Genomic DNA, 70,000 nt, shown 5'->3' with positions numbered 1-70,000 from the left:
ACTTGAAAAATGTATAGAACATATGTCGAAAGGTATGAGATATATGGAGTGGACACATACGTGTGACGGACATTATTACGAACGGACGGAAGAACGGACGGACAGGTATTTCTATTAAACAATCTGCCCCTCCTTTGACGGAAAATTCAGAATATACCAACAAAGCATATATTTTAAATCGTCCTTCAAGTATGAAATTTACCAAAAGCCGGATTAACTGACCCATTCGCTGTGCGTATTGTATATATTTCATATCTTGAACGCCCTTAACATTTATGCAAATTTTATGAAAACCCTTCAAAGGGTATGGAGCGGACAAGACCATTGAGGCTTTATTCATTGATCTTGAAGTACGTCCGTCACAATACCCTGAATATGTTTGGCAAGTTTAAAGAACATCTGTTGAACAGTATGAGAGATATGGAGTGAACCCGTATGTGTAACGGATATACTTACGGACGGACGGAAGAATGAACAGGACAGGCACTTTGTTTTACCAATTTGCCCCGTCCTTTGACGGAAGATTTACAATATACCAACATTAAAATATATCTTAATCGTTTTGAACGTGCTTTCCTTTGTATCTCCAAAAGCGTCAGTAAACAAACGTTACTATAGCTCATTTGATAGACCATAGATTTATTTATCGAAGAAGCTTTAATTAATTATCACAATTTGTTTGAATGCATAGATTTGTAACTTGTTAAATACGTTAAGTTCGTTCAGTAACAAAACGCATTAGTTGAAATTAATGGTATATTTATTTTACCGAGGGCACCGTTTTCTTTAATTCTTTTACATGTATCACCATACAATATATAGTCTCTTGGATTTGTTTAAGTGGGGTAGATAGATCTTGAAATTTTGCGTCTGTAACAATAAATATCGATAAGCCTTTATTTAATGCACATTACAATTACATGTATTTGTAATGGAAGTAAGAAAGGAATTTATTTATGAGACAAGCATAATCTACAAGCGCGTCGTGTGCCTTTATTTTCGTTCATAAAGTAAACGAATCTGATGGTACTATTTAAATGGAATTTACCAAACACATGATTAGAAGCTATTCGCTATGTCCGTTTTGTTTACGTCTGAAAACTTATTCCGTATGCGTATTTAAACGGCTATGCAAATGCGTCTAAGCATTGATTCATAAATTATTAAAGTTAATCAATTGTATAACCAATTTAATTATGTTTAATTATGGTAGCCACTATTTTTGATACAAAATTGCTATCCTTTTAGATTTTGCTATATAACTTCCACTTGGCATTACCAGTTGCGATGCTGATACCTCACACCGTCGTCATCTAATATTTCCTAACAAAAACACATACAGTTGTGGTTCAAGTATTATATTAAAATGATATTTTCACAGTTTGATCAACAACATTTTACTGTCAAAACATACAAGAGATATTGAGCGGACACGTGAGTGTTACGGACAGACTGACAAAAGAAAGGACAGACGGTATGCATTCCTATATAATATTCCTATTACGGAGATATATATAATTATGCTAACATACCAAATATTTACATCACCTGGGAAGGGTATTCAAGCGTCTGTAAAAATCGCTTAGTTTTCTTAAAAAAAGAGACATATATTTGTAAACATATTTTTTCGGAATGGCTAAGCGTCTATGCTAAAAATAATATACTACATGTATTTCAATACACGAGAATGTAAAGAAATTACAACGTTACGAAATTCTAGTTCTGTGTTTCAATGTGAATTGTAGTCGAATGGTGTACAGCAATGGCGAGCAAAGTTGATGATAATCATGCTTTGTTAAAATTGCCGATCGGGGAAAAGAAGTCCTTTAAGGTCATTGGGGTTTTATCTGATCGAGAGCACACGTCATTTCAGCATAGTTTAATGTCCTTAAAGTGTAAAATATGAATGCGAAACACATCAATAAAAAATGTGCCATTTTATAAATATGTTGTAGGCCATAAATGCATACACAAGGGTGCCATTGCGTTGGCAATTTCTTTCTGAAAAGACATATACATCATCTTTACAATCGAAGTATGCGCGCGCGTTTTATCCTTGATTAAGCAAAATTAAAGGTGCTTACATCAAACAATGCAGTTCTAAATTGAGTATTGAATAATTTTACTACATTAACATGTCTTTCACACGGCATAGCGCTTTAGTATATTGAATCCATATGTTTTTTGTTTTTTTTTTTTGGGGGGGGGACCGAATAAAAAAGTGTTGTGCTAGATATAATTTTCCACTGGTATTTTGTCCACAGGCCATCATGAATTTAGTATGTAGTTCATTTATCATTAATTTGAGTCGCGTTCTGAGAAAACTGGGTTTAATGCATGTGCGCAAAGTGTCGTCCCAGATTAGCCTGTGCAGTCCGCTTTTATGACATTTTTCGTTTCAATGAAGTCTCTTCTTAGCAAAAAATCAATTTAGGCGGAAAGTGTCGTCCCTGATTCTTAGCAAAAAAAAACAATTTAGGCAGAAAGTGTCGTTTCTGATTAGCCTGTGCGGACTGCACAGGCTAATCTGGGACGACAATTTACGCACATGCATTATGCCCAGTTTTCACAGAACGCGTGCGACTCATTTTTTTTGCATTGTTTTGGAGAAATGCAATTGGTTTTTCTATTTACAATAAAATCTTACTCTCCGAAGCGATTATATAACTATAATTTTCCGTTTTGCAGTCATAAAATGATAAAAAAAGTTTGTTTGTTAGAATCACCAGCATCTATTTCCCAGTGCTTGTTAACCGATATTGACAAATGTTTTAAATTACACAATATTTACAAACAAATTTTCATTAAAATACATTAAGGACGTATGCTGCAGTTTAATGCAAATTTTGCTCCACCTAGATTTTGATAATTTTTGGTATTTAGATAGAACCATCTGTTGTGGATAGAAAAATAAAATAAAAATCATTGGTCACCGATGTTGTTCATTTTTTATTCGCACTTGAACATCAAGCATATTTCAGCACAATAACACTTCACTAATAAGGTAATAAAATAAAAACTTGAGTAAATTAATGAGAAAAGTGTTGAAAACAATCTCTATTTATCACAAAACATGTAATACTGATTAAATTTGACTGCAATTTACAAAAAAAACCTGAAACAATTTCACATATGAAAATAAATAAAATGCATCAACGTCATTTTTATTTTTATATGCCTTTCTGCACCTATATTTTTTCCAAATTAACCGTAATGTTTGTTGAGTTATAACTTAATACGAATATAAAAAGAAAACAATAGGTCACCGAGGTCGTTTGTTCACAAAAGCAGTTTAACTGTATGTATTAAAATACAATTTAAAAACACAGTGAAAACCATGTACATGATGAAGGTCAAAACACATACTAGTACATCTATTGCTGTATGCCAATGAAAAAGTAGATTTAAATGTAAATGAAAACACAAGTTATTTGTAACAAGATCAGTAAAAGTAGGTAAATACAGCATCCAACTCAAAAAAGAAGTATACAAAACATTTAAAGGGGCATATCGACGGTATAAGTCGTAATTCATGACATGACTTGGTCAATGTTTTATGTATGCCAATGCAAAAGTAGATTTGAATTTAAGTGAAAACACTAATTATGTGTAGCAAGATCAAACAAATATAAGTTTATACTGAACCAAACATAAAAGGTAATTGAATACATTTAAAGGGGCATACTACATTTTAAAGAAAGAAAACAATAATCTCTAAATTCAACGATTATTTTTCGAACATGTCCCACCATTACCATTAACACAAATAAACCAAAACAAAATAATATTGCAAAAAAGAATGCAAGCAATTATATTAAGAACGGTAAGCGATCAACTGGTTAACGGCATACGCACACTTCTTCATAAAAAAATAATTACATCAGTTGAAACGGGTTACGTGTCGAAATAAATGTTGTGATCATAATAAGCATGACATGCACATTTTCCACGAGGAACCTGGTTGCCATTTTCAGTCTCTAAAGTTACTGGTCGCAATTTTATCATGTAGAGGAACCAATAAGTCAAGTAGGTGAACAAAGCCACCAAACTGCCACAAAACCATTGAAATTAATCGTTGATACTGACACTGGGTTATTAACGCATAACTAATTCAAATCGTTTCCATCTTCAGTGCCTTGGGGCAATACTCTAAAACTACTCGGTAACCAATATCATTGCAGATCAAGACAGTCAAACAAGTTACCGGTAATTATTATCACTTGCGCATTTACATGTAAACAATTCGGACTTCAAAATGAGGAATCATGTATCACATATTGATTCAAGTGTATAGTTGTCTGATGTTGATTATAAAAATGTTTCATCGACGGCCGAATCTACTGACACAAACCTGCTTCAGTAGGAGGTAGTTTGTTGTATGGAAACTGGGGCTCAGACTACCGATTTAGACAGTGAAAGCTTACCCCTAGCTTGGCTTTTGGTAAAAGCGTTTCAGGAAATTACTCACCACTTTCATGTGTATCTGCTAATTATTGTTTATACATATTTTATAACGTTTTCAGCATAATTAATAAATTTAACAATTCGGATGAAAATGACGCTATTTCACTCCAGTTTGACCGGTCCGGTTCCAGTCACAAAGTGGTGAGGAAAAACGATGACGATGATGATGATGATGATAATGATGATGATGATGATGATGATGATGATGATGATGATGATGATGATGATGATGGTCGTGGTGGTCGTGATGATGATGAAGCTGATGAAGATTATGATGTTGTTGATGACTTTTACCCTTGCCGATGATTTTTTCCATTCATTTTTTTTCATATTTACCCCATTGAAATTAAAACAAAATAATATGACACTAATGATTGAGCATTTATATGTGCATATTGTTAATAACCAAAACACTGTTTGATATAAATTAGTCTTTACTTAAATATTGCTTAAAAATAGCTCTCTTTGTTTTTACAGCCTTAGACAATATGTTCTGTATTCGTTGGACATTAAAGAGGAACCCTAGAAAATAATAATTCTGATAAAACTAAACACACTCAGAATAATTGAAAAAAAAAAACGTATGTGTAGTACATAAAATTGATACTGATGTTTTATAAATCGCCAAACATCTTAGCTACAGAAAAGTCGCTGATTTATGACGACGTGTACAGTGTTTGCTGTTCGCTTGCATGTTCATGCAATATAGTAGAACAGCTTTTGATAGAAATGCGATTGCGTACTTGCAAATACATGGACACAGCTTATACAAACGGGTTTCTAAGCTGGTCCACTGACTAAAGACGAAAGGCTATGAGACGAATTCCATACAAATGGCCGCACAGAGGCGAAAAATTGTGCTGCATGTGATTCATAAACGAGAAATTCTAGGTAATATCCACTTGTTGTCAATATCTAGCCTGGTTATGATTCCGATTTTCTATTATCGCTGCTCTACAATTGCAACGATACAATCTGCTGATAACAACTGAAGTTAATGCTGAATATGGACTAATTAGATTTCCCAAACTCCAAATAATTATGGATCTTTTAAATCACCGCAAAAAAGGCATTTACTTATTCGATTTCTCATACATAGATCACTAAGCCATTAAAGTGCATTAAAAATATGAAACACCATATTCATTTGTTGAAAGGTTAACAATTATCCAACGGGTAAAAAAACACAAAATGATAAAGATGGAATAAATAAAATATAAGGTCATCAACACATATTATTCTAACCACACATGCATACTATTGCTTTCGGTAAAACTGAATTGTAAGTGTATTTAAACCTACATGTACATCGTTAAGTGAGATGTTAACGTTGGTTGAATTACTCTTCATTTTTAAGATCTTCGAATGATATATAAATGGTTAAATAACACAAATAATAGAGTCATTTCACAGAGAAATATTGTTAAAAAAACTAAACTTTGTATTAATCTTTGCTTTAGCAAGGACTGAAAACATGTATACAGTTTTCATTATATAAAAAACATACTTCTCAGACTAAGAGAATGGTTTCCAGAGAACAAAACAAGTAATTTCGCTTGTAAAGCATATTAGATCTACGAAACTTTCTTCATGAGATTGAGTATGTAAATGTCAAGTGCACTGTTCGTCGTTTTGGGGAAATTTCCGCCTGTTTGCTTAATTCGGGTTCCAATTTTGTGGAGTGATTGTTGAATGAGAGTTAGGGAGAACATGTTGACAGACTTTACCGCAAATTATTTTAATCATACAAAGAATCAAACGCCGCAAGGGAAGAAGCTAATAAGAAATATTGAACTTGTCTGAGGCACTATTGAAAATGGTTACTAATTTGCTATGTCAAAGTTCCATTTTCACTGGCGACTGACATTTTCACCAATCTGAAAATTAATTTGCAACGGATTTAAAACTGAAAAAAATAATGATTAGACATATCGGTTATGGGCGTTACCGCGTGTAGCGTAAGACTATCAAAACAACTTTTGACTGACGTGACGTTCTAAAAACTACAATACTGTCATAAAACAGCATACATTCCATGAATATGTACATAATCGTTGCTGCACATGTATTATCACTACACAAATGCAACATGCTATCATTAAGCAATATACGATTAAATTATCCCCGAGTAAATGGATTTCTATGTAAATGTTGTAAAGCGCATGCTTACGTGTGATATCTATCGTAATATTTGGGAAAGTTTTCATGGGGATACACAACGACCGGTTAATTTTAAAATAACAGTTCAATTTTTGTCTCTATTGTATAGTTTGGTAATTGATTCTCACACTTTGACTATCATTTATCGAGTTCAGATGGGATTTTGAAAGCGATCCGAAAAATAGGTTTTATTGACTAATATGAGAATAAAGAAAAAGTGATCAAGTGATTTAACAGTTAATTGCACAATCGAAGTCGAGTTTAACAAATTTAATTAAAAAAAACACAGTTTAATTTATATTTATCGTAATATGCAATATGCACCGCGAACATAATAAACTATTGCTCTCTAATAGGGTAAATCAATCAAGTAATGATAAACAGTTTACATTCGATGAAGTTTATTCTTATCTGATTAATACCTTACCACAAATGTGATATAGTTATATCAATATAACCTTTTATTGGTATCTCAGTCATAAGTTAACGTATTACATGATTGGCCCAGGGGTGTATGCGTGACTAAATATAAATGTAAGAACTCAATTGGTACAAAAACATGCCTTCTATTTTATTCAAGGAAAAATTGCAGTCAAATAATGAATGATTGAACGTTGTTTGTGTACAAATTTAGTTACTTTATAAATGCAGTTTTTGTTTCAATCATCTTAAAGCTTATGGAATCATGTTCTGAATTGTTATTTTGGGCACAAATTCGCTAAAACGTTTACCAAACATCTTGAAAATTATTTAATATGTTTCGGATATATGGAGCGGATAAACAAATCAAAGCTGCAAGTTTTTATCTTAAAGTACAGCCTTGATGCTCCCTTCGGCGGAGGATTTAAAATAAACCAACATACCATTAATTTACAAAGGCTGGAATCGTATTCCTTTTATGCTAACAAGCGTCGGTAAACATATGTAAGTGCTGTTCTGCTGTAGACGAAAACAATATCGGTTAATTCTATTGACAACAAAAATTAATATTTTGGAATTCTTCCTCTGCCTTGGCTCTTCATGATGATAACAATTGATAAGCTACTACAGACTGATCCGGAGTCTGCACAAAATGTTTAATCTCCTTACCATCTATTGTTCCATGATGAATGTCTATACATAGAAAAACCACAAACATCACACCGTGCTCGTTTTAAACTAAACAATTTGTTGTTGTTTTTTAAATATAATGTTCAATCGCTGAAAACGTTTTTGTTTATTAGCGATGATAGCCCTGTACATGACTGGTATTTAATTATGATAAATGTGAAAGCGTAAATTGTGATTTATGAAAGAAAACAAGTCAAGTGTTTTTAAAGCAATATGCTATCCATGTATTCTTTGCCCATTAATATAGTTTACACGTGTTTGGTACACAATAATAGTTGCAGTCAAACTATCGCTTACAAAAATACGTCTCCCACCACAAATTTGTTCTGTTTTACATACATCAATGCCTTGCCACCCTGATTGCAAGGCGAAACTGGATTTGACGGATTGCTCCCACATACTTGCATTAGTGATGATGTAATAGTCACATATCTGCCACGAAAGTAATAACCTGAATAAAACCCTTAACTGTTTCAACATCTGTTTGAGGGTAGAACCTATTAAGTACTTTACTAGCATGAAATTACATAAAACAAATATCTGGTTCCTATTAATTGTATGCCAATGAAAAATAAAACATATGCGATTATAAGCTGGTAAAGAACATATTTCCGTATATTTTTGTGATGTGAATTTACAACGCCCTGCGACCTGTTTTTGTATATCATGGTCATTTGCAGGAGAAAGCTGATATACATTTGGATAAGGTGACCAAAATATCAAAGTAAATATGGTATTTAAATGTGATTTTGCTTTTTCTTATTACAAAAGAAAACAAGAGCCATACTCTACACATGAAAAAATTAAAAATAAAGAAAGTACAACCTTTCATATTTAATTAAAATTCTTCCATTCTCTGTTCTTATATGTAGTCCAGCAGTGTACAGATATATCGAGCACAGGCGATGCAAATGATGTTTTGTAGAAAATGCCGATCGGAAAAAGGACGTTCTGAAAGATCAATGGGGTTTTATCTGATCGACAGCAACCGTCATTCCAGCATAGATTAAAGTCCTATAATTGTTTATATTTGAATGCGGAACACATCGATCACATATTTGCGATTTTACAAAATATGTTGTAGCCCATAATGCAAACACAATATTGCAATTACGATGACAATTTTTTATTGAAACGACGGACAGTCTTGTTTGTAGTCGTATTATGCACGCCTGTAAAATATGTGTTCAAACACAATTAACGGTGTTCATGTTTATTTTGAGCAACGAACAACACAGAGTGATGCTTGCAATCATTCAACATTTGTTTTTTTTGCAAAGGTCATCATGAAAGTAATTGTTCATTTTTAATAAATGAATCATTGGTTATAAAGTACGTGAAATAAAGAGCAGATTGGAGAAAACATATTTCGTATAGCTTATTACGGTTAAATATTACACTTTTTCATATAAAATATAAAATATAATGGCTAGGCAGTTGATACAAATAATATTACAATGGCAACCTTGTCAAGTACATCCGTTCATACGTATATAGAAACAAATATCCTTCATAGTATCAATAACAATGCGTGTAACAAATCTTTTTAATGTAACGGATAGATTATGTAAATTATTCTGTGTAAGTTGTTTATTTTATAAATACAAGTTGTTCGGTAGATTGGAATAATATATCTAATATTGTTGAGTATTCCATGCATACTATACAATCTGCTTTATTTCATCACACTATTTCAACGTGTCTCTTTATTCCTATTTTAAGGAAAAGCCTGAAAGTTAACTTTCATTATGGTATTACTTCTGATCTAAAGCAAACAAAAGGAAAATGCAATACGTGATGTACTTGACAAATGCAACTGGGCACACATAAGCCCCACAGATTGTTTTGAGAGCTGGCTTTAAAACCGATGAAACGGCGCGTTCAAGTTGCATGAGAAATACATTATCGTAAGATGTATGTTTTCTGTAAAAGTAACCATTTCTTAAATGAATATTATACAACACTATTTAGACCCAATATGAAACAAAGATGTCAGTAAAATAATAATAAAAAAGGAGATTGTTTAATTTTGTTTTTGATTATATTCTTATAATGGCGTTTAGTTCATTGAAGTTGCTGTAAAATAAAATTGAAGTTTCCGCTTTATTCGTATAATGCTATCGATGCAAAACAAACATTTCATAAATTGCACAATCCTCTTTTAAAATCGACATTACGTGCAAAAAAATAGTACATTTAAAGCAAGATCACAAGTAAGTATCATATTGTTATATGGATCGCTTACATATATATATATAATATGGGCTTCTCTCCTGTGAAGCAAACAGGATATTACCACAGTATTTTTTCTCTCAGATTCGTGTTAGTAAACGTAAGTACATCAAGTTTGCATAGTACATGTGGTGTTGAAGCCGTTCCAGCCATCATGTGACCGCGTCTACAAAAACGCCTGGTTGTATACAAAATGCCATCGAAATCGCTAGGCCCGACAACACAAGTTCGAGCCGTCCGAAACTCGAGCCAACCGATTTCTAATATACTTATGTTTACTAACACGATTCTGCAATATATTTACATCTCCAGTTGAAGAGCATTCATACAGGCTTAACTCCGTACGACTTTCTGATTTTGAATTAATAAGAACAAAATATATACTTAATATTGTTTAATTTATCAATATTTAAAACAGCTAAACATACAATCAAACAAATATCATTTTATAAATGTACATTATATCATCCCGGATTGTACGTAGCACATTTACGGGTACACGTATGGAACATCGTAAAGAGACATATCATTCATACGCATAATAATAAACAGCACGACATGTATTGTTATTCCCTTTTTTATTATTTAAGAATGGCATGATGTATGGATACACAGTTTTGTATTCGATCAAGTTGAAAAAGTACATGTTGTGATGCAGCCGTTCCAGCCATCATATTACCGCGTCTACACAAACTCCAGGTTGTATACAAAATGCCATCTTTTCCTGAAATCAATTAACGATTGAAAACAGTTAGAGCCATCCGATAATTCGACCCTCGCTATTTCGAGCCATCCGACAGAAATTTAAATTAATATATAGCAATAAAAAATCGGTGCTTCGAGGAGAGTTCGAGCTAAGCGACTTCGATAGTTCGTCAGGAAGCAATAACAAGCAAGATTTGTATTATTATTGTACTTTTATTGTTATCTTCATGGTTTTCATGTTTTATAATTAATATAAGCAGAAGAAGTGAAAATAGAAGAAGGAAATAGAAGAATAATTCGTGTCATTGATGTTTTAATTGTAGCAATAGTAGTTGTAGTAATGTTGATGTTCTTGTTGTTATTGACCTGTTGCTGTTGTTATTTTAATATTAGTCCAGGATTCAACAGTGTTCGTCTAAATGCCACGCTGTTGACATATTATCCACTTTCAAGAATATATTTAAACGAATGCAATCATTACAGTTAATTTGTGCTTTTATTTACTAAGAGTTCTTTGTTTATTTATTTATTTTCAGTTAATATGTTGACTTACATTTTCTTGTTTGCTGTTCTGACGGTGGGTTGGACTCGCATGAACAAGCCCAGTGGTAAGAAATCGATATTTCAGGATAACGTGTACTAAATATTATTCCCATAAAGCGAAGTTTCATTTTGTGCATAATGTGAGGATGAGCCAAGTCGCCAACAAAGGAATGTTCGTAATGTACTGTTTGAAAAACACTATCCGATTATTGTTTTAATTATATCGTTTAATTAAGCGGTTTAGTGTATTTACAATAATATGTTATTTTATTAAAATAATCAGATCAAATTTCCACGAGCCTTTGCGTCCAGCTTAAGATTTTAATTGTAGGTTTTATGAGTTGTGTATTCCCGTTTTCTAGTATTTTTATATGAAATACAAATTATGACAGCTATTCTCTTATGGAATTGTAAACGGCCAATATAAACCGTAGTGTGCATTCCGCCAAAACATACACTAGCACAGAACCCATTCATTAAGTCTTATTATGTTCTTCCTATTATTGCACAAGTCTCACAATGCACATTGATTTCTTACGTGCGACTATTCATCAGCGCATTTTATTGAAATAAAACATGCTCAATGCATGCATCTACTCAACTAATTGACCAAGGGGCTTGGATTAATCCTATGCTCTGTATCAAATGAATCATTTGGCGTACGTTCTGAAGCATGTATATCTGCTGGTACATATATTTTGTGTGAGAAACATATACGTACAACAATACATGAATATCAAAACATTAATTATTTGAGTATTCATTAAAAAAAACAGGTTTGGAACAGCTGATATTGTCACAATCAGAATTCGGATCAAAAGCTATTGCTGTAAAATGGCATTGGTAAGAATGGTATGTTAATATTCATTAACGAACATTTATCTAATTTTCAATATAATAACTTCATTGAAACATCTTGAATGTATATGGACATTTTTTTATTTAAGCATTTAAAATAAACTTAAATGGATTACGCTAAATGTATGGCATTTGCTACAGGTGCTAGAATTGTCTTATTTTAACTAATGTAAATATTGGGTGGTATTTGAAAAATATATACGCTCGATAAGTTCTTAGTATGACGCAAAAACTTTTTCCTCCAAGAGCAATTATTATTAAAGAGCTGTATGTGACTTTTCGCACAACTACACTTAGCTATAATTTCAGTTCACTACGCTGTGTGCAACCTACGACCGTCGTCTGTCCTACCCAGTAACATCAGTGACACCATTTACTTCAGGCAGACACGCGGAGTAAGACTTAATGTTAAAGTTACGAGATTTCTCTTTATCAATAAAAATGATTGTTTTATACTATGAATCGATGTATCACTCCTCGACAACACAAACAAGAACGGTTTTTACGTGCAAGAGTTCGGAGACATGGGACCTCACTACAATCCCCGAGGCACTCTGCATGGAGATATTATGAATCCGCCTGTGTATGTCTTTACTACAGTTCATATATATTATTTATTAGAGATATTTGTTAAGACGCAAGTTTGCGTAAAAAAATACAATTCTTGTGTGTATGTACGTATGCAGATGACATTTTGGTTGTGAACGCACAAACTAGCTGCTTTACAAACGCCTAGCAAAGTAAATATGTATACGCACTGTAAGTATATATACGCACACACCGTATGAAATGTACTTATACGTGATTGAAGAAATTTATTTGTAAATTTTACAAACATATTTTATAAATGAAGTGTTTTATTCTTTACTGCCAAACCATTATGCGATCGATTTTCAATAACAATCTCACTTAATATATTGGTATTGTTCATAACAAAGAGAGCTGTGGTATAAGGTTAGAAAAAAATCGGTATTACATTCAAATAAAATTATTTGAATTGTTATTACCTCATGGTCTTTTTAGTTCCACCCAAACACATTTTTATGCTTTAGTTAAAAATGTAAGTCAGGAAGAATAAGAAACATTATGCTCTTGTACCAATTAAATAAAAACAATAAAAATATTGTATACAATAATGCGTTTTGTTAAAATATTGACTAAATCTTTTTAAGCAATCGCCACGTCGGTGATTAGAGAAATCTCCAGCAGGATCCTGTATCAGGAAAAATCAAAGTATATTTCGTTGACTATCTGACGAAGCTTCATGGACTAGAGTCCATCCTAGGACGTGGAGTTGTGGTATGTTTCCGTTAACCCTTTACCACTTAGATAAGTATTTTGACACATTTGTAGTCGTTAAGAAAGGTACATTTAATTGAAGACCTTTCTTACGGAATTCAAGTTTTAAAGGCTTCATGTCCAACCCATAGTTACCGACGAGTAGTAAACAGCATAAAACCTGAACAGACTGCGAGTTACTCACAGGCCTTTCTGGTTGTATGATGGTTGCCAAAGTCATTTTAACTTTGCTTCTTATGTGGGAAAGGGTTAAATGATCGTAACAAAATAACTACTTATAGATTCATATCAATGATTGGATATACATACCCATTGTAATTTCTTAAAAACCGAACTGTTTACAACAAAACGACCATTGATAGTTTACAAAGTTGTTTATGTCTTTATTTGGGCTGATTATTGAGAGAAATGGGCAATCATTTTTGTTTTGAGTATAGAAGATGTAACTTCTTGTTCAGATCACGTTCAGAACATGGTTAAAATATTGAATTTGGCTATAAGTCAAATTGTGTACATGCGAATTTATGCCCACTTGGGTACATGCCCCATTGCTAATTTTCCACCTCGGACAGTAAGAAAAGTGTTTTAACTAAACATCCTAGGTAATGGCAAACTCTAGATCTTAATTAAGGCAACGTACAAACTTTGAATGTCAATAACCAAATTATAATATAGTGACACAAAAGGAAGAAACCGGGATTTTGACATGTATTGTTCCAGTGTTAACCCCAATTTAGAATGTGTTATAACATTTATATGCGCGCTCTTAACATGGTTTACAGAGAAATGAATTCGTGTTGACTAATTGTATTCGTTATGTGAATTTATATAAAACCATTTAATTATGTGCAGTCAGTCGACATATACGGCAAAATGTTTGCGTAACTCACAAGACCAAAACAATGATGCGTGATCTATGTCTTGATATTCCAACTTTAAATATTTCCTCCATGTGTCAGATTTCTCAAATAAACCTTAATATGTTTAAAAAAATTAGCAAGTGTTGATTGTTGCGCTTGTGAGCATTATTGTTATTGTCTTGTTAAAAGCACCATACCATATCAATGACCATTTGCTTCTGTGTATGAATTGCTGTGACACATTTTCATTTTAAAATTATTGTTCTTGGAAACTTTATGTAACACATTTTAATATTAAGCTTCCTGATTGTGTCAGCAGCATGCTGGTCAGGACGACCTTGGAGTGAACAAGACAGATCCTGGTAGTACAAGCACCGGTAATTCCGGGGAAAGGCTGGCGTGCTGCGTCATCGCTCGTTCCGCTTCAATCCCAGACGACAAGTTTATGCCTTAAATAATAGGAAAACTTTCTAGCACATAAAAAACACGTCAAATATGCTTATATGATACCTTACATTTATATTAAAGGTACTTGTGTACAGTATGGCAAATGGACTATTTTGGAAACAAATTATCAACAATTCAGAACGAAGGTACGCATTATATTCAAACAAGCAATAACACACTATTTTCTCATGTACAACTGTTATCAATATATGTGAAGTCGTCAGCGAAAATCAGTCTTGTAGGCCAGTCATTGAAGCATTTGACCTAGAAGTAATTGCACAAGAATTTGTAAGTATACCATGCGAATGTACTACCTAACATATGTTTGTACGACAAAGTCCTGAAATTTTGCTTTTATATAAAATAGATATTAATGGTTAAAGTTGGGATTTTTTCAAACTGAATGTATGGACCATCTTTGCTACCATACTACCAGGAATGTGATGTCACTGGCTTTAAAATGTGACGTCACAAAATATGTAATGGCGGCGTCCATGCGGGGACTCGTATAGATCTGTCAACATGTTACAGAGAAGCCTTTAGGGACCATTAAACGTAAGTATTTGCCGTTGATTGTTTTTAACAACATTAAAAAAAAATTAAGTATAGTATTAATCACAAATATGGTCCAGATATATCAATAATTACGTGTAAATGACAGCAGTGCAGCAACATATTTACGCTTACGTCATTGTAAATTTATTCAAGTTTATTTTCAGAAAACACACAAACTATTGTTGAAACATCAATCTTTTGTCATGAAATACAAATAATATGCGCAGAATACTCCTATTTGTTATTAACTACAACTGAATTTAATAGGTAAATAAAGGGTTTAAAAAAAGATTCTACGGAAGCCTATTTGAGTCATAATATCTTAAATAAAACCTTTTGCATGGTAAAATTAACATTCTCTCATATTCACAATTGCCATCTATGTTTGATGTGTTTGTAAAAAGAATATGTAATGTAGTCATTAATTACTCATTTCTGTGTACCTGACATTAAAAAATGCATATTTGTATATATTAATACTATGAAAAAACATGAATCTGAACAGTAAATACATGCATTTTATTTTTCAGATAGATACGACGTTGAGTCATTGTGCCACGAGTCAATTGGGGATAAGAGGCCGTTTTCCAAACTAAGTGAGAAAGGTTGCCAAGGAATTCGCCTTGCGAGTAAACACCATGCAACCAATGTGACAGTATCTCCAGGTGACATGGTCCATATTTCATGCCGAAAAGACTTTACAAGACCTGGCCCTTATAAGAGTTTGGAAGATAAACATGAGAAACAATTGCGATCTTTAGCACCTACTGTTTACATTAAATCTAGGTGTTTATGTTGTGATACATTAGCTAAATGCGGAGTATCGCGGAGTATCGAACAGAAAAAGGTCGTTTGATACATACCCTGTCAGAAGCCTAGAATTTCAAAGCACTCTAGTAAAACATTGTAAGCTGAGGGGTGATCAATGGGCACAGGATGTAGATAGGCTTTTGAGCCATGTGATCGAGCTACCAGCTGCTGATGCGATTTACCATCAGCAATGTAATATGAATTTTAGAACAGGAAAAGGTATTCCAAAGGCATATCAAACAGGCGATAGTGAAAACAAATGCAGATTTCATAATTCATTCGTTCTAAGAAGACTCACAGGGGAAAACTGAGAAGGAAAAGAAAACACAAATATTAGAAACTGCTGCAAAATTGCTAAAATGTGATATTAATTCAATTAATGTGGCAAAAGATCATTACCAAGATTTTAATCATATATCTTCTAAGCAAAACGATGTTGCCTTTTTGCCAGACAGTCTTCAAATGTTTCTGAAAGCTGTTATAGGTCAGTCAAACGACATTAATGTTGCCTCAATAGGTCAGATCATTTTCCAAGCATGTCGCCCCAGAAATATTAATGCTCCGCTTCAGCTTGGACTTGGTTTCCAACTTTACCATCACTTCGGCTCAAGATTTTTGATTGAGCATGTTAATAGCCTCGGATTCTGTTGCTCATACAGCGAAGTCCAACTTTATGAATCAAATGCTGCGGCAGCCTTATCTACACGTTTACCCTGTCAAGAAACAGACAATCAACCATTTCTACAATTTTTAGCAGACCATGTAGATCACAACACTGGAACCATAGATGGCCATGGCACATTTCATGGGATGGGCGTAATAGCTTCGTCTACACCAGGATCTGAGGTTACATTATGTGTACCAAGACGCGAAGTTTCTATTGATCAACTTGTAGAAACAAGCAAGATACCAGTGAAGTACTATGAGCCTTCCTCTGAGTCCTCTAATGATTCTGTGTTCAGTGAACTCTATGAAATAAGCGTTCTGCGACAATTGCAGAGACCATTGGATATTTTCTACAAAGTGATATGGCCACTACGTTCATATAGACCAAGTTGGTCTGGTTTTATGCAAACATTTGACCAACACTGGAACAATTCAGAAAAAATCCACTATAACTTTCTTACCCATGATTGATCTTAACCCAAGTGATGTCAACTGTATCTATACAACACTCGACTTTGTATGTGGCGAAGCTAGGAAATATTCCAAAACGCCGGTTCTGACTTTCGACCAGCCCCTGTTTCAAAAGGCTACAGATATTATTGAATCTCAAAGCCCACACAGCTTACTAAGGAAAACAGTTCTTCGTCTTGGGGCGTTTCACACAGAGATGAGCTTTCTAGGGTGTATTAGTAATCTCATGTCTGGGTCAGGACTAAATGAAGTTATGCAAACAGTTTATGCTGCGAATTCAGTGATACATACGTTGTCTGGGAAAGCTGTACAACGTGCAATACGAGGTCATATGCTTATCGACAATACCCTTACAGTCCTACTTATAGAAAGCGCGTTCCTTCGCACGAATGATATTACAGACTATCAAAATATTCCTTCATGCCCCAAAGATAGTTCAGGTCTTGATCATTCATCCGATGATGAACCAGTACCAGGAATTTATATGCAGAAAAATGCTAATTTAAAAAATTGGCATTGTTGTATAACGATCTGGATAATGGACTTATGACTATCAGCCTATGACGTAAGCACAAACGGAAATCTGCAAAACATTGTTCGTCTGTGCGAAGATGAAAGGTCAAAGATGTCTTCCAATCGGACAGCATGTCTATGGCTCCAGTACATGTATATGGTTTCGTTGTTACAACGATTCATAAAAGCCGAAAGAACTGGTGACTGGTCCTTGCATTTAGATAGTTTGCAAAAGATGCTTCCATTCTTTGCTTCATCTGGTCATAATCTGTACCTGAAAAGTGCCTATATCTACTTGCAAAATATGCTGTCTTTGCATGAAGCGTATCCTGACGTGCACGAAGCTTTCAAAGCTGGAGCACATGTGATACAACGGAGCGAACATAATTGGGCCGGTCTCTCAACAGACCTTGTTATAGAACAAGTATTAATAAGGTCATTGAAGTCATCAGGAGGTCTTACACACAGAGAACTAAATGGTTACTATCCATGCTCATTTGTCTGCAAATGAACTCAGCAATGCAGGAGTTTAGTAACAGTATGTATAAAACAAGTGAGCAGAAGGAAACAACCAAAGCAAGGATTTGCTGCAGGGATTCCAAAGATATGGAGACTATATTGTCATTTATTAGAGATAGAAACTCCTTTTACTGAAACTAAACTAAGGAACATCGAAAGTGGTGTTACTGCTGATGATTTGGCGAATCCAGAATGTGCCTTGTCAATTGGAAAACGTATATTGCAAGGAATGTGTGGAATACCGCAAAACAAGTTTACCATCAAACGTTCGCTCTAAGCAGTTCCAATGTAGGAAAAGTCCTTTGTAAAATTAGATGATGAAGGTCAACAAATTGATACACAACTTTTGTTTCAGCGCCTTACATTTGATATTGATAGGTACATTGATGATACATCTTCAATCTTTCAGTTTGAGCTAGCAAGTGTTCCATCCTCTCTTTTCGACAATAATGGCATGTCTAGAGAAGCTCAAAAGTCTTCATTAGCCGATGCGTTATGGAAACAATGCAAGTTTGAAGCATCCTTGCCTGTGAAAATTGACCCTTCACACATGATTTTCATTGATGGGGGTTCTCTCATTCACCGTATTCCTTGGATGGCTGGACAGACATTCAACGATATCTGCCGCAGTTACTATTCTTATCTTAAACAGAAGTATGAAAACCACATCACAGTTGTTTTTGATATATAATCTAATGACCAGATACCAAAGACTTAACTCATTTTCGTCGAACAAAGGGAAAAGAAGCCACACATGTCAAGTTTTCGTCAGAAACTACTCTTCGCACGAATAAAGATGTGTGTTTAAACAACAAAGAGAACAAACAGAAGTTCATTGAGATGTTAGTTGAATGCTTTGCCAGTGAATGCATAGACGTAATTCATACGCAAGGGGATGCAGATATCATGATAGTGCAGACGGCCGTCCAGCTTGCAGAACAAAGCCCTGACACCCTCATAGGCGAAGACATCGACATACTGGTTCTCCTGTTACACCGCTATCGTATATCTGATTTACATCCAATTCATTTTAGGTCAGATTCAAAATTAGCAGGGAAAACTGTTAAGCTGTGGGATATTCAGAAAACACAATTATGTATAGGAGATGAACTCTGCCACTATCTACCTTTGTCTATGCGTCAACGGGCTGTGATACGACATCAAGGATGTTTGGAATTGGAAAACCTGCTGTTATTAAATTTTTCCAAAAAACACCCTCCTTTCGTAAAACATTGAGGATTTTCTGGCATCATCTATCCATGAATCTATACGTGGAAACGGAGAATCCTTGATTGCAACAGTATATGAGGGGTCAGATTGTACGAACTTCAATGAATTGCGTTAGAAACGGTTCACGGCCAAGGTAATTACCATCTGCAGTGCAGTTCAAGTCCAATCATTACCAGCGACCTCGGATGCAGCATCATATCACAGCCTGAGGGTGTTTTATGGGCATCACAAGCCTCAACCCTCTTGATTATGGCTGGCATGTTGTGAATGAAGTTCTTCTTCCTGTGAAAATGACATTGCCGCCAGCACCTGAAAAACTACTTCAAGTAGTGAAATGCAGCTGTAAAATAAACTGTGATTCTGAAAGGTGTTCTTGCCATAAACACGGCCTTGAATGCTCCAGTGCTTGCAAAGAGTGTAAAGGGCTTTGTTGTTCAAATTCACTTGGATTTTCTGACATACTAGAACATGAAAATGATAAGATCTAGATATTTCCACTATTCTCCACTTTTTTTAATATTAAAGTGTGAATAATTGAAGAATTTGCTTTGTACGGCATAAATAACATTGTTTTCATGAAGCGCTGTCGTTTAACTGTTGTCGGTCCATCATAACTTCTTTATCACAATCAACTGGTGAAAGACACTGTCTATTTAAGTGATTTTTAAGTGCACCATTTTTGTGAATGCTCATTTCTATTTTGTCTTAACATAAATGCTTTTGTCATAGCAAAATGTTGAGTGTTGAACATTTTTGCCCCTATAGTACTTGTATGGATTAGCATTAGTGGCTGGGGTTATATTTCCTCTAATTTCTGCCCTTGTAAGTAGTTTCCAGTGCAGTAAACTGTTGAGATTGATTGAACAGCATGTTTTCAACCACTGTATTATTATTTGTTGTGAAGCATGCAAAGCAAACTTCATTATCTTTAATGCATATGTGTGTACAGTCTCGTCACAGGATTTTGGATATAAAGAGAAATCACAGCTATATCATTTGTATTATAGTGCTAATACTTCAAAATATGCACCTGTTAAAGTCGATGAATTTCGATGATTACTTGCAGGCTAATACTACTTACAGAAAATCAAACATTCGAAACGGTTTCAATTAGTTTGATTTTGATGATTTGATTTGTTTACAAGTACTTGTATGAAATATGTATGACATTATTGGGTGGGGTAATACATGTATTACCTCAAAATTCAGTCGTCGTAAGTAATATCGTGTGATAAAAACACTTAAATTTATTGAAAAACATGCTTTATATTATTTTGTACAAAATGTGTTGTGATACAATGAATGCAAACTTAATATTTTAGATAAATATGGATGTTCAGGCAAATCAACGGCTTTTGTTTATATTTAAGAAACCCCTTGTACCTCTTGTTTTGTGACGTCAATATTTCAAAATCCGCAACTGCAAAAGTTCAGGACATTTTATGGGTTCTTCTAGACACATAACAGTATCAGAAAAACCAACTTTCAAAACTTTTGCAATTAGTTCTAGGTTGACCACCATTTTAGGGTAGATTGACTGGCCCATTGTGTACGCTGACGTTAATGTCGGGAAATCGCGCGATTAAAATCTGGTACAAAAATGCGCTGGATATTTCGTCTTTTTTTATACGAATACTCGGCTCATAATTCATGTCATGTTTTGAAAATTTCAACAAAAACGCACGAATGTGTCCTTTAAACACTGGAACAGTTGGTGGTTTGTAATCCATTGTTTTATTTCAAATTATTCCCCTTGAACGACACAGTTTCGTTTGAGCAATTCACAGGTAGCTCCACCTGTCTCGTAGTGTAGATTGTCAATGGCTATTTAACACTGTACATCAAAGTGACATCGTGTACTGATGGATGATTTCGATCGAAGAAGGTTCGGAAATGATATTGTCACAAGAATAAAATTGGTAAGTGGAAGCAATATGTGTATTCTGGCTTTGTAATTAATTTTCGCGACTCGCAAGTTTGACCCGGAAGTAAATTGTACGATAGCAACTGAATTGTTTACATGAAATGGTGGCAGATTTAAATTTGACCTTTAAATAGCATGTCTCAAATTAGTAACACCAGCGCTATTCCATATGAAATTTCACAAGACAAGGACATTACGTTATTATATTATTTATCTTATGTAATTTAACTTTATTCTGAAACTTCTCACCCCGCTACTCAAGATTTGTGTGATGTGTTAGAAGATGATGAAAATGTAATCAACTACTCATTATTTAGTTTTTATTGTTGTCTGTGTGCGTGCGTGTCTGTGTTAGCTTGTGGAGTGTATCATTCTCGTCTAATAGCAATCTTTTATCTTAAGCCAGTAACCATGCATTATCTAAATGTTTTAAACCACCTATTAATTAATTAGAAAAAATGAACTATTTGGGTATATCTAGTAAGTAATTACGGTTTGTTTATTAGTCTTCTGTTTCACAGCAAAGCAGGTGTTTTACCTCGTAGATGAAGGCCAGTCACATGGTTAAGTTGCAAATGCTGTGGTCAGCCAGGTTCACAACTACCTCAAAACATACGGTCTTGGCGAAGCATGCTCACTTTCAGTGTGACAACTGGTGCGGCCAAAATAAAAACTACATAGTCATCTGGTACCTTCTGTGGAGAGTTCTTGTATGTAATAACAAGCCCTTAGTTATTGTGCTTCTGATTTTTTCAGTGTTGAGAAATTAATTTAGCTAAACCCATTGTTAAAACTTTTTGTTAGCAGTAATGCAATTACAAAATTGTGAAGCATGTTGATACGTAGTGAAAATGTTAAAATTAACTAGTTTTACAGTGACATCAATCCCCAATTATAAGCAATCTGATCAAACATTAAATTGTTACAATTTGAATTCATTTCGATCAACATATAGGAGTTTATCAGTAGTAATCATTGATGAAGTTTCGATGGTAAGCAATTCCATGCTCTGCTTCATTGATCAAAGAAAGACTTCAAGAACTGAAAGGAACAAGAATACCGTTTGGTGGTGTAAGTGTCATTGCAGTTGGTGATCTCTATCAGTTAAAACCTGTTAGTGGAAATTGGATATTTAATGATTTAACTTGTGATGCTACAGCATTAGCTTCCAACCTTTGGAAATAACATTTTAACATGTTTGAACTAACTGAAATAATGCGACAAAAAGACGACCTTGAATTCTCCGAGTTACTCAACAGGCTCAGAATAAATCAAGCTATAGATGTTGATATGGCAAGACTCAAACTATGTGAAATAAGCGTTTCTTCTCCTTTGTATGACATCAATCCCCCCCATCTTTTTGCAGAAAAGTTTTACCAGCGTGGCTTCTCCAAAGCTTACCAGAGACAGGCAAGAAAATGCAATTAGGACTTTGCCCAACGTTCCAAATAAAACTGCAAACCTTCACAGTTCCCTTACAGTAGTTGTTGACATGATTTATGACTTAACTGTGAACATTCATACAGAAGATGGGCTTGCAAATGGTGCAACATGTGTTGTCAAGTATATTGAATACAAACAGACAGAAACAACACGTCCAAGCATTATTTGGGTTCAGTTAGATAATGAAATAGCCGGACAGGAAACAAGGGTGAAATACAAAAATCGTGGATTTTATCATGCAGAAATTGATGCTAACTGGACACCTATTTTTGATATTGAAAGATCTTTTACTTATAACAGAAAAACATTCCAAAGAATTCAGTTCCCTTGACAGCAATCAGGAGGGCGTTCTGTGCACATAGCTCAAGGAAGTACTTTAGAGCTCAAGGAAGTACTTTAGAAAAAGTTGTGATTGATTTATCACAGCGCAAAATTAGAAAAGTTCTACATGTGCATTAGGTTGCACTTAGTAGGGTAGGATCTCTATCAAAATTACAAATTTTGAATATCATTCAGCTTGCATGGCACGTTGATGAACAGGTGCATACAGAAATGGAAAGATTGAGACAACATGCTTCACTTCAACTGTGTTATACACCCTTGGAGCATCTTGATTCAAATCAGTTTTTCAAAATTGTTTTCAATAATTGCAGGTCTTTAAACTTGCATTTTGATGATATAAAGGTTGATCATGATGTACTATCTTCACACATTGCTGCATTTGCAGAAACACGTTTATGTTCCAAAGATGCCGATGAAAACTACTCGATTGCAGGATTCAGTGTGATAAGGAATGATCAAAATGAAAAAAATCCAAATAGAAGACCTCCACATGGTTTGATTGTGTATATTAAACAAGTTCTCAGAATTCTTAACAACATTACTTTCAGTGATGTAAACCTTGACATTTTGTTCCTTCATGTAAAAATTGGTTGTGATGAAAAACAAATTGTATTCATTTACAAGGCGCCGTCTTTGTCATTCACAAATTTTAAAGAAAAATTTCAATTCCATCTTAGTCAATGTTTAATTCAATCTATAGCTACAATATTTATTGGAGATTTTAACATTAATGCTCAAACAGACAACATGCTCTGTCATATGATGATGGACACCTACGCATGTAAACAGTTAATCAATTCTGCCACAACAGACTTTGGATCAACTCTAGATTTGATATTCACTCAACTTGAAGGTTTATCAGGTGTAATAGAAAATTATTGGTCAGACCATAAATAAATTTATTTTGCTGAAAAAAATTAAATAATCATTTGAAGAATTATAAATACTTTTTTGTTCTATCACGTGCCATATTTCAAGACTACAGTTGCGCATACATAGTTACCTGTTGTGGGTGTTTTTTTATCAGCGCACACTAGGAGATAAAATGTTGGTATCGAAGAAATTGTATACATGCTGAAATTAATAGTTAAGAGCCAGTGTTCCATGTCTTAATATTAATTGGCTACAACTTGGAGTTAAACCCTGATTACTGATCCATATATCTATATATTTGGAGTTCAAACCATAATGGCATAACCACACTGTTAAGACTGGAGTTGTTATATTTAACTGAATGGAGTTGCTTTCCAATTTTGATCATTTACAGGATCTGAAAAAAAGTTTTCACTGGCACTAACTTGCAGTTGAACACTGATTACTGATCCATATATCTATATACTTGGAGTTGAAACCATAATGAAATACCCACACTGTTGACACTGGAGTTGTAATACATGTATTAAATTGACTGGAGTTGCTTTCGAAATGTTGATAATTTACTGGATTTGACAAGATGTTTACACTGGCACTAACTTGGAGTTGAAAACTGATTACTGAACCATATATATATATATATATACTTTGAGTTGATCTATATACTTGGAGTTGATCTATATACTTGGAGTTGATCTATATACTTGGAGTTGATCTATATACGTGGAGTTTATCTATATACTTGGAGTTGATCTATATACGTGGAGATGATCTATATACTTGGATTTGATCTATATACTTGGAGTTGATCTACAGTTCAAACTGACCTAACGGCCACCTGAAATTAACGGCCACCTGCAGACAACGGTCAGTCTGGAATCCCTACGACGAAAAACACTCTTTATTACACTTGAAAATAACGGCCACCTGTCCATAAAGGCCAACGGTTACTGTATTCCTCTCCGAAATTCATGTTTGAACTAGATTCAACGGTCACGCGTCAGTCGTATCGAGTCGCGAAAATTAAAACACAGCACATCATTCATCCGTCTATTTTGCGGTTTAAGCTTCTGATAGCGGTAATTGCCTTTGATATAATAAAAGCGGCCCGCTGCGAGTAAACAAGTAATAAGGTGTTGAGAAGGTTTGTTTTCTGGTGATAATTGTGGGGATATATTCATAAGAAAATATATCAGCGTTTGTGACACGTTTAAAGTAATTATAGCTAATTCAATGACCGCTTATTAGTACATTGCACTTACAACCTTGAGTATCGATTAAAAAATAACATTTTCGGATCATTCTTTAAAATAGCTTTCTAGCGTACATAACACTTTTAAAAGCAATCGGAACAATAAATCGGGAGGCGGAAAACTACAACGGGCGAGGCATGGTCAGGGGTGATAACCCCAAAAAAGGGTTAGGGTTAGGGTTAGGGGTCGGGTTAGGGTAAGGGTTGGGTTATGGCTTACCCAAACCCTAACCCGACCCCTAACACTAACCCAAACCCTAACCCTAACCCTCTAACCCCCCCTTGCGCAATACCATACCATGCCTCGCCCGTTGTAGTTTTCCGCTTCCCCAATAAATCACGGAATAACAATCCACATTTTTTAGCGTGGAGTAAATTGTTTTGATTGTTGCGAGTGGTAATGGTTGTGTGTGTTTTGGTGTTTTAAAGTTGTTTGCGTGATAAGTTATCTTGTTTTTGTGCATGATGTGCTATGTTGTTTTTTTTATAAAAAATGAATGAATGTTTGTATTTTGAATGAGGTTATTGACTGAAAATGCTGTTTGTGTGATGATTGCGAACGAATAAATTTTGACAAAATGTTTGCGTCTTTTTCTTTGAATGAGAACGGTACATTAAGACCGTGCTATCGGTTTATGACAGCGAATCCGCTTTTTAGACTTTTACGGACGTGACGTCAATGGCACGTGACAAGCTTTATTTACTGAATGAACGAGATGCATGAGTAAACAATTATACTAGCGTTTATAAAGTCATTGCTTTAGTTAAACATTATGAAATTAAATCAATATATAAGATTTTATTCTGTATTATTCAATGTCAGTTAATTCTGTTATTATGCTTAGTTAACGGCAATGAGCATTTATTTAACACTGTATGCAAAGGACTGAGTGGGGTAACGACGTAGCAATACTACCAACTGACCAACCATATTAAAATTGTGATCCGAATTCAACGGCCACCTGTGGACAACGGTCACTTTGGTCATTTCCCTTGACTGACCGCTGAATTCAGGTTTGACTGTATATACTTGGAGTTGATCTTTATACTTGGAGATGATCTATATACTTGGAGTTGATCATTATACTTGGAGTTGATCTACATACTTGGAGTTGATCTATATACTTGGAGTTTATCTATATACTTTGAGTTGATCTATATACTTGGAGTTGATCAATATACTTGGAGTTTATCTTTATACTTTGAGTTGATCTATATACTTGGAGTTGATCTATATACTTGAAGTTGGAACCATAATGGCATACCCACACTGTTGAGACTGGAGTTGTTATATTTAACTGACTGGAGATGCTTTCAAATTTTGATCATTTACTAGATCTGACAAGAAGTTTACACTGGCACTTACTTGGAGTTAAACACTGATTACAGATCAATATATCTATGTACTTGTAGTTGAAACCATATTGGCATGCCCACATTGTTGAGACTAAATCATAGTGGCATGCCCACCATGTTGAGAATGGAGTTGTTACATTTAATTGACTGGAGTTGCTTTCAAACTGTTGATCATTTACTGGATCTGACAAGGACAGGTCAGTTCCTTTGTATCTCAGGTGAGGGACTTTGGGCCTTTCAGGCCCTCTTGTTTTCCATTCTGTTGTGTTTGAGGTTACACTATACTTGAATACACATGTATCTAAATTGAAAAGGAAATTGTTCATGGAACACAACAATAATTGATTGTTATTGTTTAACTAGTTAGAAAAACTGTGCAATTAATATTGTGTTTGCATTTAAACAAACACTTTATTGATAATACAATTCATAATCATATATTTATAAAAGGCTTCTTTCACTGGTGTGCAAAAACCCAGATGTGTCCAGTGCCAACATGGACTTTCATTCCGAATCCCATCACATCTTGCCCACTTAACAAAGGTGAGTGATACACATGCTTCCTGCTCTTCGGTTTGAAATCGATCAAAAACGCAGCAAGTTGCATCACCATCATCATCATCATCATCATCACTGCTTGTGTCTGGGATCTCAGTTATGTGTGATGGACCCGGCTTCGGACTGTCCACAATGTGGTTGCGTTCAGGGGCCTTTCTACTCACACATGGCTTAATTGTTTTTTTGTATGACCTGGTTTGTTCTGATTTTGCTACTGTCTTATTAGGTCTTTTCATGGCCTGTTCATGTTGTTAGACGTCATTCATGACATTGTCACTTGTCAGTTCTTTACCAGAAACAAGCTTGCTTGCTGTTCTATAAGGTTTCCTGAATGATACATTCTTCCTTTTTACAAGCTGATGTTCCTTTTCTTGAAATACATATGACTGGATTCCTCCTTCAACAGTAGCCCCACTTGATTGACTGTCACCACTGTCATCGAATACCTCTGCCGGAACCATGCGGCTCTTTGGAATGACATTTCTATCCGGAAGATAAATTCCGGTTGTCCTGAAAGAAGACTGCAAATTATCCGAACATAAGGCCCTGTTTTATACCTTACAAGATCTTTCGGCTATGTTATACTTTTTAATGGCAGTATGTGTCTGTCGTATGTATGTTTGGGATTGGACATGATACATTTTTGGAAGGGTCCATAGCATCCAACATCAAGGGGCTGCAGAATATGGCTGGTATGCGCAGGAAGAATGTAAAGTATGACATTGTTGTCTTTAGCCCACTCAGCCATTGTTAGGGCAACGTGCGACTTATGTCCATCTAGGAGCACAAGAACCTTGTGATCCTCCTTCCTGGTACAAAGTGTATGAAGTGCTTTGTAAGCTATTTGCGGAACACATCCATGTTTGACCACCCTGATTCAGATACAGTTCCATTTGCTCCCTTAAGAAGGTCATAGTTCATTTTCTGGCCAGGGAACACACAGTTTGGTGGAATTACTGAACCACTAGCGCTACCTGCACCAATTATTGTTACTGTCTCAGTGTCTTACCTATTCCAGATGTAACCGCCTGAGCTGTATGGTTGGTACCTGCAACTATATGAGGGGGTTTGTGTAGTATGGATACACCTTTTTCATTCACATTAAAGATCAAATGTGGCTTATCCAACAGTTTATTCCTTTGGAGACAGGTTTCAAGATGATCAAAGTATGTCATGACAACAACCTCACTAGCCATCTTGGCCCTTGCAAACCCAAGTGCTCTTGGCTTTGTCACCCGCATCTCTGGCCATTTTTTAAAGAAGCCCTTAATCCATTTCATGGACAGAGGTTTATCTTTAGTGCGCTTCCCCAGCTGAACAGCAAACTCACTAGCAACATCTATGCATTCTTGCTGAGTATATCCATAACCTAGGTTAGCCATCCTCTGAAATGGTTAACCAGTTTAGCCTCTTCAAGCTGTTCAAGTAAAAGAAGTTTGCCCATTACACACAAATCAGGATCAACTCTGCCTATAAACCTGTCCTTACGTGTTCTTTCTGGAACATTAAACATTGTACTACCCATGTACCCTGTTATGCCTTCCTCTTTCACCATCCTATAAGCACTTGTAAGGGCACTTGGTGAATAAACCCTATACTTTTTCTTCACAGGTGTAGGATGTGCCTGATGAAAAAAAACGCATCTTCAAATTTATCAAAAGGAACATAAAGGTAAAAAGAACATTCATAAAAGTGGTTTGGCCTTACTACAAAATTCTACGGTCACGTGACATTCATTGTTAGAAGGTAAACAGAGCAGACGGTAAATACTACGAGGTTTAACTATTGATTTTGTATGTGTTTTCTTGTTTTTTCATTTATTTTGGAAATAGTAGAAATTAGGTTTTGATATCGATTTAATTCGTTATTTATTGAAAATACCTGTTACATACATTTTGTCGACTTTGACAGTTTCCTACCTATGTCAGATCTCGCGCATGCGCGGAAATATCGCGTGATCAAAACACAACTTTCGAATGCGGCGAATCAAGGTTTACGGAGATTTTAGGTAAGTGTATATATATATATATATATATATATATATATATATATATATATATATATATATATATATGACAAATCGCCATTTATAATAAATAAAAGTGCTCGTAATTCTACTACGGGAACATCAAGTAAAGCAGCATAAAATATAGAAGAATGGTAATCTTGAACTCATCTATATTTTTTTAGAAAAGAGCTTTATTTTGAGAAGAAATACAACAATCATTTCAAAATAATTGTAATATTGATTAAAATATACAAAGTGCAACAGCATACATTATGTTTAAAAGAGAAATACTAAATCATTTGTTAAAATAGACAATTGGATTATTTAAAATGAAATTTGTTTTCCTTCATTGTATTTTTAGATCAACACACCAGTAAACCAACATATGCATTTTGTATAATGGCGTTATTTAAGCAATACTATTATGTATTATTATTATTATATTTTTATATTTTGCCTCGCGTGTTTCAAATACGTGCTTTGCATGTTCATAGTCATCAATTGAAATTCTGTCCTTAGTGGATAAGGAATAATATAACTGATAATTGAGAGGAAGTTTTGTGGTACTTACTTTATTTCAATCAAACATATGATCACACGGATAAATATCTTTACTTGGCAGTATGTCTTCATTATTTGTAATTGTATTGTTTAAATTCGAGAATGTAAATTGTGTTGTTGTACATTGAGCTATCCACAAGAGTGGCTAACAATTATGTCACATTTATATTGAATCAATAAATGAATGTTTTTCAACATTAAAACTTAAATATTTATCTCGAGTTCATGAACACTCCGACGAGTGTAAAATGCAAAAATCAGTTGTTGTTTTTTAAATATGGAAAAGGAAGGGAATGAAATTGACTTGTTTGCATTTAAACTAACAGTTTATATGAGCTGCCGTTTTATTTTCCCACCACCCAGTCACATGATAATGATGTCAAGCTTTCTTGAATTTGAATTAAATAATTTCGATATAACACCATGCGTTAGCAGTTTAAAAATGAAACGTGTGTGTAAAAGTTTGATGGTCTATAAATGCTGTTGTTTATATTTCACTTCTTTTAAAAGACAATATATATTTATTTAGTTGAAGCATCAATTCCTCCAAACAAATATGTAGGTTTGTGAAATGTGTATGTCTTGTGATACAACTTTATATGTTAACAGTTCAAAATCGGCGTATTTGGCATTTTCTTTGCAGACTATAAATGGTAAATAGCTTAACCTTCGGGAGCTGTTTGGAAGAAATACTCGATGACAAAAATGTTTAAATCAGACTTGATTGACCAAATACATATGTATTCTATTCTCGAAAAACCCTCAATAAATAAAATTGTAACTATTTGTGTTTTTTATATAATCAGATAAGGGTTGATATATTAACAATTAATAATTGATAGCCACATGTACTGCGAATTTTAAAGGAGACGCGTCCAACGACAACATACCCGTTGCAGCAACAGATCCATAAATAATGCAAGTATCAAGGCACACACAAGGTTTTAGTCAGCCAGGCAACCTTGTATTTACAAAATTGTAAATAACAATATTCACACCACACAAGCAATTATATAGCTACACGCATATAGTGACCAACATGTATGCATATAACAATCACCACAGCTTATTTTGTCACTTATAACATCTTATAAAATAAGTGCAGCATGTTGACGATGGGCAAGATATAACTAGTTTTACTAAGCAAATGCACAATATGTTTAAATAATAGATTATACAACTACAGATTTAATGATATGTTCCTCACAAAAATAACAGCCGCCCACAAAAAAGTTGTACACTATGTTATATTGTATAAATATATTAACAACGGGGATTTATAAACGAAATCAAACCGATTTTTTTTCACTTCTGACGTTTGCCGGATTATCATTAATAAATTACAATTCCGCGTATCGGCCTAAATTAATAAATGATGATGTTGATAAGTCCTATTTATTTAACGTCGCAAGACTAAGGAAAAATATTTGCATATGAGAATAGTTGAACTAACGTTTGGTTTCATTAACAATGGGTTGTTGTAGTTGTGTATTTTTGACTTGAAAAAAAAGCAATTGCCATCGTAAGTCCAAATAATTGTACTGATATTCAACATTTTAAACCGAACGATGATTCAATTTATTGTTTCAGTGTCTTTGGAAATTATGATTAGGATTTCTTTATTTCATTTTTTTATATAACGTTATTGTTATACTTTACAAAATTTGTAAATCTAAAGGTCCGAACAAACACCATGTATGTATTATAAAAAAAAGTGTTACAGAAGCAAATTACTTGTCTTATTATACCGATGGTTTGTACAAATAATGTTATATTCAAGGCGGATTAAAAATAAAGCGACCATCGTAGATAAAAGCCGCATTTTAAAAATATTTTCTCTTAAAGTTCCGCATCAAATATGTTTGGTCATTTTTTTCTTATCATACCAGATATTAACACCCTGAGATAAATACTTGTTTTTGGAGTCAAGAAATGCAAATTTCAATTTATGTTTCTCAATATGCCCCCAAAGTCACGCCTTTGCATAATGAGAATTGTTGGCACTTCTCGTTGATATTTTGTCCATATATATCTTTTTTTTCCGACATGCGTTGTGAACTTATTAATTATTTGATGTATATGACAGCGCCAAACATAAGTAAAATCATTTAACTACATAATAACAGCTCTTTTGTTTATCGCGAATTTATAACTATTTTTCTCCTTCTTGATAAAGTGACGTAAAGTAGCTCTCAAATGCACATTTGATATCTTCTGTATCAGGAATAATGTAGTGCAATTTTCGAAACCTATTACATTATCTTCTGGTACTTTACTCGCTAAGTTCAGACGACAATAATCTTAATCACGGAGTTTCGATTGCTAATGACGATGAAACCCTTGCCACATGGCATAACTAAATTCTTTGACATGTTTTTTTAATTGTACCGAAAACATAATGAGTATAAGATATGCAACCTTTAAGGAATTGCTTTTTCGCATTCGCATAATCATATACGTTAAATGCAACTCAGAGTTATATGAGAATTGATATATTTCCATAATTAAAATTTGCAACAATCATGTGTCATCGCCGCACGTGCAGACTTATCAAGATTTCATTTACGAAATTACTGATAATACATTTGTTTCGAGACTCGAACGAGATGTCACCGCTTGTTAACAAATCTAAGTGTTATTGGTCTTAGAGTGTATTACTTTTACAACGCAATAAAACAAGATTGAAATTATCGAATTATTGATACCTTTCCTATTCAAATATGCAACACAATTATGTTTTATCAACACATGCTCGAATTTATCATGATAACTTCGACGTCATTATTGTAAAGCAGGTGCAACTAGAAATGAAGAGTGGGATATGTATGCTAACTCGGATAGGATAGGTTACATTACACATTTTGCAAAAATATTCTTTGTGATAAATAGTATACTTTAATCAATCGTGTTCTCAGTGAATTAGGTAAATTCACTTTAGCCGTTTTATGTAAACTTAGAGATTTGCTTTATTGGATGAAAGTTGTAAATAACCAAAATTTATTATTATACCAATATTTTATAGAACTGATAATTTTTTAATAATTTCAAGTGTACGAACAATAATCTATGCTTTCATGTTTGAAGTCAAATTTAGACAACCTTTGCCTTGGTTATATGATCTATACAATATGCATTCGAGAGCGACATTGCTTACATGGTAAACTAAATAATAAACGACCAATTTGTTCGACTGAGTAGCGATACTTTAGCTTTAAAATCCAAAATAAAATTCTATTTAAATTTGATACAAAAAGAGATTCCAATGTGAAAAATATTGATTGTAAATCTAATGAAAAGTCAAGAATCCAAATAAGCCAATGTCATTGTCTTGAATTAGAAGTTGGCAGATTTAATACGCTGTCCCGAGTAGAACGCATGAATATACTCTTTAGCCAGAATGTTTGTGAATTTGAATATCACGTTTTAGTAGACATTCCAATATATAACGCTTTACGTATAAACTATACTATCTGGAAATCATGGCCTACCATAAGTAAATACTCACCAATGATGTCTTGTACTAATGTTCATAAGCTAAAAACAACAAAATGTGGTCAAAAAGTTCAAAGTTAGAGGTGAGAATTAAAATAGTATAGCTGTTGCACAGTGGCATGCTAACAAACATGATTATAAGGTCGCCGTGGCGTAATGGATATGGTGTCCGCCCAGCGACCGGGAGGTCACGGGCTCATTCTTTAGATCTTTAGAATGTTCGTGGGAGCATTCTTTAGATCTTTAGACGCCAAGTACTGGTTCTAGGCCCAGGAAACGGACTCGCGAGCGTTTAAATAAGCCTTAGGCTTTCGATGCAATCGAACTAAAATAAATAGGCTTAAGCTAAACATGATTGTATTTAATGGTCACACATATTAGTTGGTATGATTGTCATATTCGCTCATCTTAAATGTACATTATTGTATGATGTCCTGTCTTGACTATATTTCTTATGGGTATATATACTGGCCAAAGGCAGAATGCCGGAATGCCAATAATCTTTGACTTGAATAGAACATTGTTGTTACCACCGTTTTCCTAGACTCAAAAGATATATAACCACACAATGACAAATCGACCTCTTACCGGCAATAAATGCAATCATCACGTTAATAAGTTTTGAATTGAAAATTCACTACAAAGTAAATATGAAAAAACTGAAACGCCACACGCCACTACGTACATCAAAACAAGATACTAGATCAACCTTGTCGGGTATGTTTATAAACTTGGATAAACAATTGTATATGATATTTGCTTTTTAGCTACACTGGCCAAAGGCCAGCGGGGCTTATGTCATGGTCCTGTGTCCGTCATGCGTGCGTGCGTCCGTGCGTTAACTTGTCCATTAAACATCTTTTACTCCTAAACTACTGGTCTAATTGTGATGAAATTTCGAGGGAATGTTCCTGGGGTGAACCTCTCTCAAATTTGTTCAAATTATGCCCCTGGGGTCAAATTTTACCCTGCCCCGGGGTCACAATATTAAACATTTGCTTATATAAGGCCAATGTTGTGAACACTTTAAAACTTCTCGTCCATAACCATTGGGCCTACGGCTATCATATTTGGTATGTAGAGACATCTAATAGTCCTCTACCAAGTTTGTTCAAATTATGCCCCTGGGGTCAAATTTGACCCTGCCCAAAGTGTCACAAAATTGAACATATGCTTATATAGGGTCTATTTTGTGAAAACTTAACAAATCTTCTCGTCCATAACCATTGGGCCTAGGGCTAACAAATTTGGTATGTATTTACCAAGTTCGTTCAAATAATGCGCCTGGGGTCAAGTTTGACCCTGCCCCGAGGGTCACAAAATTGAACATATGCTTATATAAGGCCTTTTATGTGAAAACTTTAAAAATCTTCTTGTCCATAACAGTATGGCATAGGGCTACCAAATCTGGTATGTAGTGACATGTAATAGTTCTCTCTTTAGTTTGTTCAAATTATGCCCCTGGGGTCAAATTTGAAGCTGCCCCGGGGGTCACAGAATTGAATATATGCTTATAAAGTGCTTTTTTGTGAAAACTTTAAAAATCTTCTTGCCCATATCCATTGGGTCTAGGGCTAACAAATTTGGTATGTAGTGACATCTTATGGTCCTCTACCAGGTTTGTTCCAATTACGCTCCTGGGGTCAAGTTTGACCCTGCCCCGAGGGTAACAAAACTCAACATATGCTTATATAGGGCCTGATGTGGGAAAACTATAAAAATCCTCTTGTATATAACCGTATGGATGGCAATGGGCTACCAAATTTGCTATGTAGTGACATGTTATAGTTCTCTTCTTAGTTTGTTCAAATTATGCCCATGGAGTCAAATCCGGGGTCATACATTTGAATATATACTTATAAAGGGCTTATTTTGTGAAAACTTTAACAATCTTCTTGTCCATAACCATTGGGCCTAGGGCTACCAAATTTGGTATGTAGTGACAGCTTATGGTCTTCTACCAAGTTTATTCAAATTATGCTTCTGGGGTCAAAGTTGACCCTGCTCAGGGGATCACACCATAGAACATACGCTTATATTGAGCCTAATTTGTGAAAACTTTATAAATCTTCTTGTCAACAAACATTGGGTCTAGGGCAACCAAATTTGGTATGTAGTGACATCTTATAGTTCTCTACCATGTTTGTTCAAAGTATGCTCCTGGGGGGTCACAAAATTAAACATATGCTTATTTAAGGCCTATTTTGTGAAAACTTTACAAATGTTCTTGCCCATTACCATCGGGCCTAGGGCTATCAAATTTGGTATGCAGTGACATCTAATAGTCCTCTACCAAATATGTTCAAATTTCATCCCTGGGGCAAATTTGACCCTGCCCCGGGGGGTCACAAAATTGAACATATGCTTATATAAGGCCTATTTTGTGAAAACTTCAAAAATCTTCTTGCCCATTACCATCCGGCCTAGGACTATCAAATTTGGTATGTAGTGATATCTAATAGCCCTCTACCAAATGTATTCAAATGTTATCCCTGGGGTCAAATTTGACCCTGCCCCGGGGTCATAAAATTGAACAAATGCTTATATAATGACTATTTTGTGAAAACTTTATAAATTTTCTTGTCCATAATCATAAGGCATAGGGCTACCAAATTTGGTATGTAGTGACATCTAATAGTTTTCTACCAAGTTTGTTCAAATTATGCCCTTTGGGTCAAATTGGACCATGCCCGGGGGTCACAAAACTGACGCTTATATGGGGCCTATTTTGTGAAAACGTTGTCCATAACCATTGGGCCTAGGGCTACCAAATTTGGTATGTAGTGACATCTAATAAACCTCTACCAAATGTGTTCAAACAATGCCTCTGGGGTCAACTTAGACCCTGCACCGGGGGGTCACAACATTGAATAAACGCCTTTAAAGCGCCTATTTTGTGAAATCCGAAATCCTTTAAAATCTTCCTGTCGAAAACCATTCGGACTATGGCTACCAAATTTGTTATTCAGTATTATCTTATGGTCCTCTACCAAGTTTGTTCAAATTATGCCCTTTCGATCAAATTTGACCCTGATCCGCGGGTAACAAAATTTAACATTATATACGCTTATATCTTGCTTATTTTGTGAAAACTTAAAACATCTTCTTGTCCATATTCATTGGGCCTAGGGCTACCACATTTTGTATGTAATGAGATATAGTAGTCCTCTACGAAGTATGCTCAAATTATGCCCCTGGGGTTTAATTTGACCCAGCCCAGGTGGTCACAAAAGTGTACATGTGCTTAAATAGAGCCTGTATTTAAGTATCTGTACATGCCGAGAATATTTGATTCAGCCTTTTGTAAGCAGTGAAGCGATGCAGGGCCATCATGGCCCTCTTGTTTATATTCTGACCATTGAGGGTTTGTAACATGTACATCGGTATAAAACATTTTATAGAGCCAACACATTTAGGAAAAAATCTATATCTTAAAGTGTCATTGTGGTCCAAAGAATTCAAATGCATGCTCCGGAAAACAACATACATTATATAGGTGTGGTTGTCCAGCTGATGATGGCATTTTCTTTGGCGATGACCTAAGACTCTTACTGGAAGTAATTTTAGAGATATCAAATGTTTTGTGGAATTACGTTTTTGGTAGTTGAGGCAGAATATTAATTGTGTGAGTTAATTGTTACTGAATTGGTGAGGAACGCTTATTTAATGGCGTGTCTTACGAAGAGACGTGTTAAGGCGAAATAACAGTATTTACAGTTCCTTCGAAAATGATATTCGAATATGATATTATATGATTATAATATATAATATGTAAGTTGCTGACAGAGTGTCAATAACGTTCGAAACAAAAGTCATTTTCATATGTACGCTGCTCATCGAAGTAAAAATCAATTTCAGAATACCAATCACGCAGTGTATACACACTGTCGGATGTCATTTATCTCTATTTAAGAAAGCATCAAATCCGCACTTGGCCAAATAACATCAAATGAATTATATATCTTTGAAAGCTTATGTACGACCTTTTGGACTCTCATCTTACTTAGGAGGTTCCTGCAATCGTTTCTGTCGAAGAGGGCGGCACATCCGGCAGCACCTGCTCGACCTTGTTGATGTCATTGTTATTCCAAAACAAAATGCCTATGCACGAAAGTGAAAAGGAATATAAACAATATGAAAAGCCCATGAACACACAATAAAGAATAAAACGCGTGAACTGCTTATCGTCATTTTTCATCGGAATGTGAAGAAAATGGAATCGTTTCTAGACAGAATAGTGATTACTGATAATACATAACGGCATAATTTCTATGCTAACGACACCACATTCCGATGTTTGAAAGACACCATTGAAATTATCCACAAAAAGGTCCGTTATCCCCAAAGGCAAATATACATCTTTTTCATTGGTCGTCAGGAGATGATAATCCACCATCGAGTCAGAGATTGATGGACGGTAAATCCCAGTTATAACCATAAGATTATTATTTTAGGAATCAAACATAAAAATTTCCGTTTAAGGAGCGTTTGGTATATGTATAATACAGACATGTTGACTGTATTGTTACAGGTATTCATTTTATGGAAAATAAACATTTCATAATAACATTTAATTTGGGACAAACTTTGGGTTTTTACATGCGATTTTAATATGATAAATAACGACATAATTAGTTTTATAAAATTTATTTCACATCGGCAAAATCAAATTCATTTTTATTTTTTTTAATTTAATATAGTTCATTGACAAAGGAAACACAATAAATTACATGAGCCCGCATTCCAATCAATTTATGCTAATAATAGCAAATAAAGATCAGTCTCCAAGGTTCTGTTTGAACGAAATATCCATGCGCCCCAGCTACATGACTTAAAGCGAACCGCCTATCAGGACACTTCGTGTGCCCCAGTATGTATGTTTATTTACAATGAGTGATACCAGAATTAAGCGTTTGCCAGGTGATTCCATGCAACATGCATCTATCCAATAATTGCCACATGCTATTATACGTTTTAATCACTATAAAAGCAAACTAATGTAGCAAGCGAATACTCAGAAATAAAGTGGTATATGAAACACCCAAAATTGAAGCTATACTTCTAGATTCGTCCTAATGTTCGTGAGTCAAATATTTTAATATGAAGGGACACCCTCCGAGTCCTAATAAAATGCAGCCTAATGCGCGGAAGGATCTCTCAAAACTTTTAAATACACACAAACACGCACCTAACATAAATCGATTGTTTATTTGAATTAACGCACCAACATACTAGGAAACGCAAATTCATATGTTGATAAAAATGTGTTAACAATTTCATTATTCTAGAAATCTACTTCGGACTGAGCGTGATACACATTCAAACTTAGCTCTTTGGCAACCTTCTTCTGTCCTTGGGAACATATGTCCGCGCTTCTAACTTTGTTCGGTTTGCCACGGTTGTTGACCGAGACAACAGATAAAAAGAGGAGCAGGTGTAATGATAGTTCAAATATTGGTTGTTATATAAGTCATTATCTTTAAACATTTCCACCATTCTACGTTCGCTTTCAGATGTATTTTAAATAATTCGGAAAACTTTGTTTCGACAAACTAAGGTAAATGTCTATTTCATTTTTCTACATTATAATGAATATATATAAATATAATGTTGGAATAGGATGCCATACATTCTCCCCACGGATCATTGTTCCCACACTAATTTCGACAACGCAGTCATTTGATCGTACGTTTTTTAACAACCCGGACATTCGTAACTATGTTTTTTTTTCAACCCGGATAATATTTCCTAAATTAGTTTGACAATTTTGACGGTCGGGATATTCGTTCCTTCATTATAATGACGCCCCGGCTTCTTGCTAAAATATTGCTATCCGGGAAAATTCGTTTCTAAGTTACATTAATAAGATTTATGTGACAATTTCGGAACGGAATAAAACACGATGACTGCATAAGAAGTTGAAGGTTTCTATAAACCTTGTTATTATGATGCTACGCACTAGAGAAAGTACAGAAATGAAAAAAAATACATTTTATTCTTTTAAACACAATGAATAGCATGTATGCACAAGAAAGCACAAGAACACGAAGCTCTGTATACTTAAAGTTAAAACACAACACTGATGTAAGTGGAAAACAACAATCAAAAGGCCAACATTTTGCCACAAAATGGATCGCAGCCTCAATGTATTTCATTACCATCACATTAAGGTCACTCAACTGCAACAGTTTATGCCAGACCCAACAATAGTTACAGAGATATTGCAAACACAATGATGGGGCTATATACTCTATCGTTGAAAAGTGGCGTAGTTCGAAGGTAATTTAATCGACAGTCTTTTACAAATTCAAATCTACTTTATTTTCCGTTTCAATTTCTTTATCGAAAGCTCCTGGTCAAGATGTAGAATAATTTGAAATACATGAGACCAGCCTTAAACCTTAATGTTTCAATAACTTAACAGCTAGTCTGAATATAAACTAAACTGATTGATATAGCTCTCAATGCGAAAACACATTTTTTAATAATTCTTATAAACTGATGTAGTTCTCAATGATGATTTGTGAATAATGACAAAAAGCGAGTTTACGCCTGTCAACTCTACATGGAGCTAAGTACGATCTTTTCAAGTTATTCAAGACCGAAGTGATTAGTAAAATAATAACTGACCCATTACTTTTCGCATTTCCTGTGGGTGGGTTTGACGTTTGCACATCATATGTATGCGAGTACGGCGACAACGTCGCAAGCAAGATATATATTATTGACATTAGTACTGACCCGTCAATTAATTAACAGTGGTTACTTTGACATTCACACATGAAACACATCAGCGCAACTAGACAACCACGTTACAGTAAAAAGAAAAAGGGGCCAAATCACTATGCAAAATAAACTTGACTCGACATTGACCAAAATAACAAACCTATTGATGAATTAACAACTGTGTTGACATATATTTCGATTAACGAAACATGATTATACGTCTGTTCAAGCCATACGCGTTTTTAAAAAGTTTTGTTTTAAAAACAGTATGAACAGGTGCGATACTGTTGTCAGTATAATGTTTCAAAAAATACTAACATATCAATGCCATATATCGAATTATTATGAATAACCCATATGTCCTCGTCCGATATAGTGTATGCGTATCTAGTCAATTAAATAACTATCGCCTAATTTAATTTATCATTTAAGAACGCAAGTGTTTTATCGAGCAAAGTTAAGATATTATTGACTTTGAATGCAAAAGCCGTAGTTTACATACATGTCAAAACACTTCATGATGATTTTTGGGTGGGGGGATTTCAGATGTTTCATATACACGTGATGTAAATGATGAAATGTAATTTTTAATGTTATCGTAAATTTAATTTCAGAAATGCATTTTTTAAGAGAGATAAGATGGCCTCACCGACAAAGAAGAGCAATGATTACTCTCCAAATTGTAAAGAAAAAATACAACTCACACGGAAATGTTGTCCGAATCGTTTAGCCAGTCCAATAAACAGAATTCAACTCTCAAAAAATGCAAACGACAGTCTTAATTGTACAGCAGAAGTTGAAGAAGATCGAGAACATAGCAAGTGTATGCATTTAATCTAAAATTGATCTGCAAATCAAAGGAACCTTTTCACGTTTTGGTAAATTGACAAATCTGAAAAAAAATCTTTGAGATTCGCAAAGTTTTGTTGTAGTTATGATATTTTTTAGGACACAGTAATTCTGAACATTTTCCATGCTCTAAATATCCTTTATATTCATCATTTGAATATTTAAAAACATGAAACATTATATATTACATAATGTTCTATGAGCGCGGATGGCCTATTGTTATTAGCATTAGACTTTTACTCCAGGTGTCAGTGGTTTGAGCCCAGTTGAGGGTACCTCTTGTGTCTTTCTTTTTTTTCTTTTTTTTACTTGAGCTTTTTAAATTCTTCCTTTACATTTATCACTTAAAGCTTTAAATGACAAACTTGCCTAAATGTGTGAAAATGTCCATGTAAAGACAGTTTGATAGTGTGTTTTTTATATTTATACCTCGCCAATATTAACCTATATATATATATATTTGTTTAGGAACTGTAAACGATCTAAATCGATTGAAGCGGTCATCACTGAGCAAACTATTATGACCTCGTTTAACTCGACGTGCTATTTTTTTTAGATTCAACCCGAAATCAAATATCGGAAACAACCCAATGCTCATTGTGCTCACGAGTGCCAGGTCAATATGTGCGAGCTGTAGGACAAGGGAACTGAATTCATAATGACTTTCGATACCTCTAACGAATTATTTATACTATCAGCGTCTTTATATATTTTATAATGGTTTTAAGACTTTTAATTCAAATGGAATCATTACAAACAAGACGTTAAAGAACAATAACAAACAACATTGAACTGCATGATGCTCTTAGGATCATATTTTCAAGGCCGAATGTCAGTTTATGTAGAACAACACAGTCCATATGGGCGATGAAATTTGTATTTGTTATTTCCTATACAAATGCCTCCTCTCGCTTCTGAGCATTTGATATTACATGCAAGAACAAATTATATAAAATGGTTATGAATAAGGTCCGAAATTAAAAACGCGGTACATATATCGCCTCGTCAACGCTCAACATGTCAATATGAATGACAGCTTAACGTTAATTATGTTTTGCTGTGTTATAAAACACTATTGTTCACTATTAAGATTTAATAATCTCGTAAGAGAAATCACGCATCTTTAGCATCGTTCATATTCAAGAATTGCATTTGGAAGATCATATATCTCGATATTTTCATTTTGAACAGGTTCCCGTCTCAAACAAAGCTGTGAACTGTCGGATGAATTCACGGGTAAATAACGTTTATACCATTAGTTACAGTTTACACTGTTGAAATATTTAAACTGCAATACTAGTTTCGGCAGGAGATCAAAATCAAAACAATGAAAGTATTTAATTAATTATTGTTTTTTTTTTAACGCGCTAGTTTTTAAATTCTGGTTGTCATTTTATCATGTGTTTTCATGTAGCGATTTCCTTTTTCGAGTACAGATTTTTTATGTTTATTTAAATATTGGTTCGTCCCAAATAAATAACCCATCGTCGCTGTCGTTCTCAAACCTGGTAGCTAGAAAATGCCAACTTTTCAGGGGAGAGAAAAAACCGTCTCATTTTTTATAATGTTGTGTTAGAAATTGAAATTCTGTAAAAAAAAAAACGAAACAAATGAAGCTGCAAAATACGGTTAAAGCCGTAGACGCGTAAGTCATACTGATAAGTCATACTGATATTCAGAAAGGGTAGCAACGATATTTTGTCACCACAGTTTTGTCATCTTTATGAGGTACGACAATTCGTCCTGATAAGAAACCTCGTAGCTGCAAATATAAAAACGTTTTTGTGTTCAAACGAAATGACGTACCTATAGGTGCTATGACGTCGCTACGACTTTTCGCCGGAAACAAAAGCCAACCATTATTTTTACAACATTTCGTCACGTGGCTTTTTCAAGGGCTCTGGTTGGCGTAGAGCTACGAGATATAGCACAAAACACGCGCCAGACTTCATATATTCTGAAAAGACGAAATAAATGAAAATTTGGGAGCTACGAGGTTTAAGAACGACGGCGACACCATGCACTTAAAACGATCAAACACGTTTTACAGTTTGAGAAAAAGACAATTAATTTTCTATTAAAAAAACAAAAACAAAAACAATATATATAAACACATACTCAAAAAAGCAAACATCTATTCCTTTATTGTTTTATATATAAGACCGTGAATCCAAAGAGGTTACATAAGGAACCGATTCGTCGATCAATTGGAAAATAACGTCAATTGCTAATATTGTATTTCAAAAAAACTGTTAATTCCAAAAGCTTTTATCACGCGCTCCAAATTTTTTTTAGAAAGGCCATGAGTTCGATTCCAGTCAAAAGTGTGTGCGAATGTATTAAAGACTAGCCTAATTGATTACTATTTTAAAATGTATGTTTTTAATGACATTTTTCAAAAATACGAAACAATGTAAATAAGTCCGTTTACATGAAAATTATAAAGATTATGATAATTTGAAATGCATTTTTTCAGTTTGCTTTGCAATAAAACTGTTTAATTGTGTTCTCAATATTTATTGTATGAGGTACGTGAATGCTGATCTTGATCTGTTTTATCTGTTTGCAATGTTATGATCCTGTACAGTGTAATAGAAGTTTAAACAAGAGATCAGAAATACCCTTTGAACAAGTGGACTATGTCATTTGTATAAGATTGACATACTTAAATTGCGAGTGTTTTAGGTTTTGACATTGAGTCTGTATGTATAGAAAAACCGGTGATCAATTACCTGACAATTTGCAACGAAGGTATTATTGCCATTGAATTCACAATTAGAACGCCTAACTACACGATCAACGGTGAGCATGGGAAAAGCAAATTGTTAAACATGTTTTAACGATATGATTTGGGGCAAATCTGGATTTAACTGTTAAAGAAGTCTGATAATACTTAAAATAAGAATGAGAAAATGTCCAAACCATAAAAATACCCATACAATCGAATTGCTTGCAAATAATAATTACATACGGATTCAGTAACGCATGAGATGTCGCAAAAAGTGAACTGCCAATTTGAACCAAATATCCACAACGTAAAAAGAAAAAAAAGAATACATAACAATTGCGCTTCAATGAAGTTTTATTAATATTAATATAAATGTATTCGAACTCGTTAAATTCATTTGCTTACCTGTTTAAATGGTTTTCCGTAAAACAAATAGTAAATCATAGGCATGATGTTTTGCATGGAGAAAGGCCGATATTGTGGCCAATAAAACATAGCAGTGTTTGGTGTCGTCTAATATACATATCGTCGAATCAAAAAATTGTAAAAAAAAAACAGTATTATTAGTAACAAAACATATTTAAGTCGTAAACAGACTGCGTATTGGTCTGGAACCTCATGCATACGATTGTAAATTGTTGAATTAACACTACGTATACAAAATTAAATGCTGTATTTAATTAAAAGCGTGAAAAGAGATCAAAACGCTAATGTAGCAGTAGTTAATCTACAAAACAACTATTAATAAACAGTTGTACTTGTGGGGAAGTGATAATATGTTTGATGGCTTCTTCATGATCACCCACTGTCCTCTTGCAGATGACACAACATCCCTAAACATCAATAATATGATAGATTAGAAATTTACATGTCTTTAAGTTGTTTCTTCTTAAGATGACCATTTTTAACTTGCTTTATATGACAAAGATTGAGATACACAGGAATAAATAAGTGATATGCGGCTAAACTAATCTACAAGGCCTTTCTAACTATAACTAGTATTGTGTAATTGAAAAATCATTCAGCGGTTTAAACTAACTCAGCCTGCTTTCGAATATATTGAAAACAAAACTTACTTAAATGTTTATGCATTATAAAACTAAATACATGTACAAAAAGGTATACAACATTTCTTAAACAAACACTATAACTCCTGACATTATTGGAATTATCAAAGACTTAAAACATATTTGTACACACGTAATGCACATGGCAATAAAGAGTGTCAACATAAGTATCACCGTCTATGGTTTAGCATTCAGTGCCCAGGTCATAGCTTAGGTTGCAATTCGTAGCTATGCTTTTGTGAGAACAAACTATAAGTGTGAACTTGGGGACCTTAAGTTAAATGTCACAATATGTCTTTTGAAGCAGTTGGTAAACCAAATACTTACAGTATAAGTATATATAGTTATAATATGCGTTGTATGATAACTATTTGTGTAACATCATATAGCCAAATACGTGAACGATAATTCATATTGCCTAATCGAACATTTTTACAGATACAGCCGATGTGACATATTGCGTGGGTGATCCACGAAAGGAGATACATATGACTAAAGGTTAATGTTTTAATGTGTACAACTTATATCACAACTGTACGTTTAAATATGTGTTTTTTTAATAGGCGTATTACATGCACTAATACTTTGTGTAACTATTTGATTTGCTTTCCAGACTTTACAAGTTTACGTACATAGGTAAACTCATTCATTACTGCAATGTGTCGTATTGTGAAAACAACCGTATGTTAATACACATGTAATTGTTTCAGATATAAACAATGGATCTGATTATGAGCTAAGTAAACATGAAGGGGAAGGTAAATGTATAGAGGATATTGATTTGCTAACTATTAATGAACCGTAACGTAATTTTAGTAAAAGAATATCATAGGGCTTTTACGAATCTGATGCAATGTATCAGAAAAGAGTTATACGCCTTTGTCAATTTGATTCTGGAGTCATAAAAATAACTTATGACAAGATTTGCTTGAAGCTCATTCACTTTTAATTAAAACTAAATTTCAATTATAAATTGAACATTTACGCATATTGTTCGAATTTGGTAATCATTTGAAATATATGTAATATTATTTGTAAAAACTAACAGATACCGATTTCAAACTCCGTACATGGGTACATTATAGAGTGCATTGCCCAACAATTACAATTCTGGCTTCATTAAGATATTTTCTTTTATCAGTGTTTTTTTCTGGTTAATTTCTCCCACAATGGAGACAGGTTTAACGTTAAACAGGATGCGTTGATAGATGGTTGCAAAGTGCTTTACTGAGGAATTCTAGCTTCATTATGTTTTATTATATTCTTCTTTATCAATTATGTTATAAATGTCTGTTTTATATGTGTCAAGAATTACCATTGTCCGCTATTAGATATAAAAACCACTATTCAGTATTCAAATTGATAGATGTTTATTCATATTTGTAAGTTTAATTATCCCGTCGTTTTGCAAAGTCTATTTGGGTCGAGGTACTACCTCGTCGTCAAAGGGAAAAGGAATGTAATTTGGATTGAATTCTACTTTTATAAATTAAATAGAATTCAAGCAGCATGCACAATGAATTTTTGACGACTGTTAGTAAATGTGTACTAGATAAACTACAAACAAAAAAACGCCACCATATTAATTGAATTCTGATCAAAATAACAGGCGAAGTATTTTTGTCATGATGTCAATTTTATTTATTAAACAATAACATAAATTGATGACTTATGCAATTAAATAAGCGAAACTTAACAGTACATTATGCAAACTCCCCAGGGAGATAGCGGCATAGTCATACATCGTGTTGCATTAAATGAATACCATCATATAACCTGTTCACAACTTATTGACGAATTGACAAAAATCCGTCCACAAAATAAATGCATGGTTAATATTACGGCCTGAAATAACATAGCACAAATACACATAAAAGTTTAAATTAAGAAATCGTTCAAATTAAGAAATAATAAAAGCGTGTAACCCAAAACTATTGAATACTTAGCAATTATATTTCAATTACCAATTGTATTGCTTACATTGATTAAGTACAAATACCTCATTGTGTCTGATCAGCGAATGTCGAAACAGCCTGGTGTATAAATCCGGCGCTTTATAATTTAAAGGGCATTTGAGTCCCGGTTTAAGAAATGTATTATTCGGATAGTCATTTTGTCGATTTTTCAATGATATAGAATATTAAAAAAAAATCTTTTTATCCTTAAATTTGTTCAAAAGATGATTGAATGACATACTTTACATTTGCTATTCTTTGTGTATAAGGTTCTTTTATATATACTATGTAATATGTTGTTTATGAACAAAATGGGGGAATTTTTTCTATAATTTGCTTCAAACAACTCACTTGACTTATATATATCGTGTATCGTCATCAGGTAGCCAGAGTAATGCAAGCATGTCGAAACCTTCAATGGTAATTATCACACTTCATTACATTTCATAATTAATAATGATCAGATTAATGTTTTGTTCGTAATACTCAATAAGTAAACTCATATATTATGCATATACGATCCGTATTTAAAAAAGAAACACGTAGATTTTATCACAGGAGAAACAACGAAACCTAACAGATTTCTTCAAAAAAAGTCGAAGTTGCTATCCGAAAAGGTGGAGTCAACAATCTTAGTAAAATCATAACCGATGCTTTAAATAAAAAGAAACACACTCAAGTTAACATCGCTATGCAAAGACTGGAACGGAAAAACACTACAACAATAACGCCTATCCACATAACAATAATCCTAATCTTGTTCTATGGGACCTTCCGAGTGAAGAGACTCCATACTTCCCACGGATAACATATTTACGTGACATTGTTGTTTTTTGTTTACAAACGACTTCTTCATCCTTATTTCGCCTACCCGATTTAAAGAAAATGACCTATGTCTAGCTAACGAAATTTCTCGTTTTGAACAGAAGTTCTATTTTGTGTGATCCGTAACATATCACGATGTGAAAAACGAGTTCAAAGCTAACGATGACATACGAAACAAAACAATCACAAAACTTAAAACAAATGGCATTTAAAACCCCCATGTTTTTCTAATCAATAATAACGAGTACGACTTCAATCATCTTCACACTATTAATGCATGGCTCTCAAGGTCGAATAAAAGAAACTTGTGTAATGGCTATGAAATCTTTAACTAAAGACAACCTCGATGAAAAAAAAATTGGAAAACAGAACATATTAAAATTGCCTTTTTATCATCGGCTGGGGTTGGGATTCCTAATCCTGGGACAGGTTCATTTCCGACATTAGCATATTTGTCAGAAAAGTACTGTTTTATAAAAATCAGTTTGGAACAGATGATTGCTCTTTAGTCTAAGAACGTATATTGCACCCAAATCAAAATGCAATTCAACGAGTTTTTGAATAATTTTGGACTACACATATCTCACGTGGCACTAACATAAGCTGGTCTTCACAGAAGCAGATACATTAGTAACATAACCACTTAAGCTGACAATACGCATTGTTGGAAGGCTAGCTGCCGCATTTCCCATATGAGCGATAAAATGTCTATTTGTCATTTACTATAAATAAAATACTTCCTCGCGCTTCTGAGCATTTGATTACATACGAGAACGAATTATATAAAATAATTATGAATAAGGTCCGAGATTTAAACAAGCGCAATTTAAATATCGCCTCAACATGTCAATATGAATGAAAGCTAAACGTTAAGTATATTTTGTTGTGTAATAAAGAACTGCAGTTCACCATTAAGATTAAATAATCTCGCAAGAGAAATCACGCATCTTTAGCATAGTTCATATAAAAATACTGCATTTTGAAGATCACATATCTCAACATGTTCATTTTGAACAGATTTTAACGATGACGATGGTTCCCGTCTCAAACAATCTTCCAATGAAAGCGGTGAACTATCAGATGAATTCACGGGTAAATAACGTTTATTCCATTAGTTACAGTTTACATTCTTTAAATGTTTCAACTCAAATACTTATTTCAGCAGGAGAACAAAATTACAACCATACAAGTATTTTATTAATCATTGTTCCTTAAACGCGGTAGTGCTTAAATTCTAGTTTTCATTTCAAGTGTTTTCATGTAACTTTTATGTTTATTTGAATGTTGTTCCGTCCCAAATAAATAACCCCATGAACTTAAAACGTTGACGGATTTTTTTACCTTTTGAGAAAAAGAAAATTTTCCATTAAACAAATAATAAAACATATAATATATATACTCAAATAAGCAAACAGCTATTCCTGATTTGTTTTATACAGATGTGTTTATAAACATCACGAATCTAAATAGGTTAAATAAGGGATCGGTTTGAACGCTTCTCGTCGATTAATTTGAAAATATCGTCTATTGCTATAATTGTGTTTCAAAAACTGACAATTCCAAAAGCCTTTATCACTGCTTCAAATTTTGTTAGAAAGGTCAGGGGCTCGGTTCCAGTCAAAATTATGTACTGATATAGTCTTATTAAGACCAGCCAAAATGTGTAATATTTTAAAATGAATGTATTTAATGCCATTTTTCAAATATACGAAAAAAATTAAACAAGTCCATTAACATGAACATTATATAGTTAAAGATAATTTGAAATTCAGTTGTTGTGTTTGCTTTGCAATAGATCTGTCTAACCAACCAAACAATACTGGCCTCATTTTCAAAAAGGCTTTCGATTTACTAGACCATTCGTTTATGTTCTCTTGCTTAGAATTTCGGCGAAAGTCTAATTAAATGGGTAAAACTATTTTACACCAATATGAACAGTATAATTATTAGCAATGGCTTTTTCTCAAACAGTTTTTACATCGCACGAGGGGTAAGACAAGGATGTCCACTTTCATCCTCGCTATTTATTATATGCATCGAGTTTCTATCGCACTATATCCAATCAAATAACAAAATAAAGTGAATATCGCTAGAACCCGACAAAGAAATTCAAGAGTCCCTATTTGCTGACGACTCTACTTATTTTTTAAATGACAATAGAGACTCATTCGATAATCTTATAGAATCGCTAACCCTTTTTGGAACGGCATCTGGTCTTAAACTAAAAAAAGTAAATGAACTGTGCTACGAATAGGTAAATTTAAACAAAGTAATAATCATCTTAAAAAAGAAATGAAATTCAGCTTGACATCAGATGAAGCAACAACGTAAGAAAAAAACCTTTACAAACAATGAAAATGAAACCATTTAAAAAAACATATTGCCTAAATTAAAAAAAATGTTTAAAATCATGGCAGCATCGTAAACTTACACTAATCGGAAAAAAACACCGTGTTAAAAACGTTTGCACTCCCGAAATTAATGTATACACTAACAGTTCTCCCAAACCCACCAAATGATATTATTGAAGATATAAAATCAGAAATATTGAATTTCATATGGGACGGTAAACCTTATAAAATTAAGCGAACTCAATTAATTCAATCAGTAGAATATGGATTTATCAGACTAACGGATATAAATTAAATCCTGAATGCAATCAAATGCAGTTGGGTCAAAAAATACTTCGATAACACCAATACGAGTAAATGGGAATTATTCTACCAGAAAATCCTTTAAACATATGGTGACGCCTTACTTTTTTAATGTAATATCGACAACAATATCTTAGACGAAATTTCAACCAAAAACATATTTCTATCGAATGTTCTATCGGCATTGTGTAAAGTTACTCATAATTTAGAAACCAAAATAAACAGTAAAATCATTCTATGGAACAATAAAGACATAATTACTAATAATAAAACGTTTTTCTATAAAAAATGGTTCGAACAAAATATAAAATATGTAAATCAATTATCCGACTACAGAATAAACGACTTCTATTCTTTTGATAACTTATGCTACATATTCGGAATACCTACAAGTAATTTCCTGATGTACTACAAATTGATCAAAAGTATACCCATACATATTAAAACTGTTATTGATACAAATAACACACCATGTACTCAAACAACTTACAAGAAAGGTATGTATTGCCATAGCATTCACAATCAGAACGCCTTACTACACGATCAACGGTGAGCATGGGAAATAAACCAATTTTTTTAAAAGTTTTATGTTTTAAATAATGTTTTGCGCCTAATCTGGATCAAATCCGATAGTTTGACAGTGACAAATAGCCTGATAAAACTTAATAAAAAGTATGAGAGAAGTCCTAAATCATAATGATTACCATACAATCAAATCGCTTGCAAATAATAATTACATACGGCTTGATTAAAGTAACGCATGAGGTGCCGCAAAAAGTGAACTGACAATTTGAACCAAATATCCACAAAGTCAACAAAGTCAATTGCGCTTCAATGAAGTTTTAGGTTATATAAAATGGAATCGAACTCGTTAAATGCAGTTGCTTGCATGTTTTTCGTGGTTTTCCGTAAACGAAATTGTAAATCATAGGCATGATGTTTTGAATTTAGAAAAGAAGGTATTGTGGTCAATAAACATTTCCGTGTTTTTGGGTCGTCTAATTAACATATACTTGAATCAGAAAAAAATGCAAAGAACAGTACTATTAATAAAATTTCATATTTAAGTCTTAAACAGACTGCGAAGTGGTCTGGAACCTCGAACATAAACATAAGCTTTTAAATTGTTGAATAAAAACGACGCATACAAAATTAAATTTTGTATTAATTTAAGCGCGAAAAGAGACGAAATCGCTTCTGCAAAAGTAGTTAATCTATAAAACCATTGTTAATAAACAGTTGTTCTCGGGGGAAATTGTATATATGTTCGATGGCTTTTTCGTGATTACCTACCTTTCTCTTGCATTATAAACATCAACAATATGATAAAATTGGGCATTTTAAAGGTATTTTAGTTGTTTCTTCTTAAGATGACCATTGTAACTTTCTGACAAGGATTGAGATACACAGGAATCAAGTGATGTGTGTCTTAAAATAATCTACACGGCCTTTTCTAACTGGTAGTATTTAATTGGACATTCATTCAGCGGTTTATTCTTTAAACTTACTCAGCCTGCTTTCGAATATTTTAAAACAAAATTACTAAAATGTTACTCCATTTTGTTTATAAAACTAAATAAATGTACAATAGTGTATATAACGTTTCTTAAACAAACACTTAACAATTACTCCTGACACTATTATAATTATCAAAGACTTAACACGTATTCGTACACACTTAATGCATATGGATATAAAGAGTGCAAACATACGTTTAACATTCCATGGTTTGGCATTCATTGTCCAGGTTCATAGCTATCCTTTTATTAGAACAAATAATCTGTGTGAACGTGTGGACCTTAAGTTAAATGTTGCTATATGTCTTTTGAAAAAGTTGGTAAACAAAAGTCTTACAGTATTAGTATATATAGTTCTAGAATGCATTTATCTAATTTTGGAGCATCTTATAACCAAATAATTGAACGATAATTCATATTTCCGAATCGAAAATTGTTTCAGATACTGCCGTTGTGACAGATTGCGTGGGTGATCCACGAAAAGAGATACATGTGATAAAAGGTTAATGAGTTCATGTTGTGTAGCTTAAATCATAACTGTAGGTTTAAGTATGGAAAGATCGTGTATACGAGGTTTTATAAGGTGTATTACATGCACGTATGCCCTATACATATATTCGATTTGCTTTCCAGACTTTACAAGTGTACGTACATTCATAACTTCAATGTGTCGTATTATGAAAGCAACGGTATGTTAATACACATGTTATTGTTTCAGATATAAACATTGGATATGATTATAAGCAAAGTCAAAATGAAGAGGAAGGTAAATATATAGAGGATTTTGATTTTCTTATGATTAATGAACCGTAATGTAATTTCGACAAAGGAATATCATAGAGCTTTTACGAATCTGATGCAAGGTATCAGAAGAAGTGGTAAACACCTTTGTCACTTTGATTGTGGAGTCATAAAAAAGAACTAATGACAAGATTTGCTTTAAGCTCATTCACCTTTAATTAAACTTAATTTTAATTATAAATAATGCATTCGTGTAAATTGTTCTAATTTGGTAATCATTTGAATTATTCGTAATTCTAGTTCTTAAAACTAACTGATACCGATTTCAAACTCCGGACATGGTTACATTATAGATCATTGCCCAAAAATTACAATTATATCTTCATTTAGATATTTTCGTTCATCAGTTGTTTTATTTTGGTTAATTTCTCCCACAATAGACATGGGTTTACGTCAAACAGGATGCGTTGATAGATGGTTGCAAAGTGCTTAAATGAGGAACTTCATTATGTTTTGTCCTATACATCTTTATCAATTTAGTTTTCAATGTCTGTTTTATTTTTGTCGAGAATTACATTTGACTGCTAATAAATATAAAAAACTATTACCAATCTTTAAATTGATAGATGTTAATTCCTATTCGTACGTTTAATTATCCCGTCGTTTTGCAACGTCTATTTTGATCGAGGTACTCCGTCGTCGTCAAAGGGAATACATGTAGGAATGTAATTTGGATTGGAGTCTACTATACAAAGTGTACAAGCTGCATGCAAAATAAAGTTTTTTCGATGGTTAAAATATTTGTATTAGATAACCTAAAACATTAAATCGCCACCATAGTACTTAACTTCTGATCAAAATAGTAGGCGAGTATGTTTGTCATAATGTCGATTGTATTTATCAAAAAACTAATTCTGATGATTAATGCAATTAATTAAGCAAAAAGCAAAATTAAACATTGCAGTATGCAAACACGTCAGGGAGATAGGGGACATAGTCATTAAATGTGTTGCAATAAATGCATGAAATGAATACCATCATCTTACGTGTTCACAATTTTGGTCGAATTTACAAAACATCCGCCCACAAAACAAATGAATTACGGACCGGAATAACATTGCACTAATGCACATAAACGTTTAAAGTTAATTTGTTACAGAATATACCCTCAGCTCAAATTAAGAAATTATAAAGCGTGTAATCCAAAACAATGGAACACTTAGCAGTCATTTAGTTTCTTTCAATTATCAATAGTATTGCTTACATCGATCAAGTACAAAAACCTCATTGTATCCGATCAGCGAATGTCAAAAGGGCCTGGTGTATAAATTGTGCGCTTAATGATTTAAAGGACATTGGTTGGAATCCCGGTTTAAGAAACTTGTTATCTGGATAGTCATTATGCAAATTTGTCAATGATTTAGTAAATTTAAAAAAATCTCATCCTTAAATTTGATCAAACAATGACTTTAGATTTGCTTATACGTTGTGTATAATGTTCTTTTATATATGTATACTGTGTAATATGTTGTCGATAAAAAAGAATTGACATTTCTAAGGCTTTTGATGGAGTATGGCGCGCAGGGCTTATTCATAAGCTAAGACTCAGTGGTATCTCGGGCAATCTTTTATCGTGGGTACAGGACTATCTTAATGACAGAAGACAGTGTGTTGTAATTTCCGGTTGTAAATCTGACTCACTGCCAATCAACACTGGTATTCCCCAGGGATCCATATTAGGGCCTCTCCTTTTCCTTGTATACATTAACGACATTGTGTGTGATATTCACTGTCCGGTTCGTTTGTTTGCAGACGATACTACGCTTTATATAATTGTCGACAATCCGGTTGATGCAGCCACTCTTCTCAACGCTGATCTTGTAAAAATCCATTCCTGGGCCGATAGGTGTTTGGTTACTTTTAATCCATATAAAACCGAGTCATTAGTAATATTAAGAAAAATCATCCGCCTGATCCACCCCCGTCTTTTCCTTAACAACTGCACAATAAATAAGGTTTCGTCTCAAAAACATTTAGGCCTAACTTTTCTAACTCATGCTCCTGGCATGACTGCATTGAAGCCATTAAGAATAAAGCATGGCAGAGATTTAATCTAATGAGATCTTTTAAATTTACCCTCGATAGAAAGTCCCTTCTAACTGTGTATACGACATTCATAAGACCAGTTCTTGAATACGGTGATGTAGTCTGGGGTAATATAACTGCACAGGATGAAATTGAGCTTGAAACGATTCAACAGGAAGCAGCTAGAATAATTAGTGGGGGACACGTCTATCATCACTGCAGAACTGATATAATGAAACTGCTCTTGAACCGTTAAAACATAGGAGAACTAAACATAAGCTGACTCTCTTCTACAAGATGTATAATTCTCTATCACCTCCATAATTGCCTTCCCTTATCCCCTTTATTGTGGGTAAAACAATAGCATATCCACTTCGCAATTCCGATAATATACGCAGCATTCAATGTAAATCACAGCTTTTTTCATGATCGTTATTGCCATCAACGATAAACCTATGGAACGTCTTACCTGAATCTGTTAGATCTGCTCCTTCTCTTTCTATCTTCAAAGTAAATCTAAACAAAGACAAACAAAAAATCCCCATGCATTACTACGATGGTGAGCGGACGCTGAATGTTCTTCACGCACGTCTGCAAATGAATTGCAGCAACTTAAATGAACATTTGTACGCGAAAAACATTTCGGAAAGTCCATATTGTCAATGTGGAAAGATTAATGACACCTACCACTTTTTCTTCACTTGCCCAATTTAAATTGAAAAAAATTTCAATCCTATTCGACAATATTTCCAGCTTTAAACCCATCACGGTACAACTACTTCTCTTTGGTGTCAAATACGGATCATACAAAGAAAATTCACTAATATTCAAACATGTTCAGTCTTTCATCAGAGATAGTCATATATTTTAACAAAACCCCATTTCATGAACAGACCTGATCCTGCTAACGATGCCCCGCCCCGCAACTGTTTCTTTTATTATGCAAACTTTCTCAAGTCGTGATAACTCTGTCACTTGTACCTCATTCTTTATTACACATTTATAATGCTGATGTATACAAACGTTATATCATTCTTTCGCTATCTTCATCATCATCTTACGTTATTGCTTTATTTCCCCTATCCTTTTCTCATTTCGATACTGTATACTTATATATACTTATATTATTCGCTTTTCATTGTTTCGACATTATATAAATTGTTCTTATATGCTCAATTGTTTAGACCTTATCTGCAGCACCTCCAAAAGACAGAAGAGAGACTCAGCATAAGCTTCGAGCTTTTATCTCAATTCTGTCAATTTACACTTTGCAGTCCTTTTGTTAAGCATATTTCGTCGAAAGTTGCTAGTATGTTTGTATTGTATTATATTGCTTACATGCTGTATATGAATAGCCAAATAAATATTGTTTAAACCAACAAATAATGATATTTTGCTATATTTTGCTTCAAACAACTCGCTTTACTTATATTTATCGGTTTTTCTTCATTAGGTAGCCAGAGTAATGCAAGCATGTCGGAGCCCTCGATGGTAATATCAAATTGCATTACATTTCATAATTCACACTGAAAATATTATTTTTTGTTCGTAATACTCGGTAAATAAAGAAATATTATGTATATAAAATCCGCATTTGAAAAAAATGACGTTGATTTAATCACAGGAGGAACAACCAAACTTAAGATATTTTATCAAAAAAGTCCAAATTGCTGTCCGAAAAAGTGGAGTCGCCAATCTTCGTAAAATCATAACCTATGCTTTGAATGAGAGGAAACACACTCATGTTAACATCGCTATGCAAAGACTGGAACGGAAGAAACCAGAACAACAATAACGCTAATAATATTCCTTATCTTGTTTTATTGGACCTTCCGGCTGTAGGAACTCTACCAATGGATAACATATTTAGGTGACATTGTTTTTGTTTTTTAATACGACTTCTTCATCCTGATTTTGGTTGAAAGTGACTTATGCCTAGCTAACGAAATTAGTCGTCTTGAAAAAAAGTTCTATTTTGTGAGATCCCAAACATATCAAGATGTACAAAAACGAGTTTAAAGCTAACCAAGGCAAGATAGCCAAGATTGACATTTTCGATGAACCTACGAAACAAAAGCATAACATAACTTTAAACAAACCCTCTTGTTTTTCTTATCAACAATAACAAAATCAACGAGTACGACTTCAATCATCATATCACACATTTAATGAATGACTCACCAGGTCTAAAGAAAGTTGAGTAATGGCTATGCCATCTTTCGCTAAAGAAATCCTCAATGAAACAAAAACGTTTTTGGAAAACATAATATATAAAATTGCCTTTTATCATCGGCTGGTGTTGGGATTCCTATTACTGGGAAATGTATCATTTCCGACATTAGCATCTTTGTTAGAGAGGCGCTGTTTTATAAAGATCAGTGCGGAACAGATGATCACTCTTTAGAACGTATTGCAGATAAATTAAAAATGCCATTCAATCGGCTTTTGAATAATTTTGGCCTTCAATCACTTACGTGGCAAACACATAAGTTGAAACCGTGGTCCTCAAAGCTGCCGATAAATTACTAACAGAACCACTTAAGCTGACAATACCCATATTAGGAAGTCTAGCTGCCGCACTTGTGGCATACCAATTTTCAGTAGCTGTTCAAATTAGGCTACTAGATGGCTGTTACGAAGAGGCATTGAATGTGCTCGCCATAAAGCAGAAACACATTAAGAATACTTAATAATTTGTTATATACACGCGTCTCCAAAACAATATTGCGGGGGATAACAATATGTTAAATAGGAGTTACAATTATGTGTCTATTAGAGGACCGATGTTGATGTTTCCTGATTGTGTAGTCAATGTATTTTTACATGTTCTGGAATGGTATGTGTCCGCTTTCCTTTGTGATAAAAATCATGTGCGTATTAATTGATTTCCTATTATACATTACACGTTGGCAATTGTTCATGCTAACCTCTGAAACGTTTAGGAAAACATATTTGTTTGTTTATCTTAATAAACTGCTTAATTGAACCAGAGTATTTCAAAAGTGTATGTGTTAGTAAGCAAGTAATTCGTGTGTTTTGTTTTTTACCTCTGCATTGTATACACATGCCCTATACATGGTATTTCGTATGTAGCAGCATTTTCGATAAATTGTTTGAATATTCATGAAGCAGGTGTACTATACTATTGTCAACACTATTCATATGAGTGCTTGTGTTTTCTTACGGTTGATTCTCAAGTGATTTAATAAACGTTTAATTGTATTTTTTTCTAAAAGATGACTCTTTTGTCATCCGGTTTATAATGTTTTACTATAGAACATGAATTAATGCAAATACGAAGCAAAATAAACAAGCAAATTCGTTGAATTGATATCCCCCGCCAATATGCTTCAGGACACAAAAGTGTTATATTTGACACTCAAAAAAGCATTTTTTCAAGATACAAAGGGCCATAACTCCGTTATTATCAGATGGTTTACAATGCCATTTGGTGTGCATCATCCTCTTATAAATATATATACTTATACCAAGTTTCAATGAAATCCGCTAAAGCACTTCCAAGATATTGCTCCGGACGGACGGACAGAAGGACGGACGGAAAGACGGACGGACGGACAACGCCAAAACAATATCCCTCTGCCGATGACGGGGGATAAAAAATATGTATAAATAAAAGCTGTACGGGCAAACCAATCGGTATAATAGTAAAATTTTCTACAGTCGATGTTTCCAGCAGATTACTGTATTATTGTATGCAAGGTTTTGCATTTTGTTTATTTGTATTACTTATGTCATTTGTACGACACTTCATGTAGATATATGTATGCATCATTCGATGTTTTATTCATATAGATCATTTTATGTTTTAATGGTTTGTTTTCTTTCATCATGTTTGCTAACAATAAAAAAGAACCAACCGAAGTAAGCATGATTAACCCGACATATTTATGCTGATGATTAACCATTCTTATCTAAAATATAATCAAATATATGGGTTTCAAAAACACCATGGTAACGGGTTTATTCGTTTATTCGTTATTAAATTTATGTTATAGTGTAACCTAGTGTTGTTGTTGTTTATGTCCCTCAGTCTATACAGGGGGACATATTGTGTTTGCCCTGTCTGTTTGTTGGTTTGTTGGTATGTTTGCGTCAAACATTAACATTGACCATAACTTTTGCATTATTGAATATAGCAACTTGATATTCGGCATGCTTGTGTATCTCATGGAGCAGCACATTTTGAGTGGTGAAAGGTCAAGGTCATCCTCCAATGTAAAATGTAAAATATATGGACGGACATTGTGTTTCACCAACACATCTCGTTTATAATCTTTCATTTAATACAGAATATTTAATTTCTAATAGCTCTGTGTAGCGCGACATGTATATATCGCTTAGGTGTCGCTAACTAAACATTTATTTCCTGATAATTGTTATGTGTTTTCATTGTTTTTATAAATATAATACTACGGACGTACTATATTATTTTGAAACATTGAATGATAAAAATATCTTGTCGTCACTTGTGTTTGCGACTACAGATTAGACAAAACAACAAAGTTCCTTCGAATAAAGAAACATATTAAACGTTTATTATATTTTCCAACAGGCTTTTGACACTTACATAAAAGGATTACCAAATTTAAATATTCAAGTTGCTAATAACATCTTGTCATCACTTGTTTTTGCGACTACAGAATAAACTAGTATACAAACTTTCCTCGAATAATGAGAAAAGTTAATGTTAATTATGTCCAAAAAGCTTTTGACATCTCAAATTAACGGATTACCAAGCTTAAACGAAAATATTAAATTTGCCAATAATAAAGACGATGAATAACTGGCGACATAATGGATTGGTTTAAGTTTGATTCAAGTAAGTCAGTGACTCATTCAATTATTTGAAGATACGACAACACATGCTATGTCGGAATGTTGACAGTGCTTGCTTTTTCTATAAAGAAGGAATGTAGTTGACACTTGTTCATAGTTTCATTCCATCGTGCCTCAAAAAGTTGTAACTCTGTTGCTCTGGTATATTCAATACCATTGAGTAATTAAATTGTAATTAAATTGGATGCGTTTTAATTCCCTTTTATTATTGTTTAATTTGAGTTACAATGCTATGAGGTTAAATTTTATTTACACTTAAATGTATTATGAATATTGCTGGGCCAAGTGTGAGGTTGAGCGCTCCTAAACCGGTTTAAGCCCCCAATTCTTTGCATTGACCGTTCCAAGGCGGTGACCCCAGCTTTATTCTTATTTGTGTTTATGTTGTTTTGTAATGTGCTGTATTGTGCTGTTTTGTACTGTTTGGGCAATCGGTCACTTACCTTAAAAAAAGGACCTACTAATTGTTGATAATAATAATTCAATACTACTCCAGCAGCTGGAGTTTCACTTCTTTATATTGAAATTGTAATCAGCATAGGGTATGGAATAAGGCGTACACTGTTTCTAACTCTATGCCATGATTTTATTTCTTATCAATCTTGTTATGAGTGCGGTTTCATATACAAGTTTAAAAGTCGATGTGCTTAAAAGGCCAAAATAAATTATTTCTCACTACAACCAAGTGTTAGGGCTGTTTTGAACCAAGGAGCATAATTTGAACAAATTTAATAGAGAACAATTATGTCAGGTTATCCCCTCACACCATTGCCGTATACATTATGTGTTACATTCTTTTTATAACAATAGTTGTATATGTTAAGTAAAACGCTTTAAGCAATCAAATCTGTATCAAAACATTGTTCTCAATTTCTCCGCTCTTAGCGTATGGCATTAGGTATACAGTTGTATCTTCTGTTCAGTGACCTTAAATAATAATGGTGAGATTGAATAAATGTTATGGTGTAAAACGCTCCTTTTATACACATTATTTTTACGTCGAATATGTGAAAATAATTAGACTCCAGAAACATTTCCAGCAAAGAAACTCCGCAATTTTTTCAAGCGAATACACCGACAGACGAGTAAGTGCGTTAGTGCAGCAGTCAATTTCAGATGCAAATGTTTTCATTCGTTCATTCAATGGCGAAAAAAGTGTGATTGTCAAATAGCCAGTCCAACAAATAAGGTATGTATGTCGGATCTTTATAATATCATGTTTTTGTATACAGACATATTTGATAAAATGGGCAAGATATGACATGTAATTCATACACGCACACACTCATTCTTCTGTAATGCCCAATTTGTTTGGAATATATAACGTTGTGTGTCTGTGTTTTGTATTGCAAACTTGTTGTTTATCTTTGTTGGATCAACGTCGGTGCATAATAGGACTCTGCTCCAGAAAAGTGGTTACCTTTAAACCTCACATAGATTATCACAAGTGTTTCTATATTTATGTATAATACATTTTTGTAAAAAATTCATATATATTTATATGAACTGGTATACGTATAATACGTATAATACTTACATTTTAATGCAAATACGGTTTTACATACCAAGGACAAACTGAACATTACAAATGTTCATGAACGATGCCAATGTATTCATGTGTGCAATCAATTGTTGTAAACTTGTCAAGTGTATTTGTTTGAATCGCTTCCATGCCATATATTATATGCCAACGTGTGTGTGTTTTTTTCAAAACGTTGTAACGTACATGTTCGCTGTTATCTTTAATAATAAAATCTTTTTTATTCCAAACTACCTAGACAGCAACACGCTGAACGCTTAATGTGAATGAATATATTTATGATAATGATCAATTTACACTTGTTACACTGTTTGAACACAACTTTTGTAAATGTAAATCATCAGAATGTATGCGCGTTTGTTTTTTTTTCTTCAACAATTAAGTAATATTTAAGGTGTTCTTTTTCTTTGTTTTTAATTCTTCTTTTCATTTGGAATTATGACAGGAGCTATTATTTTTGTAGCCGTGTAAGCTCCAAAATTAACGGTAGGTTCGAGGTCAATCGTAACCATGTCAGTCGCCTTGGTGTAGTGGATGTGTCCGCCAAGAGTTAAGATCTGTTTCTTCTCAGGAAGCTAACAAAACAGCTTACCAATTAACCAAATGCTTTCGATGCAATCAAACGTATTTAAAAAGGTTTAAACTAACCGTATCAACGATGACCGACGATGGACTAAAGTTGCTCAAAGAAACGGTTACCATTTGAAGCACCAACGATTATGCGGTGTATGTGCATCAATACGAATTGATAGAGGGACATTATACTTCATCTCATTTGAATTCAATTATTTGCGTAGTGAAGTGAATTGATCGCATTATTGATTGTACACAAACTTCTAAGCGACTGTTTTATGTTTAATAAACGTGTGTTTACTTTGAATTTTAGTACGAATCGTTACTTAAGATGTTAAAAAAATCAATATCGAATACTCAAATCCATGCATCTTCAAATAATATGTAGGAAGCTTGCTGCATAGCCATGGAGTATACAATCACAACATAGCATAATGTCATCACGTACTACAGACCTCACCACCGGGACTACATTCGAGGCGCTAGTGTCATCGTCGTGCTAACTGAACTCACATGTGTATTATTAATTATTTTGTCTAGTATCTCTTGTAGTGATTGCTCACTCCATTGGTTTTTATTACTGTGAATACACGTGATATGATTTTTTAGTGCGTCTTGCATCGAATAAAGCTTGCCACAGACTATAAAAGCGATACATTCACAGACTTACAATATATAAAAAAATAATAATAGCCAAATATATATATATGTACACATATGAGTGTAATGATGATAGATGTAAAGATGATAGGAACCGTAATCGCTTATACACGGGAATAAGTACCATAACATTCTAAGATAGCTTCCATTAGAACCAATTTAAGAAATAGACGATAAATCACCAACAATTAAAAAAACGTCATTAATTATTAAAGATGTTTTTGTTTTTTGGATTTACAAAAACAGGATCCCCTACGAGAATAATTCTTAATCACCGGGATTGAAAAATAGATAGCACGGATTAAACCGGTTGTCTAAGGGTGTCGCTTAACACGTATTGTATAAAGCTAGTGAAACGACGTTCTTTCCGATTAGGTTACCATATTAAACTATATGGCAATGTGTTTAGCAGTGACACAGGAAGACTTATTATTGAACGGAAGGAGAATATACCGTACCGTTTTTTGTCAAAACAATATATAGGCACTAAAGCTTAAAGAAGAGGTGTCCGCAGTCATAAAATCGTAAACGCGGTCACATTTTTATAACAGTGGTTATACATTTACTACATTTGCCAAACATTAATTGCTAATTGTTTGTTTTGACCAAAGTTTACATTTACGTTCAAAGTCTGTTTGATCAATAAAATTACGTATTACAAAAAGATTTCTTGAAAAATATTAACTGCGATACAATCAACATGTCATTACGCTTATATGGTAAATATTGTTTGAACAGAATAACAATAAATCACAAAACTCTATTAACATTAATTTTCAAAACTTTGAGTTCAAAATGGTTGACATTTAATATTAAGTTTATGTTAATAATAAGTTTGTGTTAATAAATTGTCATCTTGGCTGGTTGTGTAACTAGATTTAACCTCGATATTATCTAAATATAAGAATTCCTCTTAAAAATATTGTATTGAAATTCACCAGAAACATTTAAACCACAAAGTTAAACAATTTAAAATTTATTTATTTAAAAAAAGTGGAATGTTAAATAAGAAATGCACTTTAATATGTTTAAATTTAAATTATCCAGATGGCATTCCCCAAAGGTGTATATATTATTTTATTTTGTTTATTCTTCAATGTCTTATCTGTTTCGAAAACAAGTAAACAAGATCATTTATGCTCAAATTAAAGAGCAATGCATGTTTATTTATTTATAATATGCAGTTCTTTCATGTGGTTGTTCGAAACCAACAAGGGGCTTTAGGTGCATGTTCTCGCCAAAGTTCTACGGAATTAATGGTATTGTTGATGCATAAGCTTTTTGAAAAGCTACTTGTAGCAGAAACGTGGTTATCGTGAACAGCGTCAGATCACAACAGATTACTATCACATGATAAGTTATTCACAAACATCGCCAATGACCCTCTGATAACACGCAAGCGAAAGGATGTGATTTCTCAAAACAAGGCCCAGCGACGTCATTATGTCACTACAGATCACCAAAGATCGTCAATGTGTTCACCGTGATGTGTATTAATAAACAAATAATACGTGTAAATAATTGAGCATGTATACTCAGTCTGTATATGTCCGTGTTTTTGTTCTTCCACCACGATATACTAACGTTAATGGGGAATCTCTAAACATAATATAAAATTCCGTCATTTATTTGAAAACAAATCAACGGGTACATGAAAAGCGACAAACACGAGATTACGTAACGACTATAGATTTATTTAATCAGATTTGTCAATATATATTTTGTTCTTCAAATTAAATGTGTTGTAATCATCATATTCATTCAAAACAGGTGATTCCAGAAAAGCTCTGAAACAATATACTTACTCATATATTTTACCATTGTAAATTTTGTGCTGAATAACATATATAACTTTGAAAATAGAACTAGGCAAGTTTTAAAAATCAACATGAAAAACATAGTCCCAATTGTTACACATTATAAGTTAGATGTTACCGGGTAAAACACGGAATCGTCCTAGAAACAAACGTTTTTGACGCAAATATATAAGAAAATTAAAGGGATGAATTGTTTTTTAATTAAAACAATGTATGTAATTATTATGTAATAACGTGTGCTGACATTAAGTAAAACAAAACACATAGTAAACACAAGTATTAAATACATCGGTCAGTGATAAAAAAAAGACAGAAATGAGATATATATATCAACACAACATATGAACACAAACTGTTGACTGAAACCCATATTTGACTCTCATTCACATTAAGAAGACATTTGGTGGTATCAGCATACTCATGTAAGAAGCTGGGAAAACATGTTGTTGGCTTATATAACTGTCTCCATATGTTTAACAATGAGCAAGGAGACGAACAATTTGACAACCGAAGAGCGATTACCATCCTCCGTAAAAGTACACCTCTTACAGTTTAAATCCGCATATGTTTCCGGTACGAAACATATAATAATACTCATTATGTTACGCGAAATGGCTGATGTATTCCAATGCTTTAACGAACATAAAGTATTCTTAAACAGCGCCAGTTTGGCTGTGTAAAAGCGACAGTAGATACATGCAGTTCTGTAAAATAAATTTCAACTAGAACGAAGCAAGCAGTGGATCAAAGATTGTAGCCTTCCTAAGCATCAGCTTCATATCCACACCATTAGGAGAAAATGACTGTCTAAACGTCTATAGTAAGGTAAACATATAATTCTTAGAATATCCGTACGTGCAATAATATTTGGTCTTTATTATTGTATTCATGTTTATCACAGATGCTTGTATTTTATATTATATATTTCATATTACGAGTATGATCATCAATATGGCATGAACTATTGACTTAATGACGAATAAAAAAATAACGATATTGCTAACTTAATTGGTACAACTTGTTACATGATACAGTGTAAAAATCAACTTCTAAATGATCCAGATAAAATAATGTTGTTTGTCAGAAAGTCGTTCTCATTTGATTTATGTAATTGCATACATCGCGTTTCTGTGTTGTGTTTGGTAAAAAGAACATGTCTCAGTTATTTATTATGTATCTATTTTGTCATTTAAAAACCAAGTAGTATTGCGCGTTTGTTTAACTCTTTAATAATGAATGGATGGGTAAAGCTTATCAAGACTCAATACCTTCCTTCATTCCATATTTAAGACAGGAAATTACACCCCGACGGTGTAATTTATAGATTTATATAAGTATTTATATATATATATATATATATATATATATATATATATATATATATATATATATATATATATATATATATATATATATATATATATATATATCATAGTAAAAACACTCTTTTATTAATATTTCGCCCAAACGGGCTTTATCAAAGTTTACAAATACGAATTCACTACATAGTTATAACTGTCGTATACACCAATAAAGTAAATGTTTTACAACGTCAAATATGACAGGAAATGACGTCATGACGTCGTACTTTACCATGCGATATACAATTGCGCCAAAATACATAATATACATGACATTTCGTTGTATGGTTCTTATACTTGATCAGAATTGATCAGAATTGAATTTGATAATAAAAAGTATTACAATAACATCATATTGTTATATCAATAATAATAACTATATTAATGATAACAATAATTACTATAATAATAATATAGATATTTACTGTACCAACCTAAAAATAATATTCACAAAATCAAAATTCCTATTTTGTAGTCAGCACTATTACTATAATATCTCAACCCTAATTCTTATTGACTATATTTATCAACATTTAAACAAATTGAAATGATTTGTTTAAATGTTGATAAATATAGTCAATAAGAATTAGGGTTGAGATATTATAGTAATAGTGCTGACTACAAAATAGGAATTTTGATTTTGTGAATATTATTTTTAGGTTGGTACAGTAAATATCTATATTATTATTATAGTAATTATTGTTATCATTAATATAGTTATTATTATTGATATAACAATATGATGTTATTGTAATACTTTTTATTATCAAATTCAATTCTGATCAATTCTGATCAAGTATAAGAACCATACAACGAAATGTCATGTATATTATGTATTTTGGCGCAATTGTATATCGCATGGTAAAGTACGACGTCATGACGTCATTTCCTGTCATATTTGACGTTGTAAAACATTTACTTTATTGGTGTATACGACAGTTATAACTATGTAGTGAATTCGTATTTGTAAACTTTGATAAAGCCCGTTTGGGCGAAATATTAATAAAAGAGTGTTTTTACTATGAAATATGTATATCTTTATCCCTACTGGATATAAAACTGAGTATATATATATATATATATATATATATATATATATATTATTCGATCTTGTCTGCTTTCTTGTTAATTGATCGACCCAGCAATTGATTTACAAATTTGTCACTTTAATTTAACACATTATGTGCATATTCCCTGTATCCTAAGCGCAAGTAAAATAAATGAAATTGAAATGAGAATAAGAGGAATGACTCTAAAATTGCAAAATTATTTTTAGAAACAGGATAAGAAGCAAAATCCTCAAAGAAAACTCTCTCGTGAATAAAATCTAAGCCATCGGTCATGTTTACTTGATTTCGGAAATCCTCATAAATATTTCGTTTATCTTACAGTTAAAAGCGGGATCATATAAATATGACCGTGCATTTTGCTTGTTCTTACTATAATTAAATTTATTTGCTATCATGCATGCGTTAGTATACCAATGTTACTTAATTTGTGAATTTGATAAAAAAATCTATATTCAAATGTTATATTATTAATAAGATTTGTAAGACATTATGGATAAATTCATAGATATATTTTTGAACGAAACGTGAACAAACTTAATAAAACATTAGGATGATTATGTAACTTAGTCAGTGAAATGATTGTTGATGGACCATAACCGATTTGTTCTGATTGCGAAGTTTAACATTATTTTCATGAACTTATCATTCCTATGGCAGTATGTAAATGTTTCTGTCTGATTCAGCTGAAAAGTAACACAGCGTACTTATAGTGTATTATAAATGTTTGTATATTTTGGTATCGTATTTGTTTGCTGTCAAATACCAATATAAGTAAAGGAAAGGAATCGGCCTAAATATTTAATAGGAAATACTAATCATGATTAATCCGCAGAAACACACATCCTATTTACTATCTTTAAATCTTAACTTGATGTTATATAAAAGTTGGTTTTTATCCGGTGGTATGTAAATCTGAATGCTTGGGCAATGCTCTTCCAAAATGAAAAACTCATAACGCAAGTAATACATGAATACAAACGCTTTTAGCCGTTCAACGCCCATAAATTACAAAGTCACCGTTAAAAACGGACAGACGAGTACACGTGGTTTCAGTCCAGTATGTCCAATGCCCATACAAGTATGGGCAGACATGAAACAAGAGGCTTAAAAGTATGGACTTTTGAAACGGTGTTGTACCAAAGTGGACACCTTGATATTATGCTTTACATTAACGTTAGCATTACTAATTTTATGTTTGCGTATACAGGAACCGTGTTTTTAAGTAAGTGTTACAAGATTTGTACACAGTTGCGTCCGTTTACTGATCGATAATCACACAAAACGAGGTATTTATAATGCTGGTGCTACGTTAAACAATCGCCCTAGTGCTATTTATATCTGAATATGATAACTTGTGTTAATTTTTGTTTTCGATGACATAGTGTTTAATCTGAAGACAATAAATTCAAATCTTGCAAGGGAGGCAAACAATGCATGTATTGACTGCAATAATTATATTTTCTTTAATTTCAGAGACCTTCGCTTCTTATCAATTTCAACTTGAATAGGGCCATGCCTTTTGGGCCATTTTACTAAATGTGTTTTACTTTTTCTCGGCGCTCATACAATACGCACATGGAAAGCTGGTATAATCAGTGGTAGAACGAGAGTAGTGTAGTCGCCAAAAAATGGACAAACCTCGTAAAACTTTTTCCTATAAAGGTTCATCGCCTGAAATGACAATAGGCACATATAATCATTCCACATAAATGAACGCCTAGAGTCGTAAAATTGGGCAGTAAATAATTCATAGATGAAGGGAAATTACTTTGGCTGTGCATCAATGAGTGAACTGATAATATGATTTATGTTACACAATAAGATGTAGTTACATTGTTTTATATTTGAATAAAAGTATTGATTCGTGAGATGACCATTCAGATACGCAGAAAGGGACACTTCAGCTGCACCCGCAGGACAAAATACGTATTATATTATGATGAAGTATTTAATATATGACATGGCGCCAATTGCCAAACAGTGATACACAAAATAAAGGTACTGGACAATATATACAAGTAAACATCAAACCCACAAAATGGGACCACGGACTCGGAACGACAGATGTAAAGAATTATGGGATTAAGAAACTCTAAAACTCACACTGGCCTAATATTATTAAAGCCAAAAAAAGTTTATAAAAAGTAAGCTCTTATCAACTCAATTCTAATAAATAGCAAAAAGAGAACACACTTTATTCACATTATCATTACCAAATGGATGGATACAACCAGAGTACTGGAATTGTTAATTTCTTAGGCAATAAAACGAGAATCAACTACATCTGATAAACACTATTTACATAATTTTCCTCGTATATTTATAAAATCAGATCATCGTCATGCAATTTAGGAAGAAGCCTTAAAAACGGTTTTTACAGGCAAAATAACATTTCTTTGTTTTGTATTCTCTTACTAAGCTTTATAAAAAATACGGTCAATAACAATGCAAAAAGTATATGCTAACAAAAGGAAGTTCATAATCTTAAATGCATTAAATAAAATAAACACGTAAACATAACACATGAACACAGACAAACATAATTTACATCAACAGGAGGGAAATCTTATTGTCAAATTAAAAAATGCGGTTTTGTTTAGAATTGAAATCAATGAGTTATTGTATGGAAGCGTTCTTTACATAAAAAAATACATCACAGTATTGTTAGGGACGCTAATTTTTAAAAAGGACAGGAATGATTGACATATCGTTTGTATTCAAAGAGTGCTGTTATGAAAAGTGACATACTGAACATATAAGAATGACTTGACCCATATCCAATACAAAAAATTTACGAAAGTTATTATTATATGGTCATTTTACAGAAATCTGACGGTGATAATGAAAGTTCTACTTAATACATGACCCTGGTGAATAGATAACAAAGAAGGAAGAGTCGATGCTGAATCAAAATCAGCCTACGGCGCTCATGTATACAAACATTAATGAAATTATTTAAAAGGTTAAAGGCTTACATAAAACAAAGTGTCATACAAATTAACATAAAATATATGTATTTCGTAGGGTGTGATAAAGGATGACAACTTCATAAATTTTCAATACGCTGCAGTAATATTTTCAATTCTAGTTTTATGGAGTCATAAACTCGTGTACACTTGATTCACAAGTTCTGGTGACGACCGACATGTTAATTCCAATATTGCTAATCCGGTAATATAAAGTAAATAAAATTAGAATACATTTAATTTATTTACTTCACGCGTTAATAAGGTCATCGGTCCCACATATTAGTTCAATAACCGGATTTACACTATGATGAAACGACGCTTATAATGGATTTGTGAACCACAATAAAATGATATATGTTCGTTCATCATGTCTTGTCCTGATTGTATTACACTTTTTATAACCATTGCTTCCTTTCTATATTCCAAATGTGAACCTGTTTTGTATCAAAGTCCATGAAGTTTAATTGAAGGCTTAGAAACGTAGAAACTTTAATCAATTGACTAGGTTTGTATTGATATCACTACCACATGTATACCGCGATTTGTACTTTAAAAGTATATTGTCAACACCTTAGAAAGGCAAATACACTTAATTGTGGCATGTTATCCAGTTTTCGGGAACCAAAACTTCTCAGTTCGCCTAGTTTATTCAGAATTGTAAACAAAATAATAACCCGATGCCATCGCAATTTTAATAAAAATAGCAAAATAAAACAAGTTTGTACTTGGTTTAAATAATTGACTGCGTATATATC

The 70,000-nt window shown here is 33.4% G+C and overlaps 1 protein-coding gene and 1 long non-coding RNA gene across 2 annotated transcripts; both read left to right on the top strand.

Moving 5' to 3' along the window:
- Positions 1-38,748: 38,748 nt before the first annotated feature.
- LOC127850108 (uncharacterized) lies at positions 38,749-40,897 on the top strand. Its single transcript, XR_008035064.1, has 2 exons — positions 38,749-38,808; positions 40,592-40,897. It is a non-coding gene; the product is annotated as an uncharacterized LOC127850108 (long non-coding RNA).
- A 546-nt stretch (positions 40,898-41,443) lies between these two features.
- Positions 41,444-58,680, top strand: LOC127850893 (uncharacterized). The gene is made up of 8 exons (XM_052384284.1): positions 41,444-42,062; positions 45,060-45,119; positions 45,332-45,379; positions 48,419-48,493; positions 52,015-52,074; positions 52,291-52,338; positions 55,852-55,889; positions 56,023-58,680. Exons 2-8 carry the CDS (start codon positions 45,110-45,112, stop codon positions 56,191-56,193), a joined length of 450 nt encoding a protein of 149 aa, XP_052240244.1. The 5' UTR covers positions 41,444-42,062; positions 45,060-45,109; the 3' UTR covers positions 56,194-58,680.
- Positions 58,681-70,000: the final 11,320 nt, after the last annotated feature.

This window comes from Dreissena polymorpha, chromosome 11, assembly GCF_020536995.1.
Source record: "Dreissena polymorpha isolate Duluth1 chromosome 11, UMN_Dpol_1.0, whole genome shotgun sequence".
In the NCBI taxonomy this organism is placed as follows: Eukaryota; Metazoa; Mollusca; class Bivalvia; order Myida; family Dreissenidae; genus Dreissena; species Dreissena polymorpha.
Note: the sequence above shows the minus strand (reverse complement) of the source record. Positions and strands in the feature narration are given on the sequence as shown.

Bases quoted from the DNA above. Each gene is read 5' to 3' on its own strand.
- LOC127850893 (XM_052384284.1), top strand. The intron at 45,380-48,418 runs GTAAATGTATAG...CATTTTGAACAG, and splicing joins AAGTAAACATGAAGGGGAAG to ATTTTAACGATGACGATGGT. The intron at 55,890-56,022 runs GTAATATCAAAT...ATTTAATCACAG, and splicing joins GCATGTCGGAGCCCTCGATG to GAGGAACAACCAAACTTAAG.